Raw genomic sequence first — 72,089 nt, forward strand, 5'->3', positions numbered from 1 at the left:
AAGGGAGTGGAGCCTGGGAAGGGTGGTCTGACCTTAGAGAGCCCTCCAGGCTTCAGAGGAGCAAGTTGTTTACATGGAGCTATCTGAGGTCCTGCAGCTCTGACTTTACCAACCTGCTTATTTCACCCTTTAGAATTCCTTCCAGGAACGGTACCCTCACAGATAAAGAGGCTTCACTTATATATGAAAATAGGGCCACAATCCTATGTACTCTTTCCTGAGAGTAGACCCCACTGAACACACTGGAACTTACTTGTGAGCAGACCTGCAAAGGATTGGGCTGTTGTTGAATTTTGTGTTTAGACTTGAGCCCCATCTCCAGTATAACTCATTAGTATAGGTGTGCATCACTTAATGACAGGGATATGTTCTCCAATTGTATGCAATTCTTGTTATGCGATTAGGTTGTTAAGCAAACATTCAGCCCAATCTAGTGCCTTTGTTGTGTAAACAGACACTCCCTGCCAGGCACTAGTTGGCTGCAGAGGCTACTGGCAATAGATTGTCTCTTTTGCATTAAGAGCCTTTTTGTTGTATAAACAGACACCCTGCTACAGGCTATGGGAGACCTGACTGCCTCATTAAGAGCCTCTTTGTTGTGCTTTAACCACCATCATATATGTGGTCCAGCATTAAGCAGATGGTTGTTAAGTAACGCACACCTGTATTCCAAAATACAGAAAATTCCAATATCCAAAATGCTTCAGGTACCAAGCACTTTGGTTAAGGTAGGGCTCTCCAAACCCCAGCCCACATGCCAGATCCAGGATTCTGAGAAAGCCCTTCCTCCTGTGAGTGGAGCTTACCGTTCCGTCATGGCACAGCACGTTTTTCAAACAGAACAGGTCACAGGGACACTCTGGGCAGTTGTGTCTGCCTGGACATCCTGTGACACAGCCTTCTGGGATGCTGGGTAATAGACGCAACTGCCCAAAGCATGCGGTGCTATGGTAGAACAGTAAGCTAGGTTCAGATGGGGAGGGCTTTTGGGGGGGGGGCCTAAGGGATGCTCAACCTGTATTACAATATATATATATCAACTAACAAAATATTAAATCAAAATCACTCCCAGCAATGTATCACAACAACTTCATTAAGAAATGATACAAAAAAAAAATTAAATTTGCAGCAAAGTCACATCTCTTCAAGGTCATCTCTTACAAAATTCAGGATAAATGACTTAGTACAGGACCAGGTAAAATAAATATTGTCAGTGACAGAAAAAAGGCGATGTAAGAGCAATCACACAACTTCCTTGCAGTTTTCAGAAACTAAAACCTTCTTGCTAGCAGACCAATTAATCTCCAGGCCAGTCAGCTGGAATCAAGTGCCAGACGATAAGTTTCCACTCTCCCCAACTCACTCACAGAAACTCATAGGTGTTTCCAAAACTGCAAGGAGTGTATTTAATTACATTGTCCCAAGAAAACTCAGTGTGAAAAAGAAAGATGGATACCCTGCCTCAACCCTAGAGGAGATGAGGTTTTGTTATGCTTATGTTTCTGTTTCTTGTTACCATATTTTTCGCTCCGTAAGACGCACCTGACCATAAGACGCACCTAGTTTTTACAGGAGGAAAACAGGAAAAAAAATATTCTGACCCAAATAGTGTAATAAAATATTTAATAAACTATAACAGAACAACATTTGAACCATGTAAAGTGAACAGCAGTCAACAGTGGCATTAAGAACCATTATCACTGTCATTAACTAATGGAGAGACTTAAAAGTTTGAGTACTCTAGTTTTCTGGAAACCCCAAGAACTCATCATCACTAGAGTCAGAATTTATGAAGCTCACAAAAGCAGGTGCACACAAATAGGGGATCACATTATCTTTCTGCTACAATGATGTTCTACCAAATTCCAATCCACTGGGCCTCATGCCCGCTTAAGGCTGATCAGTCCCCCTTGTGCAACTCACCAGTGCAGCAAGCAAAAGTGAGTCCAGTTCTAGTCCACAGATGCCAAGTAAATCAGTCCCATCAATTAGAGTTGCCAAATCAGAGTCCAGAGCCAATAAGCCAAATTACAGTCCAAGGTCAGGTTCCAGGTAGGTCAGTCAAATCCATCAGGGTATCCAAGGTCAGTCACAATCCACAGTCAGATTCCAAATTCAATAAACCCAGCCAGTCTCCTCTCCTACCTCCAACCTGCACTCCTTCAAAACCCACCAACCCTTTCTGCCTCAGGTACTCCTTATATCCCTGAGGGCCCTATTGCCTTCCAGTGGCTGCAGCTGTGCAGCACACTCTGCTGGATGTCCAGGCCTTACCCTTAAAGGGGCCACTGCTGACACCACATCTACCTCCTCGCCAGTTCTTCCGTGATTCCAATACAAATGAACAAGTGGAAAGTCCAACCACAACTTGAATTCTCAAGACACAACAAACCTCTGGATTTATGGTGATTTACCTGGGGCTTGTGCAATAAGCAAACACTGGCATTCTGACCAAGGAGACAGTTTTTTCTTTGTGATGGGGGGGGCTTACATTCAGATACTGGATGAGGTGAGTGAAAGCGCCCCTCCCCTGCTGTGTGAGTGTGGGGGGGCAGAGCATCTGTGTGTGTAAGAGAAGGGGGCAGCCTGTGTGTGTGAGAGAGGGGGGAAAGTGCTTGTGTTGCAGAGAAGTTGTGATGCTCCAGGCTTGGGGGGGGGGGAGAGAGGCTGTGATGCTCCAGGCTTTGGGGGGGGGGAGAGAGAGAGGCTGTGATGCTCCAGGTTTGGGGGGAGAGAGGATGTGATGCTCCAGGCTTGGGGTGGGGGGAAAGAGAGGCTGTGATGCTCCAGGCTTGGGAGGGAGAGAGAGGCTTTCCTGGGAGTAAGCCCCCCTGACTCTAATGGGACTAACTTCAGAGTAGGCATGCACAGGATTGGGCAGCGAGACTGCCACCCCACTCACGCTTTCCTGGGAGTGAGCCCCACTGATTCTGAGACTTACTTCTGAGTAGACCGGGGAAGCCAAGCACAGCAGAGCGGGCAGGGGGCGGGGCCAGGGCCAGGGCGGAGTTTTTTTTTCCTTTTCAATATTCGCTCCATAAGACACACACACTTTTCCCCCCACTTTTTGGGGCGGAAAAAGTGCATCTTATGGAGCGAAAAATACGGTAAATAAATCTGATTATCCAGTTATGCTGTGAATATTAAAATCTTTTGCTCTTTATGGTAAAGATCAGAACAGTCGGTGTTGTATGAAATCCTATTCTCATCTAACCGGGATTCAGAATTTCAAAAAAACAAGTCCCATCTCATTTGTTTTCTTGTGCGTATTTGGCTCATGTACTGGGACTGCGCACAGGTTTTTACAAGCTGTATCGGCAATGTTGCTCTTCAATCTGCGAGCTGCCAAAACTGCAGATGAGATGCACAGAATTCAACTGGGTTTTTCTGCCTCCACTAGCTGGTCGGATGATCGTAAATAAAGTATCTATCTATCCGCCTCCACTAAATGCATACTACCACCCAGACCAAGCGTGCAAAAACCCACATAAAGATCAGCACTTCCCACAGAGGTAATGCTTCCCACGTTTTGATACAAAATGCGCATCGGTTCCCATATCCTTAAGTTTTTTTCTCACTGAATAAGCCAAGTATCTTTTCTGCTTCTTAATCCAGTTCTTAGTTCAGGGGTGACCTTGTGGGTTTTGAATATATAGTTGGAAACTCGCATGATCAGAGGTGTAACTCACTGCCCCAGTAATGATGTCACGTGACAATCATTACGTCACTTCTGGGTTCTCCCCAGAGAGGTGGGCACTGGTGACTTCGTGCCCCAAGCCTCCATAGGAAAAGGAACAGGGGGCACGAAGATGCCACAGCAAGTGCCCCATTCTCTGCAGCGCAAGGCAGTCTCTTCCAGTTTCTCCCTGGAGGATGGGATGCTTGCTGTGGTGGCTTCATGTCCCCTTTTCCTGTGTCCCTTTTTTATGTTTCTTTTTGTTATTTGTGGGCTTTGAGTCCTCAGAGGAGATGAAGGATGATTGACTGTGCCAGAAGAGGAACTAGCATGGCTTTTCTGTAGATAAACCCCTAACTGGAGTGAATGTGTGATTTCAAATTCCACATGGGTGGACATTCATGAATGTGATTTCCCCTTGGATGTACTATAGGTTGGTCTGTTCATGAAATACTAGTAGAAAAGGAAAAATTAAGAGAACTGCTTAAAATGTGGTGAATTTTTTAGATAACACTTCCATTCAGCAAAAAATGCAGACCACGCAGCACATGGATACATACAGCAGAATATTACCATTTTTTAAAATACCTTTCCTACTATTTTTCAGTGGTAAAAAATACCTGAACTTGGCTTGATGGACACAAAGAGATAACTTGACCAAGTTATTCAATACTTAGTAATGTCCAGCAGAGGGAGCCAGATAACTTAAAAAGCACATAACCCCGCCCCCCCCACCCCAGCAGTTCCCAAACATAACATGTCACGGTGCCCTGCGGTCACGGAGCAATGTTGTGGCAGCGCCATCATCCAGCTCTCTTGGGTGCCGCCATCTTGAACCCCATGAGATTGCATGAGATTTCATGTGATTCAAGGTGGTAGTGCTAAGCTGGTGCCAGGTGCCACCATCTTCCATTGCATATGACCTTGCACAATTTTGCACTATTCAAGATGGTAGTGCCTGGGAGAACCGGTAAGGCCACTGGGGACATCCTGCGGCACCCCTGTGAGTTTGCCACAGCGCCATTGGGCACCATGGTGCACAGCTTGGGAACCTCTGCCCCTTGGTATCCATTATGGGGTACAAGCCATGATGTGTATGCGCAACCTCCTGATTTTAGGAATGGGTTAAGTCAGAATGCCAGATGTAGGGGAGAGCACCAGGATGAGGTCTCTTGTTATCTGGTGTGCTCCCTGGGGCATTTGGTGGGCTGCTGTGAGATACAGGAAGCTGGGCTAGATGGGCCTATGGCCTGATCCAGTGGGGCTGTTCTTATGTTCTTATGGTACACTGGTGAAGTTTGCAGGATGGCTTGGAGTGAAAAGAACATGTCCCCCTCCTTTTACTTCTGGAGCAGGTTCAAAGGTGGGCAGCTAAGATGGTGCAGGGCCTGGAAACCTAGTCCTCTGAGGAAAAAGAGCTTGATATGCTTATCCTAGAGAAGACAACTGTAAAGGGAAATACTATAGTTATCTCTTCCAATCTGTCATGCAGAAGAAGGGAAGGATAATTTTTGTGGTTCCTGAGGGCAGGACTAGGACCAGTGGGTTGAAACTACAGGGAAGTAGATTTAGGGCCCAATCCTATCCAACTTTCCAGCACCAATGCAGCTGTAATGCAGTCCCAAAGTAAGGGAATAAATGCTCCTTTACCTTGAGGAGAGCTTTGTAACTAACCCCCCACCACAGAATGCAGCATGCAACCCATGGACACAGCTGCATCAGTACTGGAAAGTTGGGTAGGATTGGGCTCCCAGTCAGGACATGAGCTCCCAGTTGACAGTTTCCTAACTGTGAGACAGTCTGGCATTGGAGTGGCCTGCCTCGTGGGCTCTCCCTTATTGGACATTTCAAGCAAAGGATGCATGGCCATTTGTCAGGCATGTGATATGGTCCCTTGTGCTGAGCAAGGGGTTGGACTAGATGACCTTCAAAATCTTTCATTCTATAATTCTATGTCAGGTGGGCTTTGCTGCCTAATCAATGGCTATATGCCAATCTTAGTAGAAGGACTGACTAGGAGCTATTGTCTCTGGGGGAAGCCCAGGCATAGAGAAAGGGCAATACACATCCAGCCACATGTGATTGTTTGGAAATAGCCTTAAAAAAAAAAAGAGAGAAAAAAAAAGACAAAGGCTACTACAGTAGGATGTTTGCAGCAGCTTTAAGGATGCTGAACCATCACAAAGGGCTCTGAGGGATTGAAAGAGGGCCAAAAGAAGGAAAAGTAGACCAAAAAATAGGAGGGGGTGGAAACAGCATTCAGTCACACCTACAGAGAAGTGCTCTCTAGACACACATCATGTTTAAACTAGCCCAGAGTGGAGCTGTGTTGTCTGAAAGCTGCCAACAGACTTAAACAGGCATTAAAGAGCTAAATGGCGTTTCACTCTGGGATTAATATTGACCAAGATCTATTTTCTTATCCTAACTGAGATGTAATTTACATTACAACCAGATGTGAAAAACAAATTAGCATTCCGCATAAACCAGTTTTCATGCTCTAATGAAAGGACTTCAGAGACTGAGGTGTCATCATACATAAAAAGGAAGATGCCTCGTTTTGTCTACTAAAATCTTTGTGTTTCTTGTCTTTGGGGTCCTGGAATAAGTGGTGAATCAACTCTACCACTAGCAAAAACCTAGCTATAATTCTTAATATGCAGTCTTTGGACCATACCACACTTAGGGTGCAATCCTAACCCCTTTCCAGCACTGACATAAGGGCAATGAAGCTCCAAGGTAAGGGAACAAACATTCCCTTACTTTGAATAGGCCTCCATGAGTGACACCCAACTGCAGGATGCAGCACATGTCCCATTGGCATCACTATGCCAGTGCTGGAAAGCACTGACATAAGGGGTTAAGATTGCGCCCTTAAACACCTAGGTCGCCCATCTATTTGTGAAATAGGGCCCAACCCTAGCCAACTTTCCAGCAACAATGCAGCCCCATGTAAGGGAACAAATGTTCCCTTAGCACAGCTGCATCAGTGCTGGAATTTTGGATAGGATTGGGCCCTTCATCTCAAATAGCAGCTGAGGGGGAGGGCAGGGAAGAAGGTCCAAAATATCTTAAGGACTGTAACACTTTGGGGCAAAAATACCTTATGGCCCAGTCCTAGGGTGGATACTGCCAGCAGGATAGGCATATGCACTGTCACAAGCATGCTGTAAAGCACATTGTGGCAATGTGAAGGATCATTGCACTGGCTGTAAGCCTTCCACTGCCAATCAGAGGCCTGCACCCACCAGAAGAGATAGGTTGTCTTCTGGCTGAGAGGGGGAGGGTGGAATGCAAGTGGGGAGGGGTTAATAGGGCAGGGGGAGGGTGGAGAGGAGGGTGTATCTGCAGCCATTGAGACACATCCAAATAGCCACATTGTGGCTGCTGGAGCTTTATCCAGAGTCAGGAGACAACTGTTCCCTTACCCCAAGGAGACTTCCAGCAGCTGCAATTCTTGCGCTGGGTGTGGCAGAGGCTGCACCAGCACTGTTGCATTACAGTGCAGAGTTTTGTTAGGATTGGGTTGCTAAGGATTGCTTTCTGCCTCATTAATCTGCCCGCCCTATAAAGGCCTTGGAGGAGACAATATTGAAAGTTTTGTTGCCTTCTGAGCTTCAATTAGCAGTAATCCACAAAAGGGCTTTATCTGTATGAGTTCCTGCCCTCTGTCATTCATTGTCCTGCGAGATCCAGTTGGCACATTCCCTGCTGGAGGCAGTTCTGTTTTGGAAGGCTTTTGCCAATCGGATGTGATTACCTGGTGTAGTTTTGTGCCAATGTGTGGGATTACAATCTTCTCTTGACCTTCCTATGCCTGTTTTTATGTGTTTCATTTTGGCTATTTCAGCACTGCTACTAATTGCATTTTATTGTCTTTTAATTTCTCTTTACTGTAAACCCTCCTTAGTCGCATGAGAAAGATAGAATATTGTTTTTAAAAGAAATACCTTAAATGGAGGCAGGAGCAGCCAGGGCATAATCATTGGTGCCTGTAGTAACTTGTCTCCCAGAGCAAATGGCAGCTACAAAGAGGGTGGGTATTTTCATCACAGCCAGGTGGTTTGGTGCTGCTTAGTCCCAGAGAGAAAGACATATAAAACAGAAAAAGCATTTTTTTTTTTTGCTAGCTGCTATTGACCTATATAAAAGTGTGTATGTTTCTGAGTTCGATTGTTGTTTTTTTTATTGGCCATGTGAGCATGTTTAGAATCACAGGTTGAAGAGGGAAACTTTCCCAAGGCCGAAAACATCATTCAGCTGATTACTTCTCAACATTCAGCAAAGTTCTTAATTCTATCATCTGAATTTATATTGGGATAAAGGACCACCTTTCAGTGGTCAGGAGAATTTCTCAGTTCTTTTTAGAATGAAAAGTATCTCGTAATTTACTTTTAGATGAAATACTCCCATTTTGCTTGTTTGCTAAAACTGTTTTTATCTCTGCTATGGCAGAGAATGTCTGAAATATCACTCATTTCAGCTGCAACACCAATGCTTCTCCCTCCTCCTCCATTTCAGGGTGTGCCCCTGGCTAAAAAAGAAACAAGTTTATCGTTTCACATAGGTCCACTATTTGATGGTGGCTATTTATTCTCATTTTCTTAAATATGTTTTGTCTGGCTTATTCTCATCTGTGAAGACAGATTACGCAAAGTTCATGCAGCTGATTAAGAGCTCTGCATTAGTTTCACCTTGAATATGTGTGAAAAATTATAACCATGGCTTTGAAATGAAAACAAAGGGTCACAGCATCTTGTTCAGATGGACATTATCAAAAGCCCTCCAACATAGTGCTGTGATCTGGAATGTTAGCATATCATTTTGCATCTCAGCTTTCATAGCCTGCTAGAGCCTTGCTCATTACCTTCATTCCTCTAGCTCCACCACCCACAGACTCCCAAAGAACTCCTGCTTGCTCAGACAACTCCACCCGTTCTCCTCTTTGGCCTTATACCAGCAACTCCCAGATCACCTGTAAGAGGTAATCCTTTAAATCCCTGCTCAAAACCCATATTTTTGGTGAACTGCCCCATGATCCCTTTAGTCTACTGCAGCTGAATCTCCCTTGTGTCAAGGAAATAAATACATATTCTACCCCATTTACCCTAATATCACTCCCCTTCCCTACCCCTGTTTACGGTACATCTCCCTCATGTTTACGTTTAGATTACAGCCTTCTCAGGGCATCCTCTCTTCTGTTGTAACACACAATGCACACTGATGGCACAGCAATAACAACAGTGATTTCAGAGGCCCTCAAGAAGGCAAGCTTTATGATTAGTATTTCCCATACAGTTAAATCACTGAATTTTGACTTGCTGCTCTGAGGATAATTACATCAAAGACTCCAAAGCACTTCATCAATTAAGATATCTGTAAGAAATTATGAACAGTTCTAAGTGACAAGATTTGCTCAAGCAAACAAATAAATGAATCAATGGAAAGCTGAAATTCACAGCTTCAGTGGTGTCATTAGGGTTTGTATCTCCTGGTGCGGGAGGCCAGCACATCACCCCTGTGGTGGACCTCCTTCCATGCAGTGGATGAGGCAACGCCCTGGGCAGTGGGTGTGACAGAAAAAAGGGAATAGTGATGGCCAGGTAACATCTGAACAGGGAAAGTTTCTGCTTGTGGCCATGTGGTTAGGCCTGCGTACAAGGACCCAGCTGTAACCAACTTCTAATTAGTGCATACCAGGTCTGAGAAAACTGTGGAGGAAGCCACTCCACCAGGCCCTCAGTTATCGTACCAAGCTACTAAGTGGGCTTCAAGGCCAACTTGATTAACAATAAGGTACAGCTGTGAACTTCTTAGGTTGGGAGGGGGGATTCCACCATGAGTAAGGAGGCTTGTGGCACGTTCACCCCGAGAATGTTCAGCTGGAATGGAGTTCTGATTGGTGGATGGGTCAGGAGACCTATAAAGGTGGAGGGAAAGAGCTTTCCTTTGTTCTAGCTTTGCCTCTGGCTAAGGGGGCCTGAGCTTTGACCATTCTGACAAGATGGACCTACCTTGACTGCAGCAGAGATGGTTTAGCCTGGACTTTGGAAATGTAAGACTTTGGTGAGTGATAGGTAGAGTTAGGAGTTATTTCTTTATTGTTTTATTAGTGCTGAGTATTGTATTGTATTGATACACTCTACCCTAAATTTTGAAATCTTTGACAGATGCAGTGCTGTCTGTATAACTATTCTTTAAATCTATATTCAATAAATTCTATCTATTACAACTGACTGGATTATTGGGGATGGTGGAGAAAAAGGGACTGGTTGTGGGAGTTAATCCAGTGTGACCGGGTGGAACCTGGAGACCCCAGTAATAGGAACCTTTTCCTGGATTCAAGCCAAGTCAGAGGGGCTCGGGCTGGAGCACAGTTCAGGGGAGGGTTCCCCAAATTTGGCCTGGCTACCAGGAATGGAGGCTCTTACAGTTAAAGAGCAATTGGTAACTGAAATTGGAAAGGCCTGAGGGTGTTAGGTGGCTGTATAGGTTTATGGCCACTAAATTACCCCTGATGGCCATAAACAGATTACACAGCCCTTAAGGAAGGGTCATCTTGAATGTCACAGTGGGTATGGTGATACACCATTGTCCTGCCCCCTTGGTTTTTTGGCTATAACTTTTGATAGAATATAGATTTCAACACAGTTTGATTCACTGCATTCTGCATGAAATTACGCATCGATTGAGATGTAACATGATGGTATTATTTGAAAATACCAAGATTTAAAAAAATGTTGGTGAGTAGCAGTGTCACCCTCCTGTGCATGTCACCCGGTGCATCCCGCACCCCCTAGTGATGCCATTGCACAGATTTCCATTGATATTTGGTGCAGCTTTGGTGGTAGATGGGAATATTCCAGTTTCCTAATCTCTGGGCCTAATCTAGAGATATCTTTTTGTACATGCTTGCCCACCAGTCAGAAGGCTAATTTTGTTTGCCTGGACAGAGTCAATTGCTCATTCAGAAGCAGCTGCAGGGCCAAACTACTTGTTATGAGGAATGTACTAGTAGCCTGGTGGTTTTTGCTTTTTAAAAAAGAATGTCCAGAATGAGCGTGCACAAAATGGGGGGAGGCGCATCCACTTTGCTCTTGCCGAGACAAATGGCTCCAATGGCAAGGGGGAGGGGCAGCTTACAGGGTGCATGGAGGCACCCTGCAAAATTTAGTGCTGTCCCCCCCCAGCTACGCAACTGTACTAAAGCACTATAAGAGTCCAATTATCTCTGTTCCAGAAGAACCAAAACCAAGTAAGTGCTGTCCCTGGATTCTGGTACTTGGATAAATCTTCATGATCTTGTCTGATCTTAGAAGCTAAGCAACATCAGGCCTGGTAATTACTTGGATGGGAGACCGCCTGGGAATGCTGGGTGCTGTAGGCTTATACCATAGTCTTTCGAGACTGAAGGTTGCCAACCAACCAACCATTATGTCCCTGGAATATCTCACTACTTGGGGAAGTGAGAATCATGCAATATTTCATTTTCTAAGCAACACCCTGTGCATCATTTCCCTCTCTGTTTTTCTGTTTAGAATTTCCTTTACAGAAGGTTGCATTTTATGTTCTGGTGTGCCTTTAAGTATGGAAATCAAATTTTTCTGGCTTACTTTTTTTCTGTAATGCTTAGCTAAACAGAGCACATTATTGTTTATGGGAAAAAAGAGGATTTTTGCTATTCAGGTTTATTGTGAAGCAAGTTAGCAGCAAGCAACGTCTTTATACTTATCCATCGTCTCTCTTTTCTCCTGAATCAAGGATGCATAGCACTTTCTGTAGTTTCTGCTATTGTACACAAAAGCACCTTTCAGAGCTCAAAAAAAATCTTTACTGTTAGAGGTTTGAACGTTTAAAAGAAAATGGGGTGTTTTTCTTGTCATAAAATCGTTCAAATAATTCATGTCATTTTAAATTGAAATTTCTTCATATCAGCATCACTTACAAAACTATTCATTTGCAAGGCAGGCAACCCAATCCTATTGGGCTGCCCTGCTGGCTTAATGTGTTCCAGCTGTGCTGATTGCTGTAAAGCACACTTCAACAGCATGCAGAGCTGTGCACTGCCAGAGTGCCTGCAGGAAGGTCAGAGCGTCCTTGTGTGTGTCACCTGATCACTGGCCTGAGCAGGTAATCCAGCAGGGGAACTGGGAGGGATGGGGAGGGTGGAATCTGCAGGAAAGGGGCAAAACTGGGTGCGGAGGGGAGAGGAAGGGGCAGGGAGTTGCAGAAGCAGGTGGAGCTGATGGTGATGGCACCCACCAGGTCCTCTCCCCTCCATGGGCAGCCACCCCACCATCTTTCTCTTCTTGGACTTGCACCAGCAAAGTCCCTGGCACAGCTCCAGTGAGACCCATTGCAGAGCAGGAGGCCTATGGGTGATTCGAATACCCTTTCTCTGAGGGGATTTCAGGGGATTTAAATACCCTTTCCCTGCTGACGCCTCCAGACCCACACACACACACACACACACACACACACACACACACACACACACACACACACACACACTCATTGGATACAGCATGTACCTTTTTCAGTGTGGTTGCACCAGCAGGAAGGGAAATGGTCAGGATTGAGCTACCTAGTTTTTTCAGCAGTAGAATTTCAAATTATGAACATCTCAGGAAAAGACAGGACTTTAATTTAATTGGTTGCAATCCTATCAGGGCCAGCCTAGCCATTATGATAGACCTTCGTGCCTCTACTGCTCCTCCTCTATTCTACTCTCTGGATTGAAAAAGGAAGAGGGGGACAGAGAGAAAGAGGAAATGTAGAGAGTGCTAAGCTAGAATACTGAAGAGTGGGAAATGGAGAGGCTGGCACATTGTCAGGTAAGGGGGAGCAGCATTTGACATGCCGCCTCACACATCACGAGACCTTGAGCAGGAATATGTACAATGCATATGCACTTAGTAGTAAGCCCCATTGAACACAATGGGACTCACTTGCAAGTAAATGTGCATGGGATTGGAATGTTTTTCGCTGAACTTAGCCGCACAACTGTTGAACAATATATAACAAACTTTTCAGAGTGGTGAAGACCAGAAGTGATTGTGAGGATCTCCAGAAGGATCTTTCCAGACTGGCAGAATGGGCAGCAAAATGGCAGATATCTATCTAATGATCCCAAGCATAGAATTGGCTTTCTTCACTGCTGCTGCACATTGAGTCGACACTTTCATCGACCTGTCCACCACCACCCCAAGATCTCTCTCCTAATCTGTCACAGACAGCTCAGAACCCATCAGCCTATATGTGGAGTTTTGATTTTTTGCCCCAATGTGCATGACCTTACACTTACTGACACTGAAGCGCATCTGCCATTTTGGAAAAGTTTGGTGTCGTCTGCAAACTTAGCCACCTCACTGCTCACCCCTGTCTCCAGGTCATTTATGAAGAGGTTGAAAAGCACTGGTCCCAGGACAGATCCTTGGGGCACACTGCTTCTCACTTCTCTCCATTGTGAAAATTACCCATTGACACCCACTCTCTGTTTCCTGGCCTTCAACCAGTTCTCAATCCACGAGAGGACCTGTCCTCTAATTCCCTGACTGTGGAGTTTTTTCAGTAGCCTTTGGTGAGGGACCGTGTCGAACGCCTTCTGAAAGTCCAGATATACAGTATAATGTCTACGGGTTCTCCTGCATCCACATGCCTGTTGAACTTTTCAAAGAATTCTATAAGGTTTGTGAGGCAAGACTTACCCTTATAGAAGCCATGCTGATTCTCCCTCAGCAAGGCCTGTTCGTCTATGTGTTTTGAGATTCTATCTTTGATGAGGCATTCCACCATCTTACCTGCAATAGATGTTAGGCTGACCAGCCTATAGTTTCCCGGATCCCCCCTCTTTCCCTTTTTAAAGATAGACATTTGATAGGCATAACATTTGCTATTGACAGCCCAAGACTGTCGTGTACTGTGTCTTTATCTCAGAAGTGCAACTTTGATTTATTTAAAAAGGTTTTCTATTATATGTTTAGTAAAATCAAACCATAGCAATTTTGGAATGTCATTTCTTAGAATTTGATGCACTTTCCTTTTATGTTACTTAAATTAAGAGCACATTACAAAAGGGAAACTGATTAAACTGGGCATCCATGCTCTTTATATGAAAGTGGCACAAAAAATACACTTTTCTCTTCTCATTGTGTGAATATGACCAATATTGTCAACAGCATACATCAAACACTCCTGCTATTTAAAGTTGTGATCAAAATTGAGAATAAAGTAAGACAGTGGTTCTCAAACTTTTAGCACGGGACCCACTTTTTAGAATGTGAATCTGTCAGGACCCATAGAAATGATGTTATCACCAGAAGTGACATGATCAAGCAGAAAATTTTTTAACAATTCTAGGCTGAAATCCTACCCACACTTACCAAGGGGTAAGTCCCATTGACTATCATTCTTAAAATAATATTCTTAGTAGTTTGTTAAAAGTACAGGTCTGTAACATTTCCCTAAATGCAGTCACATACCATGGTAGCATTAAGTCTAATATATTCATCAAGTTAATATATTAAAATAAAATATTGAAATGAATGGGGACCCACCTGAAAATTGGCTCATGGGTCCCGACCCACAGTTTGAGAAACACTGAAGTAAGAGAACCAATGTCCAAATAAATGCTTTGAGAACTGGGTGGTATGGTAAAATTAGGAATGAGAAAGATCTTGTGAAATGATGGAAACTGTACTCTTCTCATGTATTTCCAACTGTAGTTTTGAGGATAAGCTATGTTAAGCAGACACATACGTAGTAATGACAATCATAGCAGAGGGCAAAAACAAAATGATCAGGGAATTGAAGCCCCTTCCTTACCAGTAAAGGTTAAAACTTCTGAAATACAACTCCCAAAGTTCAAATACAAAGTTCAAAGTACAAAGTTCCAAACAACACAGTCCTGGAACGTGCTGGAATCCCTAGCTTGTATGCACTGCATATGAAACAGACGCCTGCATTGGCTCGGTCATGTCGTGAGAATGGATGATGGCCGGATCCCAGAGGATCTCCTCTATGGAGAACTCGTGCAAGGAAAGTGCCCTACAGGTAGGCCACAGCTGTGATACAAGGGCATCTGCAAGAGAGATCTGAAGGCCTTAGGAGTGGACCTCAACAAGTGGGAAACCCTGGCCTCTGAGCAGCCTGCTTGGAGGCAGGCTGTGCAGCATGGCCTTTCCCAGTTTGAAGAGACACTTGGCCAACAGACTGAGGCAAAGAGGCAAAGAAGGAAGGCCCATAGCCAGGGAGACAGACCAGGGACAGACTGCACTTGCTCCCAGTGTGGAAAGGATTGTCACTCCCAAATTGGCCTTTTCAGCCACACTAGACGCTGTTCTGGAACCACCATTCAGAGCGCGATACCATAGTCTTTCAAGACTGAAGGTTGCCAACTACCAACTACTATATGGCATTAAAGAGGATGGAGCAGAGGTCTAGTAATGGATTGTGGAACTTCCATATTCAGAGGCAAAATGGTATGCCACCTCATAACAGTGGCTGGGTAGCAAATGCAGGAGAAGTTTATTATCTTCTCGTGTCAGGAACTTCCTGGGCTGGTGCTGGGAACTTTAAGCTCTGAAAGACTATCAGAGCAGCTGCCTGAACATCACAGGTATAAAGTGCTCTCAAGCTCTGGACTGGTGCTGCCCACCCAGGCTCGTCTTTGGATCATTTTGTAACAGGAAGTACTATCTGTTTGGGCTTTGCTTGAGTAACAAGGTCACCTTAGCTCTGGTGCAGTCCTTTCTGTGACTCCTGGCTTACTCCTGACTGTGCCCTTCAATCCTGGCTCCTATCATTTCCCACAGTTGACACTATGTTCCATTTTTGGGCTTCCCAGGGGCATGTACTTCACTAATGTGAGGATGCTATAGTAGATGGAGCTTTGATCTGATACAGCAGGTCTTCCTCATGTTCTTATAAGATGCTTGCCAGAAGATGAGTAACATCAATTTTATGGATGGGATGGCTTGGAAAGCTTTAAAAATGAGAACAAGTGACCCTGAAGCCCTCATTGTACAATAAAGTTTAAACAAATGAAAAATCATTGGAACTGAACCTTGGAGATGACAGTTTTTACATTGAGTGCAGTTCCAAGGTCTCCTGTGCCAAGTGCGTTAAAACTAAGTTAGGGCTTCCTAAATTAAAAACATAAATGCAGATGTATTGCAAGCACCAAAATCCTTTGTTACAATTCTGTAGCAGAAGCTCCTATACAGAGTCAAAAAAAACTACAAGCATGTGTCCTACTATTTGAAGTTTTCCTTCCTCTATTCCATTGTAACCTCTAACGTAGATCCAGTTTTGTAGTTTAAAACAGATCTTCTTTTCTTCTGGCTCTTTTCTTTATAAAGATCTGCTTCTCTGGGCAATTTGTTTAGACTTTTCCACTGAAGGACAGCCATTTGAGAGAATTATCAGTGACCCATGATATTTATTTTAAAACATTATTTATTCTGCCACTGTAGTTTCCATTTTCCCAATGCACTGTACTGTAACCAGGGACTGGTATGACAAGAGTAGAGAATGTAAAATCAGATGTAAGATAAGAGTAAATTATTCCATACATTAAACATCAAATAGCAGCCAGGTTTATACACTTTGTGTTCTAGCCAGCAAATACACTTTCATCTGGAGTCTTTTTTTTTTTTATCTTGAAAAGCTGTAATACAGTCTTAAATAATCAAATCAATAATTCTCTCAGCAGAATGTGCACACAGACAGTGCCAGCACCAAGTCGTTGGGCACCCTCAGGTAGAGCTCTGCACTGGGCTCCATGACACCAGTCAGAGAAGAGGACCCCAGGCTGACTGAAGGGGAGTAATGCCTAGCAGTTAGCATGCATGGAGGAGTGGAATCTGCCTGGCTTCTCCATTCCCTTTACCTAGATGGACAGGATCACTGCTCAGTTGGCAGAAGTGATTCTAGACAGTCACAATTTTTTTGAATCCATATCTACATGTGGCTGAGAGATAATGGCATTAATGGATAATGGAGAGAACATTTCCGTGAAGAAATATTCTGAGAGTCAAACTACATACTTGTACACAAACCCAGATTTGTAGATCCCAACAACCACTTCTCAGCTGCAGGGATGAAGGAGTGAAAAAGAGTGAAAAGAATTGCAGGGAGAATGTGGTAGATGGAGAATGGGCAGGGGTAAAGCAGCGATGTGGTTCTAAGACAGAACTCACCAAACCACAGCCCGTGGGCCAGATCTGGTGCAAGACTACATCCATCTTCTGTGTGAGCAGTGCTTACTGTCACAAGAAGCCCCTCCATCTCTGTTGCCTCACCATCCGGGCAGTCGCATCTGCCCGGAAATCCAGGCATGATGCCTGCTGGGACAGTGGGCTACAGATGCGACTGCCAGAGCATTGTGCAACAAAGATGGAGGGGCTTCTTCTGAGCCATGCACTGGAACAGACAAGGATATCAATGTTCCCTTACCTGGAGAAGATCTGCCCCTTCCCCAGGATGCAGCATGTGCTCCAATGGTATGGTTGCATGGGGGGGGGGGCCAGTGATGGAATTGTACTTTTAATCTCCACCATGGTTCTGTTAACTCTGCAGGACACAAATACCTGTTAAAGCTCCATCTCCTTCCTGCCACGGTTGGAGCAAATTGGCCAACCACCATCCCAAATCATCTGAGCAAAATTGGCACAAGGATGTGCACTTGCCACTGCCAGATCACATCTCTGCACTGGCCAGGCAAGGTTTGTGCCAGGTGGCACAGGGGGAGGAAGAGGTGCCGGGAGGGCACTCTAGGGGTGGGGAGGGAGTGTTTTTGGGTTGGAGAGAGGGCAGAACAGGGGGGAGGATTAGGCTCAGGAGGGGGGTGGGATCAGTGGCAGCTGTGCACGCTGTATCCTGTCCCCAGCAAGTGCAGCATTACATGGGCTATTTGGATTTCTGCCAGCTAAATAGTTGGCACAGATCTGACTAGTCCCATAAGGCAGGCTGGGGCTTACCCTGTGAGGGGATATTTTATCCTGTGAGGGAGTATTGTACCCATTATCCCAAAGTGACCTTCAGCAGCCTCCCAATCTCTGGAGATAATGCAGGGTGTGAGGCTGGGCTGTACCAGCACAGGTTAGGATGGCACTGTTAGAGTCCAATCCTATGCATGTCTGCTCAAAAGTAAGTCCCGTTATGGTCAATGGGGCTTACTCCCAGGTAAGTGTAGATAGGATTGCAGTCTTAGTATACAATCCTATCCACACTTTCCTGGGAGTAAGTCCCATTGACTATGGTGGGGCTTACTTCTGAGTAGATAAGCACAGGATTGGTCTCCTTACTTCCTAACTAAAAAAGACTCCAAACACTTTGGGGAGTGGGGGGGGGGGTTGGGCGTGCTTGCTCCCCTTTTCTCCTCTGGCACCCCCTATGGCATCCTGAGATGCAAGAACTCTTTCTCTGAAGGTGTGATGTGGAGCCCAGGTTTGCTCCTTTGCAGGAGTGGCTGCTATTTGCTTCCACTTACTTTCTGCTTGCCTTACTGTACATAGGACAAACATTATGAAGATACCATAGTCTCTGTCTCTCATCCAGAGGAAACCAAACTGAGGTAACAGAGAAATTGGGAGTGTGCAACAATATCAGCAGCCCTTCCCTCCCCCCTTTTCTTTCCTTCAAAGAGCTCACTCCGCCAATGGTTACAACTCAAGGAGCTCCTGTAGATATATAGCACTGGAAAGATTATACATGCCTGTGAACCCCTGCCTTTTTGCAGGCCCTCCTCTTACACTTCTTTCATCTTACACTACACGACATCTTACACTACTTTCAAAGCACTGGTTTTAAAAGCTTCTTGGCATGTGGACTGAATTACAGAAAAACAGTAAGAGCTGCCTCCCATGTCTACAATAAAGAAATAATGGCACCTTCTCTGTGTGCATCCTGTGCCATTTTTGAACATTTAATGTTCCAAGGGTGAAAAAAGAAAGTTTTGTGTGAGCTAATGGTCAGACTGTCCTTACTCTTGATTGAAACCTGCCATCCAGCACAGAGTGTACAGTAAGCTGGGACAGCAGTGGAGGCAGTCAGGCTGGACAGAAGACACTGAATCCCTAAGTAAAGGGATGACAGGTGGAGAAGCTGTGGCATCCTGTTCCTTGGTACAATACCCTTTTCAGATATTATCGTAAGGTGAAAAAAAGTGTGCAGGTTGGCATGTCATCATAGGCTTCTCTCTCAACCTAAATGTATTTATCAGAATGTCTGAAAAGGGCAGTCATGCACTGTAAGCAGGGGAAGGTGAAAGCAAGTTCTGGCAGTTCCAGGACAGAATCATGGAATTGGAAGGAACATTCACCTTTCTTGTTACTTACATTGAAATGGAACCGAGTCAATAAGATTGCAGTTCTAAGAATGGGAATCACTGAACTCAGCAAATCTGTGTAAACATTCTTAGGGTCAGCCTATATAGCTCCATCAAATCTCTTTCCAAAGCAATGCTTGTTATGTCACCCATGATAATTCTAATTTTCTAATCCAGTTTGTTTCAAGTTATGAGAAGCCTTTAAAATTCAGGGACAATTTAGTCAATTCTTCATAAAGGATTTTTTTAAATGCCATTAAGTTAAGGAAACTTAACTTAAATGATAACAGAAGCACCTACTTTAAATAATGAGACCCTACATCATTGTAATTTTAAAGAGTCATTATGATCTTAATTGCAATGGTGCTATTCCCCAACTGTCTTCATCCATATATAGCCACTTTTCTTTAGAAAGTGACATTTTTATGGTCAGAGTAATTTACGGCATTATCCCAGATGCTGCCACCAGCTGTAAAATTTAACCATGAATAAAAAAATTGTGTATGTGCTCCAGAACTATAAAGTATTCAGCACATCAGATATCCTTGAGAAGCCCATCTTCTCAAATGAACACCCCATAGAGCACAGTGGGATTATAAAGTATTTCAAGAACAGTTTTTCAATGACATTCAATGATTCCGTCTGTTCCCTTAAGGAATAAAATATTTTGCCATAGGTTTCAAGCTACTGTTCATATTCTCCAGTACACACATTTTACACATTGAAAATGTCAATTTGACAGAAGGAAGCAATTGTTCTGCCTAATGATACTATTCTTTGACCATATTATGCAGTCTGCGGCTCGGACTGCATTCATAATAGCTCTGCTACCCTGAAGTAGCAGAGTTATTACGATCTTGCTATACCATCTGATCAATTTCATGAACTAACAGGCCACAAGTGGGCTGTATTGAGGAATATATGTATAAGAAGAGAAAAAGCAAGTAGTTGGCAATGCCATTTCTCCACAATATGGGACATGGGACTGTGAACCAAAACTTAAAAAATGCTTCCTAATCATTGTGTAAGAGGTTTGTCATCCAGTTAGATATGCTGCTAGAGATCATTCATGACATAACCCATCTGCAAGTACATACACACAAAAGTGACACATTAGGCACATCCTGAGGCAGCAAGAAGGTCTACTTACACAAGCACCAAAAGGAAAGCAGCCACCAGAAGGTGTTGCTACAGCAACTGAAGATTCATAGCGCATGTGTATCCTCCTAGGGCTTCCCCTTCAGGGATGTATGGTACGGGTGAGGCAGAACCACCCCATCATAGTCCGTGGAAAAGCACCACAGCTGCCTTGCCTGCTTACAGCCTAGGCGGCTCTCTTTATACCAGGAGGAGGAGGCTCTTCTTATACCAGCTTTCTCAGGTGTAAGGAGAGTCTGCTTGAGTGTAAACAGGCAGGGCAGCTGCAGTGCTTTTCCATGGACTACAATAGGGTGGTTCTGCCTCACCTGCCACCCCCACACTGCTGCTGTTTGCAGCCCTTCTTGCCAGTCTACAACTCTGCCCTGGTTAGGAGAAGCTCATGGTGAATTGTTAGATATGGACCCCCTCCTTCCCCCCCCCATCAGTGGAATTAAAGGAATAAAATGGGAGGTTCTGAACCATGATGTAAAGGGCCTTGTTTTGTTTGGCTAAAACAAACCCCTGCTAACTGGGCAAAGAGGCACTTTTTCAAGTGGGGCAGAATGCATACTTGCATCCTTCTCCAACCACAGAGCCCTCCCCCCTTTCTAGCATCCCGTCTTCCCACCTATTCGGGGCAAAGCACCAGGCTACTTTTCCACTGGGAGTTGGTCCTGTCCAGCAGCTCTGTACCCTGTATGTTCAACTCTGTATTTTCAATGGCAGCTGAGCTAGCTGCTACGTGACCTGCCTGAAATTGGCTCGCGACTCACCTAGTGTGTCTCAATTCATATTTTGAGAAACGCTGTTATACAGCAATATCTCACCAGTTCTTAGACTCTTGGGTAGAGTTCGAACTGATGAGAACCCCAAAACTCCTGTCCAAACATCTGGTGACTGTGACACTACTGACAATAATAAATAGTTTTGCAAGAGTTCTGGTCTTTCCCCACTAGGAAACATCCCTCTGCCTAGGCCTACACCCATGGAGAGGGTAGAGGGGAGCAGAGTCTATCACAGTGAGACTTGGTGCACAGACTCATCTTAATCTATTATACTTTGCTCTTGTCTTACTTTTGCTCTTTTGAACAAAAAGTCAATCTTCAGACGCCATCTGTCAGTGTGGGGCCTCTGGAGCAGGTCTGTATGCATGCTGTGGAATTGTATTCTTCCTTTTGAGAAGAAATTACCAACTAGCCAGAGGAAAAAGAAGTAGTGTTGAATTCTTTGTGTTCTTTTTCAGAATACATTTGATTCTGGCTCTTTACCAGCAGCCCAGATATACAATATCATTCGACATATTTAGTTACAAAGAGCTATATGCTAATTACATGTCAGAGCAGCCCCTGGTCAGACCCAGAATAAGAGGAGATCTCCTTTGTGAAAAAGGAGCAGGACACCACTACCTCTCCTGCCTTTGCTGCCTGGCAACAGGTATTCAATAGCAGGCTGTTTCTGAACTTAGTAATTAATGGTTACTAGTCAACCATCTATAGAATTGTCCTATAGGAATTTGACTAATTCCTTTTTAAGAGAGTCTAAGCTAGTAACCATCACATATGTACGTGAATCTAACTAAACACTGGGGGGAGTGAGGAAAATGAGACATCCTAGACATTTGCTCTTGTGGACATCAAAAATGAAAAATTTACTTGGAATGTCCAGTCTTCTCTGTGGATCAATAGTTCAGGAAGAAAGTCGATAGCCCAATCCTGTGGGACCATTGCACCATGAGAATTTGTGTTCTAGCAGTGCATCATGCTTCAGGGTGGTCACGAAATGCAACCTGCCATTCTGCGCAACTGCGCCACTGCGCAAGCAGGTGAATGGCCGCTGCCATGCTGCAGTGGCCACCGCTACCATGCAGCAATGGTGTCAGTAAATCAGCATGGGGGGTAGGCAGTGCACAGAGTGTGAGCAGAATGGGGTGGGGAGGAAGTGAAATGGGGTGGAGACGGTGGTTCTGGGGGGACAGGGGGCAAAATCCCAAGGGCGCTATGCCTGCAGGGTTGGCACCATTACAGCACCACCGGCATCTCCGCTGGCCCTCTGAAGGCTCTGCAGGCTCTGCACTGCATCCCTGGGAACTCCGAAAGACTTCTGAGGCCTCTAGAGTGCCATTAAACAGTACTTCTAGGTTTTGTTGGAAAACCAGAAGTATTGTTTATTGGTGCTCTGGAAGCCTCCGAAGGCTTTTGGAGCATCCAGGGACATGGCACAAGGCTGCATACCACAGGTAAGTCTCCTCTCTTGGGGGGGGGGCATGTTGCAGTCCTGTGCCCAAGGGCGACACAGGGACCAGGTCTGCAACTAAGCAGAGTCCAGAGGAAGGAGGCAGTGCATCAAGGCTGGGAAGGGAGCAGTATCAGCAGCACCAGTGCCACAATATCCTAAAACCCCTTCCCAGTCTCCATCTACCTTCCAAGTTCACACGGACATGCGTCAGCAAAATCACTGGTGTAAGTCCAAGTAGACCCATCACAGCAGCAGAGGAAGGCAAAGGAAGAAATGTTCTCTTACATGGAGGAAACCTCTGGACCTGGACTCCAGTGGCACAACTTTATTGGCAGGGGGCTTGGATAGGATTGCACTCTTCATCATCAAAGAAAGATGCTCTCTCTTATTAATGCTCACTATTGTACTGGAAACTGAAAGGCTGTGTAAGAGAATGTTAGTAAGTTTTGCGGTTATAAGACCTGCTCATCCACAACACAGAAGGAGAATCAAAATAATAAGTTTAGCAAAATGTATCCCTGAGCTTTGGACAACTTTGCATTTATTAGGCAAATTGTGTATTAAATACCTAAATGCCTATTTAAGCAAAAACTGGATACATTTTCCACTCGTATGTTTTCAATGCCTGCAAGTAATCCGCAACTGAGATTCAATTCAGCATTTTTCAAAGTAAACAAGGAGCTCTACTTAATCCATACAATCACAAGCACTTCATGGGAAAATTGCTGTATACAATTGCTTGTGCACCTCATTTTAAATCCTAGTAGTTTCTTTTTTGCACCCAATCTGTGAGTGTGTCTGTGTGGGGGGGTGACTACTAAGGCTAGCATAGCACAAGAAGAAATCTGCTAGATCAGAACAAGTGTCCACAGTGAAAAACTATAGGCCTCTAGAAAATCCGCAAGTGGAGCATGGAAGCAATAGCCCTGCCTGGTAGCTGCTATTCAGTAATTGTGAGTCATTGTGTACTTGCACTTTTGGTAGGCCCAGGAGCTTCTTCTGTCCTCAACCCCCTCCAAGGGAAAGGGTGAAAAGGGGAGATACTATGCCAGCTGATGAAGATTCAGAGTTGCTCTTTCCTGGGAGGAAAGATGGTTAACACTCTTGAAATTGTACAGGTGCCTGACTCCCTCACCATTTTCTCAATTCTTTGCTCCTAGTGGTCTGATGTTTTATTGCTGAGGCTCCCTTAAGCATTAGAGCATAGCCTGGATGAATAATAACAATAATACCCCATTCTCACAAGTAATATACCACCAAAAAGCTTCCCATCTAAAATGAGACCAGCAGATCTTAAAATAAATCTTGTACCCTAAGGGGTTATCCCAAGATCCTTTATTGAGCTCCTATAATTTATATACTCTTAAAGGAGATAGAGGGCTCATTTTCTAATTTCCTTTCTACTTCAATAAATAGGAACTCAAGGCATCAATATCACCGTCATGTTTGGAGGCACAAATCCCTGACGTCTCGTATATTAAAAGAAGAAATTTTTGTGTAAGCTAAACTGCTGAATAAGTGAGTTTCTTGTTTTGTTTGGCTCAGCTGTCAAGAGTTTACTTTTGGTATTTGTCCCACTGGTCTTTAAAAGGTCCAGATTAAACTTGCTCTCATTTCTGTTCAGTCTTGAAGTTGTCCATAAAAGCAGTTGTTGCATTATCAAACTTTAGTGGTACTTCAACTTAACCTTTTACCAGCTCATCTTCTGCAAGTATATTATGATTTCATTCTTAAAGAAACACATAGCATATTAGAATGTGCTAATTCTTAGAATCTAAAGCCATTCCGCTTTTTGTTTATTTGTTTTAACTCATTGGTGCAAATGGCATAATATATACGAACACAGGGACTCTGAGAGGAATTTTATCAAGGGGTACAAAGCTTCTTTTGGGTCCCTTTGCAAAGGGGAAGGGGTGAAACAGAATGGGGGAGGATGGTGACGGGTAAGCAGAATGGGGCGGGGGCAAAACAGGGTGGGGGGAGGGAGAAGGCATCTGGAAAAGTCTCTGGAGCCCATGTCTACTTGCTCATGAAGCATTGGGAGGTAGATAAAGTAACACAGAAAAACAAACACGCTCCTAAGTCTCTCTAAAATCTTTTAAATATAGAAAAACATGCAGAAAATTAGCATCATCATATTTAGGCTCACACTAGAATGGAGAGTGCACCAAAACATCCTTCTGTAGTCTTGCAGCTGTGTCCTGAGCTCCTATACGTTTCTTCGTGCTAAGTTAATCCACAAGCCAAAGAGCTACTGTAGCAGGCCAGTTGCTTTCCAGAACTGACACTGTGTTAAGGAGTGTCATGTACGCATTCCTCAGCCCAGCATGTATGGTTTGCCAGTAGCTGCAGCCAGATGCCCCATAGTAGTGCCTCCAGCATCCCATGTGGGCTTTGAGTCCAGGTGAGATTAGAAAATGTAAGATTGCAGGAAATTTCTGGGGCCCCTCCTCTGGCACCTGGGCCCCCTTTTTGACCCTGGGCCCGGGTACAAATTTACCCTCCTCTCCTAGGTCCTGTAAGAACATAAGAAGAACCCCACTGGCTCAGGCCAAAGGCCCATCAGCTTCCTATATCTCACAGTGGCCCACCAGATGCCTCAGGGAGCACTCAAGATAACAAGACCTGCCTCCTGGTGCTACTCCCTTGTCACATGAACATAAGAAGAGCCCCGCTGGATCAGGCCAGAAGCCCATCTACTCCAGCTTCCTGTGGGCACAATCCAGACATGGGATTGGGCTGGCACAAGACCCTTGCAAGTTGATCACAGAGAAGGATTTCAAGAGAAAAGGAAAACCGTCTGGCATTTTACTGTCAAGACTATTATGGTCAATTGAAAGAAGTTGAACGCAATCTGCTTTGCAAATGAAACTTCCTTTCAGGAAACAAAGAAAGTGTCAGAAAATTTCTCTTATCATTATCCATTTTGTGTGAAAAATCATGAAAGGAGATCATAGACATTCTGTGCTTTGAGGTAGAATAGAGGCTATAGCCTTTAAAGGTCTTAGGAATGCTGGGTAATGCTAGTGCCTCAGGAGGAAAAAGCAGACCTTATGAGACCAACGGAATAGGATAAAAGGAAACTGAGAAGTAGAAAAATTGAACCATCCACATAAATGATGAACAGTGTACATTTCTTCCCCTCAGTAACTGCTACATCTCATCCTTGGCCAAAGGGCCAAAGGACCCCAGCAAGGTCCTAAACCCAGAGATATATCCAGGGCTTTTTTTCTAATGGAACGCAGGGGAACGGAGTTCCGGCACCTTTTTGCAGGGGCCCCTCCGCTTCGGAGGCATTCCAGGAGGGGGGGGAGCAAAACAGAGGCATTCGCTAGGTGGGTGCTGGGGGGTGCAGGGTAGGCGGGTGCCTGGCCCCTGCCTGACCGCACAACGACCCCCTTCTGCCCCAACAAGCTCTCGCCTGAGCCCAGCCCGCCTCCCCTCCCCCTGCGCTCTGCTTCCCTGCGCAGCTTCCAAGGGCAGGCGGAGGAGGGTGGAGGGCATGGGAGACATGCGCTGACGCTGAGGAGGAGGACGGGCAGCCAGCCAGCCAGGGAGACGGGCTGTGGCACCCATGGAACATCCAGGTACTGGCTTGATGGAGGAGGAGGGGAACGAAGCTGGCTGGTGCAGCCCCTGTGTCAATCTGCAGCATGAGCCTAGGCATGTCTACTCAGAAGTAAGTCTCATTGTGCTCAATGGGGAAAGGGTGCACCCTCCTGGGAAAGGGTGCATAGCCTTGCAGCCTGAGAGCCCAAGCCTATGTATGTCTACTCAGAAGTAAGTCTCATTGTGTTCAATGGGGCTTACTCCTGGGAAAGTGTCATAGCCTTGCAGCCTGAGTAGACAGGTAGAGGAGGGGCTCTGAGGCTGCAGTCCTCTCCACACTTTCCTGGGAGTGAGCCCCACTGCCTCTACTGGGACTGACTTCTGAGTAGACAGGCACAGGATTGGACTCTAAGGCTGCCATCCTATCCACAGTAAGCCCCATTCACTAAAGTGGACTTCTGAGTAGACATGCATAGGATTGGGCTCTTAGGCTTCAATCCTAGGCACTTTCCTGGGAGTAAGCTCCATTGACTAGAACGAGACTTACTTCAAAGTAGACATACCTAGGATTGGGCTCTTAATCCTGGCAGAGATATATACCTGCACCCGTTTTCACATGCTAAGGGCAGGTGAAAAGAGATTCTATGTGTGTACAACATGCTGTCCAGCCTTGCCAGAGATCCTCCTCATCCTTCCCCCACAAGCATGCCCTCCGCCAGCCAGCATTTGCAGCTCCTCTCCAGCAATGCACAGCAGCTGCTCAGGGCAGCAGAGAACATACAATTGCATGCCAAGCACCTTCCCAAAGACACAGAGTATTCTGATACCTGAATTAAACCATATTTAATCGCTTGTTTGCAAATGTAGCTGTTTCTATGTGCACCTAAGGATCCCTCTTGTGTAAGAATTCCTTTTTTGTTCTTACTCCCACAGTAGCTTAGAGTAATTTTACTACATGGAACTCATGTAAGCCATTTTTTGGAATCCATTCACTGCTTCCTCTCCTCGAAGTAGTGCCACACTACATACTACATGCTACAAGTGCACCTGTGCAGTATTTTTCCCCATGTGTAGAAAAAGTAGCTAGGGGGAAGGAGATGTGGAGATTGACAGCCCAATCCTATGCATGTCTACTCAGAAGTAAGTTCATCTTTAGGGGGGAAGCACATAAAAAATATTTTATTTCTCCAATAAAAATGGCTTAAAAATAAATAAATAAATAAATAAATAAATAAAGATTAACAAGTTGTGAGTTCCTGCACCTTTTATTTTACAAAAAAAGCACTGGATATATCTCATAGGATGAAATACGGTTGAAGAGTTTGCAAAGCTGAAGAACGCTTAAAATGCTTCTGCTGCAAATCTATTGTCTACCGCAGTGTTTCTCACCTAGTGGTATGGGTACCACCAGTGGTACTTGAGGTGGTGTCTGGTGGTACTCGCAGGACCCCTGGACCCCTGCTGCTTGGCCGTGACACCAGGAACGTGACACAACAAACAGCGGTAGGAGGCTCAGCTCAGTGGGCAGAGCTCCAAAGCATGCTTTTCTGTGCTTGAGAAAGCCCTCCCATTCACCCTGAGCCTCTTAGTGGTGTTTGCTATGCCACATCTAGCCTCCCAACCCAGAAGAAACTGTTGATGATGTCATCACCAGTTACTTTGGATGGTACTTCGGATAGGTGCACCATGTGAATGTGGTAAGGCAGACAAACCTTGAGAAACACTGCTCTACTGCAAATCCCACGCTCCCTTCACCACCAATGCTCTACACTCATGTCTCCTTGGCCAGCATGTTCCTGGGATTCTGTGTTTGCCATGCAGCAACTGTTATCCTGCTCATGCCCGATCTCGTCTTATCTCGGAAGCTAAGCAGGGTCAGGCTTGGTTATTACTTGGATGGGAGACTGCCTGGGACTACTGGGTGCTTGTAGGCTTATACCATAGTCTTTCGAGACTAAAGGTTGCCCACCATGGTTTGCAATGTACAGTTGCGCTCTTTAATATCCTATGAATTTTAATGTGGAAGAATTAAAATATACAACTGAGCAACTCTCTCATTGAAATAAATGAAAAGTGCCAACTGTGACTGGATCCTGCCCAGTAGAGAGCCAGGATAGTGTAGTGATTTGGGAGTTGGACTTAGACCTGGAAGATCCAGGTTCAAATTCCTGCTCAGCCATGAAGCTTCCTGGATGACCTTGGGCCAATCATTCTCTCTCTCAGCCTCACCAACCTCACTGGGTTGTTGTGAGAACAAAAGGAGCGAAGGAATCATTTACACCACCCTGAGCTCTTTGGAGGAAGGGCAATATAAAAAATGTGGGGGGAAAAATAAACTGAGAGCCTAATCTTATCCAACTTTCCAGCAGTGATGCAGCCTCAATGCAGCCCCAAGGTAAGGGAAAAAATGTACCCAACAGGGTGTGGGCTGCATCCTATGGTGGGGTTGGCAGTTATGGAGGCCTCTTCAAAGGAAAAACATTCCCTTACCTTAAGGAGGCTTCTGTGACTGCCACCCCCACCACAGGATGCAGCACAAGTCGCATTGACATGGCTGTATCGGTGGCACACACCCCATTGGCATGGCTGCGTCGGCACTGGAAAGTTGGATAGGATTCGGCCCTTAGAAGCAGACAGTAAGGGCACAATCCTAACCAACTTCTCAGCACTTGCATGGCTGTACCAGTGGGGCATGTGCTGCATCCTGCAGTTGGGTTGCAGTCATGGAGGCCTCCTCAAGGTAAGGCAGTGCTTGTTTCCTTACCTTTAGAGTTGCATTGCCCTTCCTCGTTGCTGAAAAGTTGGTTCGGATTGCACCCTAATTTGACCAGTTACTTCACCAGGCAACTCCCAAATGTGTAATGAACCAAGTTCACAATTGGTGTGAGCCACTGTATGAAAAGGCAGAAACATTTGATTACTGTTGTCTTCTCACTTTGTACACTGCGGCCACAGAGACACTGCTACATTTACATTCATTATTTATCATTCATTTCCATAACATACAAAGCGTGTCAGAGTTCTCATTTCACAATTCTCTAGCATAAGTTAAACTGCAAGAAGAAGTTATTTGCTGGGACCTTCTTGAGTGCCTATGAAATGAAACGCTGGTCCCATCCCATTCCCATTTCAAACTGAAGGTCATCCACTCTTCCTACTTGAAACAAGAGATAAATATTTATGTGCTCTTGTAGCAGAAGCCAGCCCAATTCTTGCTAGAAATGATGTCGCAAACCCTCCCCTCAATCCCCAGAGCAATTTCTCCACTATTTTAATATGTGTTCTGCTTGTAAGAACAAAAACAAAAAAAGAGGGATTTACTTGTAATATATGCAGTACTTTAAGATAATACAGATTAAGTATTGTAATATGCAGTACTTTAAGATAATAAGGCACAGACTGCCTAAAGCATGCAGGGGAGATGTGACAATCATCTGAATCAAGGTTGGTGATTAGTTTCGGGTGCAATCCTAACCAACTTTCCAGCACTGGCATAGCGGTGCCAATGGGACATGTGCTGCATCCTGTAGTTGGGGGGCAGTCACAGAGGCCTCCTCGAGGTAAGGTAATGTTTGTTCCCTTACCTCGGAACTGCATTGCCCTTATCCCAGTGCTGAAAAATTGGTTAGAATTGCGCCCTTATTTGTCCTTCACATATGGAGTAGGAAAGGAAGACACTCATTAACTTTAATGGTGGTGATGGTGGTGCTAACTCTATATCCCTTACATTGTACTGACCAATCTGGTGTGCCTTTTTCAAAGCACATTTCATGTGTCACAGTTATAAATAGGGTGATAAGGATGTTTCATTCACAGCCCCATCTTCTTCTCCCCAACCCCACCATTGCAGCATTGCCAAACTGGAGATGCCAAACATTGTGTGTGTGTGGGGGGGGGGGGGGCGGGATGCTTCAGCAGGGAAAGGGGATTTTAAATCCACTTACCCCTGTGTAAGCCCCTCAACCTACAATGGGTCTCCTTGGACTTGCGCTGGTGATTTTGCTGGTGCAAATCGAAGAAGAGAAAGGGGTTGAGGAGGCTGCTGCCAAAGGATCTGGTGTAGGCCTTCCTCCTCCCCCTCCCGCAGCCTCTCCACCCCTCATTACCCTCCCTCCCCACCTCCATTCCTCCCTCCCACCACCGCCTCCTACCTCTCCAGTCATCTTACCTGCTCCAGTGAGCAGGGATATCTGTGGCGCTAACTTGTGAGACTGCCTTGTGCAGCAGGTGCTGACTGTTTCACAGTAGTCAGTGCTGTCACAGGAGCTTCACCACTATTGGGTGGCAAGGGAGAGATTGGACTCTTAGGGCGCAATCCTAACCCCTTATGTCAGTGCTTTCCAGCCAATGGGACGTGTGGTGCATCCTGCAGTTGGGGAGCACTCACAGAGGCCTCCTCAAAGTAAGGGAATGTTTGTTCCCTTACCTCAGAGCTGCATTGCCCTTATATCAATGCTGGATTTCGCCCTTAGTTATGTAAGCAGCTACTCAGTTGATTATGAATGCCAAAACAAAAGAAAACCCTTGCTGCAACAGCGACTGTTTAGTAGTTGAATGAAAGCCTGTTCTATTACAGTCCTAAATAAAGAGCTGGCCAGAGTGAATGAGTTACCAGTAGAATTCTCTTCTGAGAATTCAGCAAATTCCCCATTGTTAGTTGCCATTTTTCAAAATGGTTTTAAAATGTTTTAAATTTTGCAGGCTTTCAAGTTGCTTTTACGTTTCCTTAAGAGATTATTAAAACATTATCCAAAAAGGTAAAAAAAAAGAAGAAAAAAAGCATATCTGAGAACAGTCACTCTTGTGGCACAAGCTTTTGCTGCTACAGCTAGAGAGATGAAATGCCAATCCAATGAATTACAAGACATTTGGGAAAACAACTATTGTATCGTCTTGCTCACACCAACTTGTACGTCAGTTGGATTCGATAGCTGTTCCTTTCCTGCACCACACAAGCAAAAATCGTAGTGATCATCTAAGCAGGATCACTTTATGCAACAATCATTTTATCAGAAACACCAAGAAAAATAGCCTGTTTACACAACTCTCAGCCCAATCCTAAACTGCACTGGCGCAGTGGGGCCGCATGGCCTCTGCTGTATCCAGTGCAGCTTTGGCGCAGGCTGGAGTTCTCTTAGGTAAGGGGATATTTTTCCCCTTATGTGAGTAACATCCCAGCCTGCCCTATGAAGCTACTCAGATCTGTTCACGGCACCCTCTGCTGGTAGAGCAGCTGCTGCGCCAGCAGAATAGTAAATTAGTCCCTTGCGCAGGTCTTTTGTGCCGGCCCAGGAGGGTCACAAATGTGCCATAAAGCTCATTTGTGCCTCCTCAAGAGTTGGCTGGGCTGACACAGGAATACGTGCCAGCCCGCAGAGGCTGAATCCAGTGTTCACACCAACTCGGGCAGGGAGGGTTGTGTTGGCATTCCAGGGAGGGGGGAGGGCAGGCAGAGGGGTGGGTGGGAAGCGGGAGACGGGACTGGAACCTGGATGTTATGTTGGATCCCAACCCTGTTCCCTGAGCAGTGCGGAGTGGCTGCAAGCTGCTCCGTTCTCTATGGACGTATGCCACTTCCAGAGGTAGTGCAAGTCCGAGGAGACCCATTGGGGCTGTGGTGGCCTACCCAGGGGTAAGGGGAAGAGATTCCCCTTGCCTCCAGCTGAGTTACTTTGGGCCTCTATCTTGCACGTAGGCCTCCTTGCCTGCCTGTTTCAGAGCAAGATAGGATAGCGCTGTAGGTGTGTTTCATTTCAAGAGTAAATAAACAGCAATCTTTCAACCACTTGGAAGACCTGCTGGCTCTAATAGTGCAATATTATACCTTTTATAGTTGGAAAGAGGTCTCCTTTCAGGTGTGATACAATTGAATCTTATTTCCCAGTAACAGTCTGAATTTTAATTCTTCAAAACTGCAGCGAAGCCTTAAGCCCCCAAGATGCATTTCTTCTTTCATTCCCACACAAAATAATAATTAACCCTAATGTTCAAAGGCTACACCTCAATTTCTTTGCTACACAATTGGTATCAAAAGTATGTAATTCTGAGTGTTTCACTTCAAGTGTACATAAACTGCAGTCTTTCAACCAACTGGAAGACCTGTTGGCTATAATAGTACAATATTATACCTTTTGCCATTGTAAAGAGGTTTCCTTTGAGTTTCAGGTGTGATACAATGAAATCTTTTATTTCCCAATAGCAGTCTGAATTTTAAATCTTCAAAACTGCAGGGAAACCAAAGATGCCGTTCCCATTCCATTCAGCTACCAAACAATTGGCCTAAATGTTCAAAAGACTACACCTCAATTTCTTTGCCACAAAATTGGTATCAAAAGGAGACAATGAAAGCTGTTATTTCTAAAGGCCCTGGAGTTGTGTGAATGCCTCATCATCACCTGTAATTATCTTGAATATTATTTGCTCCAGCCTTCACAGTTCAGGAAAGAGCAATGAAATCTTTACGGTTCAGCCAGGTTGCCTACAATAGCTTTACATAAAACAAATTTTCATCTTTGTTTCCATATCATTTCCTTATTTAGAAAGGAAAAGAACATTTAAACAAAGGATAGGTTGAAATGAAGCAAAATATTTTCAATTAGAGTTTACTTGGAACCAGTTTGCATATATGTTTTGGAGATCTGCAGTGTACCACCTCTGTTTTACATGGAGGGACATGTGCAAGTAGGTAAAAAGGAAGGATATTGTTTAAACAGACATTTCTGGCATGGTAAATTTTGTGACTTTCGTATAGGACATCTTGGACAAATGCCACCATGTGTCAAACTGTGGTGTTATAATACCTGCATGAGGATTATATTGTCTCCAAAACTCACATAGGAATCATCCTAACAGTGGTATTACACCTTTCAGTACATATTGGCAGGAAAAGTACTAGCTCCACATTGTACCTCAGAGGCAATTATGGACCATTACTCTCATGTTGTCCCCCTGCCCGAAAAGTCATCACTAGTAGAATGAACTGTTTGGAGGCAAGAAAGGGTTGAAGCCTTCCCTGGTGTGTTCAGAAGGCACATGATACAGAGGCCATACTGAAATTAAGCAGGTCTGCATCTGATCAGTTCCTGAATGGGACAATACTCAGGAACCTCATGTATGCCACCTTGAGGTCCATGGGAAGAAAGGAGATGTAATAAAGAAATAAAATCTGCTGCATGGTTTTATAGATCATGCCAAAAACCAGCCACCCATTTTTCAGTTATGTCTGCTGTCATATGTGATATTTTATGTTTGTAATCACATTTTGAGAACACTATTTGTGGTGTCAAGTAGGGAGGTGGCTTGCTTCCCCCCTCCCCATGTAGGGAAAAAAAAACCCAGTAAGCACTTTCAGTGCAGGCAAACAACTGTAATTTTTCAATTGCAGTTGGCTGCCTGTGATGCGTCCTTGTAGGGAAATCACCAGGATACCTGTACCTGCTATCATGGCAACAACGAACAACAGACAAAATATTTTTGATTTTGAATTTTGGATAAGGGATGCTTAACCTGTATTTGGGAAGCTCAATTTACACAATGCAGAATAATTGAATGGTGGTCTATTCTGGATGCTCCTGAATCCCATAGCCCAGGTTGGAGGGGAAGCCCCCCATTCACATACTTACAGAATCACCCCTCCTGGGTTTCAGAGATCCCTTTCCATCCACATACGTGGGTCTGCTTAACTTGCCTGGACAGCCTTCCCCTTTTGACTCAGTGCAGTGTTGAGAGAAGAAGGACTTATCTATCACCGGCTTCCTGCTCTCAGTATGACAGTTTCCCTATACTGCTGTGTCTTCATGGTTGTTGAGCCGGAGCCCTTGCCCTTGAATCCTATCACTACAGTCTCCTCACTGGCTCTGGTTGACGATTTTGTACTGAAGCTTGCCTTCGGAGCATGTCCAAATCCACCCCCTTTCCAACCAAGAACCTGTCCTCCTTGTTGCCAAAAGACTTTGCATTAGAAGGCTCTGGAGAGATGCATGTAGTTGCAGGATCTGACCGCAGCTTATTTGGTGGCTGCAGTGTAGACTGTGGAGTTGGCAGCAGGCTTGTTGACAACAGGCTATCTGGCTGCAAATAGTAGTGGGCTCAGCAGGCATGAATGGGGGCTGGTAGACTCTTCCAAGGAGGCTTGGTAGGTGCAAGTCCAGGGGATGCGCACTACTGCTCCCAGACACCTATCATCGTTTTGTTACCTGAAAAACATCCTGCACATTGATAGCACTTTAGCAATAACGACCACTCAGGGCCCAATCCTATCCAGTTTTCCAGGGCCGGTGCAGCTGTGCCAATGGGGCATGCACTGCAACCTATGGTGGAGGGACAGTCCCAGAGACATCCTCAAGGCATGGGAACATTTGTTCCCTTATCTTGGGGCTGCATTGCAGCTGCTCCAGTGCTGGAAAGTTGGATAGGATTGGGCCCTTAGCTGTCATTCTGAGAAAGAAACCAACTAGCACCATTTCCCATGTGGTTTTTTCCCCATTTTCACCACAAATTAGATGACTTTGTGGTAACTGTGAAATCAGAAGAAAGGTTCAGCAAATGTATGTCCATCAGCAAATGTATGTTTATAATACCTATTACCAGCAGTGCTTTTTAAAACACATGTAACTCGTGCACATAGGGGAAAGACAATTGTGTGCAGGGATCTTGCGTAGCAGCCAATGGCACAGCTGTATAATTCAGCAGGAAAAGGACAGTGGAAATTAGGGTGAAGATGTAGAAAAATTTATTACAGTAGCAACATTTTACAAAGCACAAACAAAACATATGAAATCGAAAAAGTAAAAGTCATTACGAAATGTTGCAGCTAAGGCAACTCCTACATCTTTTGAAAAATAATGACTCATTGCATGGGCTTTCTATAGACTGGGCTAAATAAATACCTTGGAGATCACCAACTTTTATCCCTGCATCTTTGCAACAGCTTCATGGAATTCATAATCTATTCCATAAGTTTGGAGAAAGGGATCAGGACCCTGTCGTACACTTGGTCTCATTCCCAGGGTTTTGGGGTGCTCAGAGTTGTTGGTTCTGAACCCTAGAGCCCTCAAAGATCCCTGTTCGGTAGTACTGCCACCACCCTGTAAGAGCCAGTGCCTCAGTCCAGGGAAACCGAGACCCTCTAGGCTTAACTATATCCCTTGTAGGCACTGAGCACTTTCTTTACTTAAAGTCTCAGTCCTCAAGTTTCTAGTCCACAATGGGGATTTTTGATAGCTTGCTGAACGGCTAGGCAGGATTCTGAACCTTTGTCCCCAACAGACAATGAACCAACATGGTAAAAAGATTTTCTACTTTATTAAATACATAGGGTTACAAAAGGTTACAAAAGGCAGCAAATGCTAGAGGCATAAAAACTTCTAGAAAACATATCAGCATAAAACAACAAAGCTAACTGGCTAACTCTATTATTCTCTAATCCTCACCTGGGTCAGCTTCTTTTGTAGATCCTCAGGCCAGTTACCTATGGCCACGTGGTCCTGGCGGGGCAGGATGTGCACCCACCACCTCTCTCACCAAGAGACAAGGAAAAAAGACCCTGTCCTCTGGAAGTGGGGCTGGAAGCTTGCCCTCTCAGCTCTTCCCTCCCCCTGGAGATCTGCAGCTGCATTCCATCCTTGATGGGCGTCTTTCTGGCTGCCTAGGTGCTACATAATCACCTTCCATTGAGTTGTAAATCCTAGCAGCTAGGAAATGCAAACCACTTCTGTGTTACTGTTTTAGCTTGGTTCAGGCCTTGCAATACTACTAGGCCTGAACTGTACATATTCATGACAGACCCCCCAGATCCCATAGTGTTAAGGAGGATTCTTTATTATTTCATTAGCATGGACCATAGATGCCAGGATACTTCAGACATACAGCCCCATCCCATTTGCTTCAGATTTTGTTTTAGGACTCTGGAAAACATGGCTGATGTTGGCCTGATTTTGAAGTTTGGCCAACTGACAGCCCAATCCTAGCCACACTTTCCTGGGAGTAAGCCCCATTGACTCGAATGGGACTTACTTCTGAGTAGACATGCATAGGATTGGGCAATTAACCTTTTCAGTTTTCATTTCTAAACCAGTCCCATATTTGAAGCTGCCTGTTTGCTGATCTCAGTGTTAATGTTTGTTTTATGCTTCTCCTGGCCAACACAAATAGCATAATATCTTTTCTCCTCATCTGTCTTTGTCAAGAAGAATTGTCCGATATGTTGGTAAATTTCCCCAGTTCTTTGTATATGACATTATTCATGACAGCATTCGTCGTGTCTTTCACAGTGCCAGCTCCAGGCTGCTGTTGGCCCTTTAGCAAAGTGGCCCACCACAGTATCCCCTCCCTCCTGTTCTGACTATGCATTGGGTGCTACTGCTGTCACAGAGGGTTCAGGAGTTTGGGCCCAATCCTATCCAAATTTCCAGCACCGGTGCAATCACAACGCATCCCCAAGGTAAGTGAACAAGTGTTCCCGTACCTTGGGAAGACCTCTGTGATTGCCTCCCCACAACAGGATGCACTGCATGCCCCATTGGCACACCTACACCAGCACTAAAAATTTGGATAAAATTGGGACCTTCATCTGCCCAGGTGAGCCCTGTGATGGCCATGAATCCTTTCTAATGAAACACTAAAGGAGGGTGTCAAACTCATTTCGTACAGCAGACTGAACAGCAATCTTGGGACCTGTTAAGGGCCAAAAGTGATGTCATTAAGCAGGAAGTGACATCCTTAAGCAGGTGATGACTAGAAATAAGCACTTTTTTCTCTCTTATGAATTCAGTAGTTGCAAATGACTGAAGATAAAATATGCAAATCTTGATCATATTTTCAAGATTTGGAAGAGCTCATGATCAGCAGAAGTGGCACTGCTGGAAGAGCAGCCCGTGGTAATTGGGCTCTCCCAGTTCCTTGGCAGCTTCTCCCTTTTTCAACCCTCTTGGTCTGCCTCTTACCGTGTATCATTCATCTCCTTCTGAGACCTCCTTCCATCTCTTCCTCCTCATGCCTTGGCAGATGCAGCACTGCTAAAAGGGCAGTGCTGAGAGAGCCCAAATATCTTGTGGGCCACCCTTTCAGCAGGGCCACTTCTGCTGAGGTGTCACTTTGCAGCTCAGCAACTGAAAGCAGCTGATAGTGGTACTGGGACAGCCCAAGTACCCAGCAGCCAGCTAGAGACTCGGTGGGCCGTATCCAGCCCGTGGGCCTTCTGTTTGAAACCCCTGCATGAAAGGATTGAGTCTTATAGTGTCATCTGTGATGCACTCTCAGTGGTGTGCACTGACAGAGCAGAGTTGGATCACAAGCTTTGTAAGGTGGAAAAAAGACCAATTAGGCCCAGAAGCGGAATAGAGTTACCAGCTCAGGATTGCTAACTCAAATTCCAAAAGGATAGTGGATTATTTTTTAACTTTTTGTTTTTGCTTATAACTAGCCTCCTGCATTCGAGAAGACAACAAGCTGACCTTTGGCACCACCACCATACTGCAGAAGCTCTCTGAGGACTTGTTAACTCTCAAGTCCCGGGGTGGGCAATATCTATGAACTGGTTATCAGCTGGGTTTTCTCTCAAAAAGTGTGGAAGTACTTCATATTTCATAGAGGAAATAAAAGAACAGTGTCTAGTTCAGCTAAACTTCCTTCTTTTTGAGGTTCTGACTAATATGTTCCCAAGGGTAAAAGCAAGTTTACTCCACCACCACCACCACCACCCCTCCGCCCAGGACAGCTTTACCTTTGAAAAATAAACTTTAATTTCTTTCCCTTCTCTATAGGGTCACCCTGGCTCTTTCTTCACCTTTTCTTACTATCAAGGGTTGTGTATATTGAGGAGATGGGCCTAATCCTATTCAATTTTCCAGCGCCAATGCAGGAGCTCAGAACAATTTACAGACAGTACCCAAGAAAATATACTGCTTTTGTTTCTGAGCTCCTTGGTGTAGCAGAGAGCCAGGAATATTTTCAGAATGGGACAAAGAATGCGGAATGTTCTTAACACAAAAGGCAACATTTAATCCGGGGGTTCTTTCCCTGCTTAGAACCATCAATAGACTTCTATCTGTGTGCCCAGAAACCTCCTGGCTCTTTTGGCCCACTCTAAATTCTGAAATGAACACTAAGAGCTCAATCCTGAGCTCCGCACCCCGGCTCCCTGCCGGTCTGCACTGTTGCATAAGGCATGTTTGTGGGCCCTAGCACTGATGCTCTGCCATTGCTAGCCCAGCACTGGCCGGCGCTGGGTTAGCACTGGGCGAGCACCGGAGTTCCGCTGCTCGGCGGTCATACAGACCGCTGAGCAGCAGAGAGGTAGGTAGGAGCATGGGGGAAGGAGGGGAGGAGGCTTTCTGGGGAGGGGGAGGGAGGATGGGAAGAGGGCAAGGAGGAGGCATTCCAGGAGGAGGGGAGTGGGGCGGGAGGGAGGCAGGCAGGATCAGTGGAGCTTCACTCCACCAGATCCAGAGCTTCTGTGTTGGGTTGGGCACCTGACACAGATATTCTTGATTCTTTGGCGACCTTTGGGTCGCCGTAGAATCAAGTAGCCCCATTGTGGGGATACTTGCTTTACATGGGGAAAGGGGACAGAAGTCCCCTTCTCCCAAGGAGCCACTGGAGGCTGCCTGCCTGGAGTGCGTAGGATGCAGCAGCAGCCATTTTCAGTGCCATCGCAGTCCCGCGTAATGGGCAGCTCAGGATTACTTTCCTCAGAGTAAGCCCCATTGTACACAATAGGACTTACTTCTAAGTAGATGTGCATAGGATTGTGCCCTTAGTCTGTCATCAGTCCAGGGCATTCCAAATACTGGCCTCGATTATGGAATGGCTTAATTAGAAACATAATATATAGGAAGGCTACATAATAAATGAGCAGTGCCCGGAAAACTGGCCCTTCCAATGAAAGCCTTTGCAATTCCCATTCATCCATGGGTTGGAAATCTCAGCACTTTCAGGCTTCTGCAATTCGGAGCTTGAAAACTGAGTATGGCAATCCATGTAAGGTAGAAAAGGTAAAATTCTTAGGAGGGCAGAAGACCTGTGGCAGTGGGCACATCTCCGGATGATTTCAGAGCCAGGCTGGATAGCAGTCCATTATTCATAAGGCTGCAAATTTATTATTTCATTGAATCTGTACAAGATCTGTACAAGATCACGGAATCCATCCCTCTGCCAATGCAGGCAGTCCACAACTAAACATCCCTGATTAGATTGCTCTAGATCAGGGGTGCTCACACTTTTTTGGCTCGAGAGCTACTTTGAAACCCAGCAAGGCCCGGAGATCTACCAGAGTTTTTTTTACAATGTTCACGCCATCATAACATATAACATTTATGTGTACAATGTATGTTGGTGTACCTTGCATAACCGCATGAGTCAATATTGCACAACACAACATAATTAACTATAAACATTTTTGTAATTACTTGAGTTTACTTTGATGACTTGCACTGAAGTGAATCAGCCAAGGATGCATAGTCCGGACAGTAGCTGCTGACAGTCAGCCTCGAGCACACTTCCAAATGTTCATCAGTCATGGTGGAACTTAATGATCTTCATGTAGGAAAAGGCTGACTCACATAAATAAGTGGAGCCCTTCCTGCCTCAGGTGCTCTTATATCCCTGAGGGCCCTATTGCCTTCAAGTGGCTGCAGCTGTGCAGCACACTCTGCTGGATGCCCAGGCCTTACCCTTAAAGGGGCCACTGCTGACACCACATCTACCTCCTCACCAGATCTTCCTCTATTCCAATACAAGTGTGGGGAGGGGGAGAGCAGATCTCTATACAGACCAGTGCCAAAACAGGGGAAAGGTGTGGGGAAGGGAAGATCTCTATATAGACATCACAGCAAGACCAGTGCAAAACCCCTTGCACACAGAACCAACAGATGGAAGTTGGGGGGGGGGGCAGATCTCCATACATACCAGTGCAAAAGCAGGGGAAAGGTGAGGGGGAGGGAAGCTCTCTATATAGACATCACAGCAAGACCAGTGCAAAACCCCTTGCACACAGAACCAACAGATGGAAGTTGGGGGGCAGATCTCCATACATACCAGTGCAAAAACAGGGGAAAGGTAAGTCAGCCCCAGTAGAGTCAACAGGGCTCACTCCCAGGGATGCGTGGACAGGAGAGAAGCCTGCCAGCGGCTCCTCTCCCAGGGAGGAGCCTGCCAGGGGCTCACTCCCTGTGCTCACTCCCTGGGCTCACTCCCTGGGTTCCCTGGGCTCACTCCCTGGGCTCACAAGCCTGCCAGGGGCTCACTCCCAGGAATGCGTGGATGGGAGAGAAGCCTTCGATCGACTCATTTTGCCTCACGATCGACCAGTTGATCACGATCAACGTATTGAGAACCCCTGCTCTAGATCTAGCCTCTGCTTAAAGCTCCAGTGATGGAGAATTTGCCATCTTCTGAGGCAAACCGCTGAGCTGTTCTTACCATCAGGAACTTCTTCCTAACATTTAATCAAAAATGAAATTGTGGGGAGTGAAGGAAGGAGCAGAAGCTTTAGAACCATACAGAAGACTGGAGCCTATGAGTAGGGAATTCTGGGCTGGCCATGAGTTGGGTCCAGGACTCATGTAGGGATTTGAACAAGTAGTAATTAGCCTATATTGCGCTAATTTAAATTTACAGCTATATCAGCCAGAACCCTGTTCCTCTGTAAGTCTTTGCAAATTGACTCTAGAGATATTAAGAACATAAGAACAGCCCCACTGGATCAGGCCATAGGCCCATCTAGTCCAGCTTCCTGTATCTCACAGCGGCCCCGCCAAGTGAGCACACCTGATGACAAGAGACCTGTATCCTGGTGCCCTCCCTTGCAACTAACATAGCCCATTTCTAAAATCAGGAGGTTGCACATACACATCATGGCTTGTAACCCGTAATGGATTTTTCCTCCAGAAACTTGTCCAATCCCCTTTCAAAGGCATCCAGGCGAGATGCCGTCACCACATCCTGTGGCAAGGAGTTCCACAGACCGACCACACACTGAGTAAAGAAATATTTTCTTTTGTCTGTCCTAACCCTCCCAACACTCAATTTTAGTGGATGTCCCTTGGTTCTGGTTGCACATTCTGGTGTAAAGAGCATCTCTCTATCCACTTTATCCTTCCCATACATCATTTTGTATGTCTCAATCATGCCCCCCCTCAGGTGTCTCTTTTCTAGGCTGAAGAGGCCCAAACGCTGCCCCAGCGCAGTAATCATCTTAGTTGCCCTCTTTTGCACCTTTTCCATTTCCACTATATCCTTTTTGAGATGCGGCGACCAGAACTGGACACAATACTCCAGGTGTGGCCTTACCATAGATTTGTACAACGGCATTATAATATTAGCTGTTTTGTTCTCAATACCTTTTCTAATAATCCCAAGCATAGAATTGGCCTTCTTTAGTGCCACTGCACATTGGGTCGACACTTGCATCGACCTGTCCACCACCACCCCAAGATCTCTTCTCTGTTCTGTCACAGACAGCTCAGAACCCATTAGCCTATATGTGAAGTTTTGATTTTTTTGCCCCAATGTGCATGACTTTACACTTACTGACATTGAAATACATCTGCCATTTTGCTGCCCATTCTGCCAGTCTGGAGAGATCCTTCTGGAGCTCCTCACAATCACTTCTGGTCTTCACCACTCGGAAAAGTTTGGTGTCATCTGCAAACTTAGCCACTTCACTGCTCAACCCTGTCTCCAGGTCAATTATGAAGAGGTTGAAGAGCACCGGTTCCAGGACAGATCCATGGGACACACCGCTTTTCACCTCTCTCCATTGTGAAAATTGCCCATTGACACCCACTCTCTGTTTCCTGGTCTTCAACCAGGTCTCACTCCAGGAGAGGACCTGCCCTCTAATTCCCTGACTGTGGAGATTTTCAGTAGCCTTTGGTGAGGGACCATGTTGAACGCCTTCTGAAAGTCCAGATATATAATGTCCACAGGTTCTCCTGCATCCACATGCCTGTTGACCTTTTCAAAGAATTCTAAAAGGTTTATAAGACAAGATTTACCCTTACAGAAGCCATGCTGATTCTCCCTCAGCAAGGCTTGTTCGTCTACGTATTTTGAGATTCTATCTTTGATTAGGCATTCCACCATCTTACCCAGTATAGATGTTAGGCTGACTGGCCTATAGTTTCCCGGGTCCCCCCTCTTTCCCTTTTTAAAGATTGGCATGACATTTGCTATCCTCCAATTCTCTGGCACCGTGGCCGTTTTGAGGGACAAGTTGCATATTTTAGTCAAGAGATCAGCAACTTCATTCTTCAATTCCTTATTAACTCTAGGGTGGATGCCATCAGGGCCCGGTGACTTATTGATCTTTAACTTATCAATGAGGTCTGAAACATCTTCTCTTTTAACCTCTATCTGACTTAATTCCTTGGTCAGGAGGGGCCGTTCGGACAGCAGTATCTGCGCGAGGTCTTCTGCCGTGAAGACAGATGCAAAGAACTCATACAATTTCTCTGCCATCTCTAAGTCTCCTTCTATCTCCCCTTTCCCTCCCTCACCATCCAGAGGGCCAACCGCTTCTCTGGCAGGTTTCCTGCTTCTAACATATTTGAAGAAGCTTTTATTATTCCCCTTAATGTTGCTGGCCATGCGTTCCTCATAGTCTCGCTTGGCCTCCCGTATCACCTTCTTACATTTCTTTTGCCACAGTTTATGTTCCTTTTTATTCTCCTCATTAGGGCAAGACTTCTATTTATGGAAGGAAGCTTCCTTGCCCTTTACAGCCTCTAACTTGGCTGGTTAGCCATGCGGGCACCCTCCTGGACTTAGTCGAGCCCTTCTTCCTTTGCGGTATACACTTCCACTGGGCGTCTATTACTGTTGATTTGAGCAACCTCCATGCATTCCATAGAGATTGTAGATATTAAATAAATTATACCATCAGCCAGTAGGTTAAAGTCCATATTAGTCTGTTTCTGTGCAAAAAAGAAATGTCATTTTGAAGAAGTGCTTATTCAGAAAACATTACAAGATAGAATGTCTTTTGAGGGCTTCTGGTTTAATTAGAACCCATGTAATAATGCAATGATTTTCATCCTTTTTCATCTCAGGGCACACTGACAAGGTGCTAAAACTGTCAAGGCACACCATCAGTTTTTTGATAATTGACAAGGCACACCATGCTGCTGGTGGGGGGCTCATATCTCCCAATGGCCCTACTAATAAGTGACCCTCCCCAAACCATTATGGCACATCTGCAGACCATTTGTAGCACACCAATGCGCCATGACACACTGGTTGAAAATTGCTTTCCTATTAGTGGTCTTCAAACTTTTTTGTCCCATTACCCCAACAAACAAACAAACAAATACAGTATGAGACTGGGGACCAACCATCAATCTTCCCCCCTTCTGGGATCCTATCCTTTCATCCTTGCCCCCATTACTGCCCACTCCCTGCCCCGTAATGCCCTCCCAGCACTGTTCACTGTAACCAAATATTCTTATTAGAATGAACAGAAAATGTTACCATGAAGCGTGGCACTAGTGAAAGGTATTTTAGCACAATTGCTAAGAACCTGAGCAGGACTGAAACACAAACCCCTGGAACCTGAAGGGGTGCACCAGCAGCAGTGCTCTGCAACCAGCAGGGAGACTGCCATGAAGGCATATCAGGTGGCATGCCAGCAGACCACAGAGTCCACCAGTAGGTAGGTTTGGGCTGCTGATCAATGAACATTCCAGTATATTGTTCTCTTCAGGGGAGCTTTCAGATGGTCTGCTCCCAGAAAGAAAGAAGCTGGAGACTTGTAGTCAAATTTAAATTTACCAGTGTATCTATTGTACAAAGAAGCACACACAAGCTGGCAGTTCATACCAGCATCTGTTGAAAGCCAAAGCAGCATCTCTGAATACTCTCGCAGGGCTTTTTTCCAGAAAAACCTTAGCAACTCTGCCAGCTGGTTTTAACAAATGACATTAAAAATTGTTACTTGTAGTCCTTTCCAAACTGATTTTCTTCCTTTCTCCTGGAAGGAACTTGGAACAGAGAAAGTCTCAAATGCAAGTCCCAGAGCCTGACCAGGTTGTGTTCACAGGCTCTCCACACAACTGAATCATTCTGAGGATATGGGAGCCAATGCCCTGAGTATAGCAAAGATGGTGAAGCATGGGTGCGACCTTTGGATATTTGCAAGATGGAGCATTTGATCCGGCAACTGATCTGAGCTTAATATCAGCCCTGGTGTTAAACATCGCAGAAGCTTAGGATTTCTAAATACCTATCACAGCCCATTAAGGAAGCACCTTTTATTAATTATCAAATACCAGGTCTTACAAAAACCTAGCAACAGAGGGTTCTGTCTTCACACTGCACAACAGAATGAACAACACGGCTGTAACAATACTGAAAAGAAAACATTTACCCAAGGCACAAGAAAATCCATTTACAAGAAAAACATTTGTTCCAGTTGGCAACACCTTAGTATTTCAACTATCTATTAGAGCACAGACTTGAGGCTAATTGATTTTTAAAGGAATATACCTGCAATTTGTCTGCAATATTCAGTGAATTTAAATGTTCTTCAATTCTCCTTCACTGTTGGGAAACTATTGGGGTATGTTCAATACAAAAGCTATAGTTTTTATCATCAAGTGTTTCAGAAAAAGGCTATTTTCTGGGGCAACTTTGTATACTTTTAAATTGAAATGTTTTGATGCAACATTAAAAACAGGTCAAGAGTATGCTTAACATCAATTCAGTTGATACTAAGAAGATATTTCCTAATTTACTAAAATCAAAGCAAACCTGTTCAGTTTGACTGAACAATAGGTAGAGCTGTGTGTGTGTGTTTTACTTAACATGAGATGTTGTGGCCATATAATACTGAATATTAGTACTTTCATGCAGATATGGCTACTTCATCAGCTTCAACCTTTCATGGAGAAAGCAGTTTTGGCCACTTTTATCTATGCTTTGTTTGCTTCCCAATTAGACTATCACATTAGCATAGCAACAGAAGGCAGTAGTGGCCTGCCCTGGGTGCCAGCCATAAGGGGGTGCTATGCGGGTGCCAGCGTTGTGTGCCTCTTTTGTGCCTTGGAAGCCCTTCTCGCTCCAGTCTGTGCAGAGGCTTGGCATCGCTCTCCTCCCAGCTCTTGTCCTGCCTGGGACATCCAGCAGTGCAAGACTGCCTAGTTTCCCAGAGAAGGAGTTGTTCTCTTTAACTCACCCCTTCATCTGTACACACACACCAAGTTATGCTTTCTGATTATTCCCAGGATGACTCCTACTGTGAGGAGAGCCGGAGTTGCAGTTGCTGCTTCTCCTCAGGAGATGAATTGTCCCATTTTTACATTGTCCCATTGGCAGCCGAATGAGCATCAGCGTCAGCTGCTGCAACACCCGCAACATGCCAGCTAGCATTCAGCTGCATCTACACCAGCTGTTACTGTAAGAGGCAATCACAGCTCTGGACCATCCTGGGTGGAGGGGGAGAGAGAGAATTATTGAGCTGGAGTGTTAAAAATTATAGATGGGGTGTAGGGAGGTGAGGAGATGTTATTGCACGCATGCTACAGAGAAAATTCACTTTGAGGTACAGGGTTGGCTTCTCCCTATTTAATTATTTGTTTTACTTTAATTTAATTATTTATAATTATTTATTTTAAATTGCTTGATGATGTCACTTCCGGCCATGATCATTTCTGGTAGGTCCTAGACAGATTGTCATTCTCAAAAGTGGGTCCCGTTGCTAAAAGTTTGAGAACCACTGCTCTAGCTACACTACCGGCCCATCACAATGACTTCCACAAGGGGATGTTGGCCTGCAAAAGTATTTGGAAACTTCAGCTGGTGCAAAACAGTACAATCAGACTGAACTTATGTGGAGCACATTATTACTGTACTCCTTTTTAGATTGCTTCATGTTTATTCTTGGGTCCAATTCAAAATGTTGTTCAATGCTTTTAAAACCATGTGTTACTTGGAATTGGGTATCTAAGGGCACAATCCTAACCAGTCTTACCAGAAGTTAGTCCTAACCAGAAGTAAGTCCTATTTTGTTCAATGGGGCTTACTCTCAGGAAAGTGGGGTTAGGATTGCATCCTAAAGGACCACCTACTTTCCTAAAGCTCTGCCCATTCATTGAGATAATTTGGGGAAGCTCTGCTCAAGGATCCTACTCTGTGTCACAATGTCAGGGCCCAATGCTATCTAATTTTCCAGCACCAGTGTAGCCGCAATGCAGCCCCAAGATAAGGGAACAAATGTTCCCATACCTTAAGGCAGGGGTCTCCAAACCGCAGCCCAGGGGCCAGATGCAGCCCACAGCGAGACTCTATCTGGCCCGCGGCCAGGCTCTTGTCCCCTGAAAGAGGACGGAACACTCTACTGAATGTGACCAGAATTGTGCTCTGATTGCATCTGGAGGATGTTCTCAGGTCTGGAGAGGCTGAGTGAACAAGCCCACTCATTCATTTAGTCATTCATCTAAGTTCCATCTCTAATTTATTTATTTAAATTTTATATTTATATTTTTTTCCAGCCCTCAACACTGCGCCAGATATTTCACGCGGCCCTCTGGCCAAAATGTTTGGAGACCCCTGCCTTAAGGGGACCTCTGTGACTGCTACCCCATGACAAGATGCAGTGCATGCCCCATTGGCACAGCAGCACCGACACTGGAAAATTGGATAGGATTGGGCCCTCAGTCATTTGGCAGACACATCCGGTAGGGCCTAGTTGTGCCAAGGCTCAGGAATTGCCTTCCTAGGAAAATTAAAACTGCCCTCTTGGCATTTTGATGCCTGACAAAATCTTTTTTTTTTTTTCACTTTGTACTGTCTTTCCTGTGTGGTCTCTCAGCTACATTCTATGCTGTCTATTGGTTTTTATGTGTTGATGTTTAATTTACTGTGTAATTTTGTTTTAACTTTGTAAACCCATTTGGGGGCTATTTTCCTGAAAAGCAGAATAAAAGTCAGTATTGATTAATTTGCAGGTTCAAGACCACAAAGGCCATCCTGAGAACTTCAGAACACAGATACTAACGGGAAGGTCTGGCTACAATGGAATGTGTTGCCTTGTTTCTGCAAGACAGATGCTGCAAAGACACCCTTGTGTTGTCAGAGTTAAAATAAAAAATGTTTTATATGCATAATCAGTATATAATGTTATGACATTCATAACAAAAATATAATCATTGCTGTGAAAACTGAACTCTGATTTTTTTTTTTAAACCAGTTTTTGGTAGAAAGTTTGTTTTGCAGAAATGCAGAATTTCAAGACGCCCCAAGATAATTGCATGAATTGCAGTGTGTGTTTGGTGGTGGTGGTGGTGGGGGTTATTTCTGGTAAACAACACCAGAAATACATTTACAAACTACAGGGAAAGTCAAAGAGGAAGCCATAAGAGGAAACTGGCAAATCTTGAAAAACATTGCAAGCCCGGCAGACATGATACTATGAAAAAGATCCAGTTTAGCCCAGTCCAGAAGTTCTCCTCCCTAGAGGATCAGAGTGATGAGGCAAGAGAACCAATGTGACAAGGCTAGAGGTGTGAGCCAATGAGAGCCTACTACAGCAATTAGCATCATCCAAACGTTAGAAAAACAAGGTACTGAAGGAAGCTGGCAGAGGTCCCAAGTAACTGGCTCTTTCCTGCCCCTGGACAGGAATTCCATCATGCTGACAATGGAACCTCCGTAAATATCACTGAGAGAGTAAAAGAGCAGGATGGATGGATGGACAGAGAATGCTTTTCACTCCTGTTGTTATCTCACCTAATATTGTATGATCAGTGTGCAGCAACTGTTACCTGCATGTGCTCAATCTTGTCTGATCTTGGAAGCTAAGCAGGGTCAGGCCTGGTTAGTACTTGGATGGGAGACTGCCTGGGAATACTGGGTGCTGTAGGCTTATACCATAGTCTTTCGAGACTGAAGTTTGCCAACCATTGTATGATCATCTCAGTGTTATGACCCTGATTGGGTGGTTGAGAGGTACATATGAAATTAGTGAATGGCTGGAGTGCTAGGGTAGCATTTTATTAACAGCTTAGCTTGCCGTGGTCTCTGGTAAGATCCATATTAAGAAAGCCTCATTTATCAACACTGCACCAGAGTACCATCCTGAATTAAAAAAGCACCCTCTTGAGGGGAAACTGGGGCCCTTGGACCCTTACCATCTGTTTTGTCCCCTCTCCCGTGGAGGAAAACTTTACTGGGGTCAGAGTCAGTTTGCCCTCCAACATAGGAAAGGTCACATAGGAAAAGGTTAATACATGTCCAAAATATCCATCCACTGCTGGCCTCACTATGTATATCTTTATGGGCCCTTTGGATGTTTCGTTTTCTTTCTGGCATCTTAAGGATGTAAGTGGAGACAAAAATGACTTGAAAGTGCACTTTTGTTGTGCCTGAATGGTCTGACACCAGATTACTCAAACTGTGGGTCAGGACCCACCAGGTGGATCGTGAGCCAATTTCAGGTGGGCTCCCATTCATTTCAATGTGTATTTTATTTTTAAAATAAGAATTGATGCTACCATGGTATGTGACTGCATTTGGGGAAATGTTACAGATCTGTACTTTTAACAGGCTACTATGTACAGGCGTGCCCCGGTATCCATGGGGGATTCGCTCCTGCGGTTAAGAGAAACCACAGATACTGTTACCCTGCACATGCCCGATCTTGTCTGATCTCGGAAGCAAAGCAGGGTCAGGCCTGGTTAGTACTTGGATGGGAAACTGCCTGGGAATACTGGGTGCTGTAGGCTTATACCATAGTCTTTCGAGACTGAAGGTTGCCAACCAACCAGATACCAGGGAATGCTCCCCACACCCTCTGGAGGCAAGGGGAGCAGAACTTTGAAGGGTGATCTGAGCCTGACAAAGATGGCACGCATCTGTGGGCGACCTCTGCCAGGCTCAGACTGACTCTGAGAGCGAAAACATTTTCTGAAAAACCAGAAGTGATGTTTTTGATTAAGGAAGGCATTAGAAGTCCAGGGGAAGCATTTTTTTAGTTTACAGTCTGAACCCAACAGAGGCCATGGATAGATGTGTATGAACTCTGCTGGGCTCAGAAGACCCTCTGGAGGCAAGAGGAGTGAAGCTACCCTAACTTCCCAAGGGGGCATGCAGAAGGACGCTTGCTGGGAGGCCCATGGACCTGATTTGCAGAGTTGTGAAACTGCAGATATAGGATCCATGGATATGGGGGACCCCTGTATATACTTTCAACAATGATAGTCAATGGGGCTTAGTCCCAGGTAAGCATGAATATGATTTCAGCCTTTGGGATGTGTGGGGACTTTTTTTAAAAGCAACTGCTTGGGAAGGTTTGAAGGGTTCTTCATTTTAAATAATTTTTAACTTATATTTATTATAAACTTTTAATTTATTTAATGAATTGGTTTGATTTGATTTTATCATATGGAGGGTGTTAAAAATTTTCCTGCTTGATGATGTCACTTCTAACCATGACATCACTTCCAGGTTAATAACATCACTTCCGGTGGGTCCCAACAGTTTGTCATTCTAAAAAGTGGGTCCCGGTGCTAAAATGTTTGAAAACTACTGGTCTGAAACATTGAAAGTTTGAAGACTTCTGAAAATGGTCCATCAGTCCATGTCTCAGGCTCCAGTCTGACCATTTGGATATGAACAAAGTGCATGTCTCTGGCCATCTTATCTGATTCAGTGTTTGAATCTTAAAAACATAAGCAGGGGAAAATATTACTTAAAGAATCCATTAACAATAGTAATGTAGGCCTTTCTGGCACAACATTTTTTCAGAGGCATAAATGAACTTGTGGAAACACTCCAATGTCATAACCTCAAAGCAAGCACTAACCTTAAGTTCATCTCTGAATTGCATCAGCTAGAGGGGAAAGGTCAAAAGGAAAATGACTGTTAAAAGTAATTTCCACTGTAACCTGACAACTGAATAGGCACAATAACCTATGGCTCCCTCATTTCAGTTTCATTTCAGTCTACTTTGCAAAGTCATCACCTCTGCTAGAACGTAGAAGAACAGTAAATTATTCATGCAGTTCAATTTCTCTTTGAATTCTCTTTTTGTTAAAAACTTCAAACTATTGGATTTGATGGCAAAGTTCCTGTAACTTCTGCTGTGCAGAATTCATCTCATGTTTTATGTGCATGCATTCAGATGTAATGCATTGGCTTTAAAAATATGGATTTTAGGACAAAGTAATAGAATATGTTATAAATATCAATATATTGACTCTAGGCAGGAAAACATTAACCATTGATTCAACACTGTAAGGCAGGGGTGTCCAAAGTTTTTAGCAGGAGGGCCACAATATCTCTCTGACACTTTGTTGGGTGCCAGGAAAAAAAAAAGAATTAATTTACATTTAAAATTTGAATAAATTCACATAAATGTACATAAATGAATATATTAGAGGTGGAACTCATATGAATGAATGAAGGTCTTGCGATGTCGCAAGGTCTATAAAAGGCCTGGCGCAAAGCAAGGCCGGCCTTTCCTTCACTGCCACTGCTGCTTCATAGACATGAAACAGCATGCAGTGGAGGGAGCCCTCGGCCCGCATGCGAGAGGTCGAACAGTCAGCTCTCGTGCTGACAGCAGTCATGTCGGGCCAGTGTGGGCTCCAGCAAGTGTCGGGTGGGCCGGAGGCTTATTGGAGACTGGGAGCTCCCTGCGAGCCGGATTGGTGGTCCCTGAGGGCCACAAATGGCCCCCAGCCCAGGGTTTGAGCACCCCTGCTGTAAGGCATGCCTATGATCCACCAAAACAAGCAGAGCCTACCAGCCATGTGTTAAGGCCTGTCGGATACAATGTATCCATGACCTCATGGGGCTTCAGGCTTCTTTCCCCACCTCCAAAGAACAAATGTCTGTCACTTCTCAGTGGCAACCAACTTTCAAAAAAGAGCAGTTTCCAAAGTATGTAGTGTGGCTTTTCCACGAAAAAGAATGTTAAGAGATTCCACTGGGTTACTGCAACTCCACTGCATGAACCCAGGAAGCATTTTCGATCCCGCTGTTTTATATAAAAAGTATGAACAGAGATTGTTGATGAGGCATGCCTGAAAATCTGTTTTTCACCTGTGTTGGACCCTTCAATTACTTCAGAGCTTCCTTGATCCCTCAGGATCTGGAAGGGGCTGTTGAATCATTTGAAGACAGTAGCCATGTTTGTTCTATTGTGCTTGTCCCTCTTCTTTTCCCCCTACTGACCTGTAGACAAAAACACAGCTTGGAGCCAGCTCACTGGACCATGATGTCTACCTGACTCCCAAGGGCAAGTATGATGCTCTTTTGGCTCCTGACCTTGGACCCTTATGATACCAACGCATTCTATCACTCTACCGCTATCACCAGTCTCTAGTTCCCCAGGGCCCCCCTCTCCACAAAGCCTTCTGAGAGTAGTAACATCCCCTTCCTGTAACCTGGTGCTCCAGCAGAACTTAGGGCAGGATTGAAACAGAGACAAAGCAGCTCCTCAGACAAAACTGGGTTTATTTACAAGGGATGCTTCCATAGGAATCTCTCAAATAGCTCAGCAATGTAATTCTGCAATGATGCATGCCAGATCCCCCACTCCCGGACCTTGCAGCCTTACATAGGCTGCTTGGATTTGCACCAGCTAAATCACTGGTGCAGATTCAAGTAGCCCTTTGGGGCAGACTGGGGCTCAATATATCCCCTTAGGCCAAGGTGACCTCCAGTGCAGATACAGCTCAGTCCACTGTGGCCTTGCTCTACCCGTGCAGGTTAGGATTGGGCTGCCCAATAGTTAAGTTAAATGATGGTATTTTTACTGTTTTGCCAGCCTGATCTTCGTTCACTCAGAAGAAAGTAGGTTGCTGTTTCTTTCAGATTGCTCATATTCTGCAACTGTTTGATTTTTTTAAGGGAACATCCCAAATTTGGAGGCTCTCTGTTAATCAGGGAGGGAGGTTTTTCCCAAGGTTACCTCCTCCTACCTGGGCTTTCCAGCTTTAGATGGGAGCAATTAATTCAAAATTTCTTGTCAAGTGGCTTTGGGTACAATCCTAACCAACTTTCCAGCACTGGCATAGCTGTGTCAGTGGGGCATGTGCTGCATCCTGCAGTTGGGGGCAGTCATGGGGGCCTCCTCAAGGTAAGGTAATGTTTGTTCCCTTACCTCAAAGTTGCATTACTCTAATGTCGGTGCTGGATAGTGGGTTAGGATTGTGCCTTAATTCACAATTTAGCCCTAGTGTTCAAATCTGTGCTTGCAAACAAATAATATTCATGTGAGCACTGTTGGTTGTTCTGATTTAGCTCCCTGAAGGTTTTTCCAGTCCCTTTCTCTCTAGATTAACAGTACTGTTCTGGAAGTGGGGCTGGAAGCTTGCCCTCTCAGCTCTTCCCTCCCCCTGGAGATCTGCAGCTGCATTCCATCCTTGATGGGCGTCTTTCTGGCTGCCTAGGTGCTACATAATCACCTTCCATTGAGTTGTAAATCCTAGCAGCTAGGAAATGCAAACCACTTCTGTGTTACTGTTTTAGCTTGGTTCAGGCCTTGCAATACTACTAGGCCTGAACTGTACATATTCATGACAGACCCCCCAGATCCCATAGTGTTAAGGAGGATTATTTATTATTTCATTAGCATGGACCATAGATGCCAGGATACTTCAGACATACAGCCCCATCCCATTTGTTTCAGATTTTGTTTTAGGACTCTGGAAAACATGGCTGATGTTGGCCTGATTTTGAAGTTTGGCCAACTGACAGCCCAATCCTAGCCACACTTTCCTGGGAGTAAGCCCCATTGACTCGAATGGGACTTACTTCTGAGTAGACATGCATAGGATTGGGCAATTAACCTTTTCAGTTTTCATTTCTAAACCAGTCCCATATTTGAAGCTGCCTGTTTGCTGATCTCAGTGTTAATGTTTGTTTTATGCTTCTCCTGGCCAACACAAATAGCATAATATCTTTTCTCCTCATCTGTCTTTGTCAAGAAGAATTGTCCGATATGTTGGTAAATTTCCCCAGCTCTTTGTATATGACATTATTCATGACAGCATTCGTCGTGTCTTTCACAGTGCCAGCTCCAGGCTGCTGTTGGCCCTTTAGCAAAGTGGCCCACCACAGTATCCCCTCCCTCCTATTCTGACTATGCATTGGGTGCTACTGCTGTCACAGAGGGTTCAGGAGTTTGGGCCCAATCCTATCCAAATTTCCAGCACCGGTGCAATCACAACACATCCCCAAGGTAAGTGAACAAGTGTTCCCGTACCTTGGGAAGACCTCTGTGACTGCCTCCCCACCACAGGATGCACTGCATGCCCCTTTGGTACACCTACACCAGCACTAAAAATTTGGATAAAATTGGGACCTTCATCTGCCCAGGTGAGCCCTGTGATGGCCATGAATCCTTTCTAATGAAACACTAAAGGAGGGTGTCAAACTCATTTCGTACAGCAGACTGAACAGCAATCTTGGGACCTGTTAAGGGCCAAAAGTGATGTCATTAAGCAGGAAGTGACATCCTTAAGCAGGTGATGACTAGAAATAAGCACTTTTTTCTCTCTTATGAATTCAGTAGTTGCAAATGACTGAAGATAAAATATGCAAATCTTGATCATATTTTCAAGATTTGGAAGAGCTCATGATCAGCAGAAGTGGCACTGCTGGAAGAGCAGCCCATGGTAATTGGGCTCTCCCAGTTCCTTGGCAGCTTCTCCCTTTTTCAACCCTCTTGGTCTGCCTCTTCCCGTGTATCATTCATCTCCTTCTGAGACCTCCTTCCATCTCTTCCTCCTCATGCCTTGGCAGATGCAGCACTGCTAAAAGGGCAGTGCTGAGAGAGCCCAAATATCTTGTGGGCCACCCTTTCAGCAGGGCCACTTCTGCTGAGGTGTCACTTTGCAGCTCAGCAACTGAAAGCAGCTGATAGTGGTACTGGGACAGCCCAAGTACCCAGCAGCCAGCTAGAGACTCGGTGGGCCGTATCCAGCCCGTGGGCCTTCTGTTTGAAACCCCTGCATGAAAGGATTGAGTCTTATAGTGTCATCTGTGATGCACTCTCAGTGGTGTGCACTGACAGAGCAGAGTTGGATCACAAGCTTTGTAAGGTGGAAAAAAGACCAATTAGGCCCAGAAGCGGAATAGAGTTACCAGCTCAGGACTGCTAACTCAAATTCCAAAAGGATAGTGGATTATTTTTTAACTTTTTGTTTTTGCTTATAACTAGCCTCCTGCATTCGAGAAGACAACAAGCTGACCTTTAGCACCACCACCATACTGCAGAAGCTCTCTGAGGACTTGTTAACTCTCAAGTCCCGGGGTGGGCAATATCTATGAACTTGTTATCAGCTGGGTTTTCTCTCAAAAAGTGTGGAAGTACTTCATATTTCATAGAGGAAATAAAAGAACAGTGTCTAGTTCAGCTAAACTTCCTTCTTTTTGAGGTTCTGACTAATATGTTCCCAAGGGTAAAAGCAAGTTTACTCCACCACCACCACCCCTCCACCCAGGACAGCTTTACCTTTGAAAAATAAACTTTAATTTCTTTCCCTTCTCTATAGGGTCACCCTGGCTCTTTCTTCACCTTTTCTTACTATCAAGGGTTGTGTATATTGAGGAGATGGGCCTAATCCTATTCAATTTTCCAGCGCCAATGCAGGAGCTCAGAACAATTTACAGACAGTACCCAAGAAAATATACTGCTTTTGTTTCTGAGCTCCTTGGTGTAGCAGAGAGCCAGGAATATTTTCAGAATGGGACAAAGAATGCGGAATGTTCTTAACACAAAAGGCAACATTTAATCTGTGGGTTCTTTCCCTGCTTAGAACCATCAATAGACTTCTATCTGTGTGCCCAGAAACCTCCTGGCTCTTTTGGCCCACTCTAAATTCTGAAATGAACACTAAGAGCTCAATCCTGAGCTCCGCACCCCGGCTCACTGCCGGTCTGCACTGTTGCATAAGGCATGTTTGTGGGCCCTAGCACTGATGCTCTGCCATTGCTAGCCCAGCACTGGCCGGCGCTGGGTTAGCACTGGGCGAGCACCGGAGTTCCGCTGCTCGGCGGTCATACAGACCGCTGAGCAGCAGAGAGGTAGGTAGGAGCATGGGGGAAGGAGGGGAGGAGGCTTTCTGGGGAGGGGGAGGGAGGATGGGAAGAGGGCAAGGAGGAGGCATTCCAGGAGGAGGGGAGTGGGGCGGGAGGGAGGCAGGCAGGATCGGTGGAGCTTCACTCCACCAGATCCAGAGCTTCTGTGTTGGGTTGGGCACCTGACACAGATATTCTTGATTCTTTGGCGACCTTTGGGTCGCCGTAGAATCAAGTAGCCCCATTGTGGGGATACTTGCTTTACATGGGGAAAGGGGACAGAAGTCCTCTTCTCCCAAGGAGCCACTGGAGGCTGCCTGCCTGGAGTGCGTAGGATGCAGCAGCAGCCATTTTCAGTGCCATCGCAGTCCCGCGTAATGGGCAGCTCAGGATTGGGCTGCCCGGTGTCAATCCTATCCACACTTTCCTCAGAGTAAGCCCCATTGTACACAATAGGACTTACTTCTAAGTAGATGTGCATAGGATTGTGCCCTTAGTCTGTCATCAGTCCAGGGCATTCCAAATACTGGCCTCGATTATGGAATGGCTTAATTAGAAACATAATATATAGGAAGGCTACATAATAAATGAGCAGTGCCCGGAAAACTGGCCCTTCCAATGAAAGCCTTTGCAATTCCCATTCATCCATGGGTTGGAAATCTCAGCTTCTGCAGAATTGCAGAAACTTTCAGGCTTCTGCAATTCGGAGCTTGAAAACTGAGTATGGCAATCCATGTAAGGTAGAAAAGGTAAAATTCTTAGGAGGGCAGAAGACCTGTGGCAGTGGGCACATCTCCGGATGATTTCAGAGCCAGGCTGGATAGCAGTCCATTATTCATAAGGCTGCAAATTTATTATTTCATTGAATCTGTACAAGATCTGTACAAGATCACGGAATCCATCCCTCTGCCAATGCAGGCAGTCCACAACTAAACATCCCTGATTAGATTGCTCTAGATCAGGGGTGCTCACACTTTTTTGGCTCGAGAGCTACTTTGAAACCCAGCAAGGCCCGGAGATCTACCAGAGTTTTTTTTACAATGTTCACACCATCATAACATATAACATTTATGTGTACAATGTATGTTGGTGTACCTTGCATAACCGCATGAGTCAATATTGCACAACACAACATAATTAACTATAAACATTTTTGTAATTACTTGAGTTTACTTTGATGACTTGCACTGAAGTGAATCAGCCAAGGATGCATAGTCCGGACAGTAGCTGCTGACAGTCAGCCTCAAGCACACTTCCAAATGTTCATCAGTCATGGTGGAACTTAATGATCTTCATGTAGGAAAAGGCTGACTCACATAAATAAGTGGAGCCCTTCCTGCCTCAGGTGCTCTTATATCCCTGAGGGCCCTATTGCCTTCAAGTGGCTGCAGCTGTGCAGCACACTCTGCTGGATGCCCAGGCCTTAGCCTTAAAGGGGCCACTGCTGACACCACATCTACCTCCCCACCAGATCTTCCTCTATTCCAATACAAGTGTGGGGAGGGGGAGAGCAGATCTCTATACAGACCAGTGCCAAAACAGGGGAAAGGTGTGGGGAAGGGAAGATCTCTATATAGACATCACAGCAAGACCAGTGCAAAACCCCTTGCACACAGAACCAACAGATGGAAGTTGGGGGGCAGATCTCCATACATACCAGTGCAAAAACAGGGGAAAGGTAAGTCAGCCCCAGTAGAGTCAACAGGGCTCACTCCCAGGGATGCGTGGACAGGAGAGAAGCCTGCCAGCGGCTCCTCTCCCAGGGAGGAGCCTGCCAGGGGCTCACTCCCTGTGCTCACTCCCTGGGCTCCCTGGACTCACTCCCTGGGCTCACTCCCTGGGTTCCCTGGGCTCACTCCCTGGGCTCACAAGCCTGCCAGGGGCTCACTCCCAGGAATGCGTGGATGGGAGAGAAGCCTTCGATCGACTCATTTTGCCTCACGATCGACCAGTTGATCGCGATCAACGTATTGAGAACCCCTGCTCTAGATCCAGCCTCTGCTTAAAGCTCCAGTGATGGAGAATTTGCCATCTTCTGAGGCAAACCGCTGAGCTGTTCTTACCATCAGGAACTTCTTCCTAACATTTAATCAAAAATGAAATTGTGGGGAGTGAAGGAAGGAGCAGAAGCTTTAGAACCATACAGAAGACTGGAGCCTATGAGTAGGGAATTCTGGGCTGGCCATGAGTTGGGTCCAGGACTCATGTAGGGATTTGAACAAGTAGTAATTAGCCTATATTGCGCTAATTTAAATTTACAGCTATATCAGCCAGAACCCTGTTCCTCTGTAAGTCTTTGCAAATTGACTCTAGAGATATTAAGAACATAAGAACAGCCCCACTGGATCAGGCCATAGGCCCATCTAGTCCAGCTTCCTGTATCTCACAGCGGCCCCGCCAAGTGAGCACACCTGATGACAAGAGACCTGTATCCTGGTGCCCTCCCTTGCAACTGACATAGCCCATTTCTAAAATCAGGAGGTTGCACATACACATCATGGCTTGTAACCCGTAATGGATTTTTCCTCCAGAAACTTGTCCAATCCCCTTTCAAAGGCATCCAGGCGAGATGCCGTCACCACATCCTGCGGCAAGGAGTTCCACAGACCGACCACACACTGAGTAAAGAAATATTTTCTTTTGTCTGTCCTAACCCTCCCGACACTCAATTTTAGTGGATGTCCCTTGGTTCTGGTTGCACATTCTGGTGTAAAGAGCATCTCTCTATCCACTTTATCCTTCCCATACATCATTTTGTATGTCTCAATCATGCCCCCCCTCAGGTGTCTCTTTTCTAGGCTGAAGAGGCCCAAACGCTGCCCCAGCGCAGTAATCATCTTAGTTGCCCTCTTTTGCACCTTTTCCATTTCCACTATATCCTTTTTGAGATGCAGCGACCAGAACTGGACACAATACTCCAGGTGTGGCCTTACCATAGATTTGTACAACGGCATTATAATATTAGCTGTTTTGTTCTCAATACCTTTTCTAATAATCCCAAGCATAGAATTGGCCTTCTTTAGTGCCACTGCACATTGGGTCGACACTTGCATCGACCTGTCCACCACCACCCCAAGATCTCTCTCCTCATCTGTCACAGACAGCTCAGAACCCATTAGCCTATATGTGAAGTTTTGATTTTTTTGCCCCAATGTGCATGACTTTACACTTACTGACATTGAAGCGCATCTGCCATTTTGCTGCCCATTCTGCCAGTCTGGAGAGATCCTTCTGGAGCTCCTCACAATCACTTCTGGTCTTCACCACTCGGAAAAGTTTGGTGTCATCTGCAAACTTAGCCACTTCACTGCTCAACCCTGTCTCCAGGTCAATTATGAAGAGGTTGAAGAGCACCGGTTCCAGGACAGATCCATGGGACACACCGCTTTTCACCTCTCTCCATTGTGAAAATTGCCCATTGACACCCACTCTCTGTTTCCTGGTCTTCAATCAGGTCTCACTCCAGGAGAGGACCTGCCCTCTAATTCCCTGACTGTGGAGATTTTCAGTAGCCTTTGGTGAGGGACCATGTTGAACGCCTTCTGAAAGTCCAGATATATAATGTCCACAGGTTCTCCTGCATCCACATGCCTGTTGACCTTTTCAAAGAATTCTAAAAGGTTTATAAGACAAGATTTACCCTTACAGAAGCCATGCTGATTCTCCCTCAGCAAGGCTTGTTCGTCTACGTATTTTGAGATTCTATCTTTGATTAGGCATTCCACCATCTTACCCAGTATAGATGTTAGGCTGACTGGCCTATAGTTTCCCGGGTCCCCCCTCTTTCCCTTTTTAAAGATTGGCATGACATTTGCTATCCTCCAATTCTCTGGCACCGTGGCCGTTTTGAGGGACAAGTTGCATATTTTAGTCAAGAGATCAGCAACTTCATTCTTCAATTCCTTATTAACTCTAGGGTGGATGCCATCAGGGCCCGGTGACTTATTGATCTTTAACTTATCAATGAGGTCTGAAACATCTTCTCTTTTAACCTCTATCTGACTTAATTCCTTGGTCAGGAGGGGCCGTTCGGACAGCAGTATCTGCGCGAGGTCTTCTGCCGTGAAGACAGATGCAAAGAACTCATACAATTTCTCTGCCATCTCTAAGTCTCCTTTTATCTCCCCTTTCCCTCCCTCACCATCCAGAGGGCCAACCGCTTCTCTGGCGGGTTTCCTGCTTCTAACATATTTGAAGAAGCTTTTATTATTCCCCTTAATGTTGCTGGCCATGCGTTCCTCATAGTCTCGCTTGGCCTCCCGTATCACCTTCTTACATTTCTTTTGCCACAGTTTATGTTCCTTTTTATTCTCCTCATTAGGGCAAGACTTCTATTTATGGAAGGAAGCTTCCTTGCCCTTTACAGCCTCTAACTTGGCTGGTTAGCCATGCGGGCACCCTCCTGGACTTAGTCGAGCCCTTCTTCCTTTGCGGTATACACTTCCACTGGGCGTCTATTACTGTTGATTTGAGCAACCTCCATGCATTCCATAGAGATTGTAGATATTAAATAAATTATACCATCAGCCAGTAGGTTAAAGTCCATATTAGTCTGTTTCTGTGCAAAAAAGAAATGTCATTTTGAAGAAGTGCTTATTCAGAAAACATTACAAGATAGAATGTCTTTTGAGGGCTTCTGGTTTAATTAGAACCCATGTAATAATGCAATGATTTTCATCCTTTTTCATCTCAGGGCACACTGACAAGGTGCTAAAACTGTCAAGGCACACCATCAGTTTTTTGATAATTGACAAGGCACACCATGCTGCTGGTGGGGGGCTCATATCTCCCAATGGCCCTACTAATAAGTGACCCTCCCCAAACCATTATGGCACATCTGCAGACCATTTGTAGCACACCAATGCACCATGACACACTGGTTGAAAATTGCTTTCCTATTAGTGGTCTTCAAACTTTTTTGTCCCATTACCCCAACAAACAAACAAACAAATACAGTATGAGACTGGGGACCAACCATCAATCTTCCCCCCTTCTGGGATCCTATCCTTTCATCCTTGCCCCCATTACTGCCCACTCCCTGCCCCGTAATGCCCTCCCAGCACTGTTCACTGTAACCAAATATTCTTATTAGAATGAACAGAAAATGTTACCATGAAGCATGGCACTAGTGAAAGGTATTTTAGCACAATTGCTAAGGACCTGAGCAGAACTGAAACACAAACCCCTGGAACCTGAAGGGGTGCACCAGCAGCAGTGCTCTGCAACCAGCAGGGAGACTGCCATGAAGGCATATCAGGTGGCATGCCAGCAGACCGCAGAGTCCACCAGTAGGTAGGTTTGGGCTGCTGATCAATGAACATTCCAGTATATTGTTCTCTTCAGGGGAGCTTTCAGATGGTCTGCTCCCAGAAAGAAAGAAGCTGGAGACTTGTAGTCCAATTTAAATTTACTAATGTATCTATTGTACAAAGAAGCACACACACAAGCTGGCAGTTCACACCAGCATCTGTTGAAAGCCAAAGCAGCATCTCTGAATACTCTCGCAGGGCTTTTTTCCAGAAAAACCTTAGCAACTCTGCCAGCTGGTTTTAACAAAAGACATTAAAAATTGTTGCTTGTAAAAATTGTCCTTCTTTCCAAATGGATTTTCTTCCTTTCTCCTGGAAGGAACTTGGAACAGAGAAAGTCTCAAATGCAAGTCCCAGAGCCTGACCAGGTTGGGTTCACAGGCTCTCCACACAATTGAATCATTCTGAGGATATGGGAGCCAATGCCCTGAGTATAGCAAAGATGGTGAAGCATGGGTGCGACCTTTGGATATTTGCAAGATGGAGCATTTGATCCGGCAACTGATCTGAGCTTAATATCAGCCCTGGTGTTAAACATCGCAGAAGCTTAGGATTTCTAAATACCTATCACAGCCCATTAAGGAAGCACCTTTTATTAATTATCAAATACCAGGTCTTACAAAAACCTAGCAACAGAGGGTTCTGTCTTCACACTGCACAACAGAATGAACAACACGGCTGTAACAATACTGAAAAGAAAACATTTACCCAAGGCACAAGAAAATCCATTTACAAGAAAAACCATTTGTTCCAGTTGGCAACACCTTAGTATTTCAACAATCTATTAGAGCACAGACTTGAGGCTAATTGATTTTTAAAGGAATATACCTGCAATTTGTCTGTAATATTCAGTGAATTTAAATGTTCTTCAATTCTCCTTCACTGTTGGGAAACTATTGGGGTATGTTCAATGTAAAAGCTATAGTTTTTATAACCAAGTGTTTCAGAAAAAGGCTATTTTCTGGGGCAACTTTGTATACTTTTAAATTGAAATGTTTTGATGCAACAGTAAAAATAGGTCAAGAGTATGCTTAACATCAATTCAGTTGATACTAAGAAGATATTTCCTAATTTACTAAAATCAAAGCAAACCTGTTCAGTTTGACTGAACAATAGGTAGGGCTGTGTGTGTGTGTTTTACTTAACATGAGATGTTGTGGCCATATAATACTGAATATTAGTACTTTCATGCAGATATGGCTACTTCATCAGCTTCAACCTTTCATGGAGAAAGCGGTTTTGGCCACTTTTATCTATGCTTTGTTTGCTTCCCAATTAGACTATCACATTAGCATAGCAACAGAGGGCAGTGGTGGTCTGCCCTGGGTGCCAGCGTTGTGTGCCTCTTTTGTGCCTTGGAAGCCCTTCTCGCTCCGGTCTCTGCAGAGGCTTGGCATCGCTCTCCTCCCAGCTCTTGTCCTGCCTGGGACATCCAGCAGTGCAAGACTGCCTAATTTCCCAGAGAAGGAGGAGTTCTCTTTAACACACCCCTTCATCTGTACACACACACCAAGTTATGCTTTCTGATTATTCCCAGGATGCCTCCTACTGTGAGGAGAGCCAGAGTTGCAGTTGCTGCTTCTCCTCAGGAGATGAATTGTCCCATTTTTACATTGTCCCATTGGCAGCCGAATGAGCATCAGTGTCAGCTGCTGCAACACCCGCAACATGCCAGCTAGCATTCAGCTGCATCTACACCAGCTGTTACTGTAAGAGGCAATCACAGCTCTGGACCATCCTGGGTGGAAGAGGGGGAGAGAGAGAATTATTGAGCTGGAGTGTTAAAAATTATAGATGGAGTGTAGGGAGGTGAGGAGATGTTATTGCAGGCATGCTACAGAGAAAATTCACTTTGAGGTACAGGGTTGGCTTCTCCCTATTTAATTATTTGTTTTACTTTAATTTAATTATTTATAATTATTTATTTTAAATTGCTTGATGATGTCACTTCCGGCCATGATCATTTCTGGTAGGTCCTAGACAGACTGTCATTCTCAAAAGTGGGTCCCGTTGCTAAAAGTTTGAGAACCACTGCTCTATCTACACTACCGGCCCATCACAATGACTTCCACAAGGGGATGTTGGCCTGCAAAAGTGTTTGGAAACTTCAGCTGGTGCAAAACAGTACAATCAGACTGAACTTATGTGGAGCACATTATTTCTGTACTCCTTTTTAGATTGCTTCATGTTTATTCTTGGGTCCAATTCAAAATGTTGTTCAATGCTTTTAAAACCATGTGTTACTTGGAATTGGGTATCTAAGGGCACAATCCTAACCAGTCTTACCAGAAGTAAGTCCTAACCAGAAGTAAGTCCTATTTTGTTCAATGGGGCATACTCTCAGGAAAGTGGAGTTAGAATTGCATCCTAAAGGACCACCTACTTTCCTAAAGCTCTGCCCATTCATTGAGATAATTTGGGGAAGCTCTGCTCAAGGATCCTACTGCATGTCACAATGCCAGTGCCCAATGCTATCCAATTTTCCAGCACCGGTGTAGCCACAATGCAGCCCCAAGATAAGGGAACAAATGTTCCCATACCTTAAGGCAGGGGTCTCCAAACCGCAGCCCAGGGGCCAGATGCGGCCCACAGCGAGACTCTATCTGGCCCGCGGCCAGGCTCTTGTCCCCTGAAAGAGGACGGAACACTCTACTGAATGTGACCAGAGCTGTGCTCTGATTGCATCCGGAGGGTGTTCTCAGGGCTGGAGAGGCTGAGTGAACGAGACCACTCATTCATTTATTCATTCATCTGAGTTCCATCTCCAATTTATTTATTTAAATTTTATATTTAAATTTTTTTCCGGCCCTCAACACTGCACCAGATATTTCATGTGGCCCTCTGGCCAAAATGTTTGGAGACCCCTGCCTTAAGGGGACCTCTGTGACTGCTGCCCCATGACAAGATGCAGTGCATGCCCCATTGGTACAGCAGCACCGGCACTGGAAAATTGGATAGGATTGGGCCCTCAGTCATTTGGCAGACACATCCGGTAGGGCCTAGTTGTGCCAAGGCTCAGGAATTGCCTTCCTAGGAAAATTAAAACTGCCCTCTTGGCATTTTGATGCCTGACAACATCATTTTTTTTTCACTTTGTACTGTCTTCCCTGTGTGGTCTCTCAGCTACATTCTGTGCTGTCTATTGGCTTTTATGTGTTGATGTTTAATTTACTGTGTAATTTTGTTTTAACTTTGTAAACCCATTTGGGGGCTATTTTCCTGAAAAGCAGAATAAAAGTCAGTATTGATTATTTTGCAGGTTCAAGACCACAAAGGCCATCCTGAGAACTTCAGAACACAGATACTAACGGGAAGGTCTGGCTACAATGGAATGTGTTGCCTTGTTTCTGCAAGACAGATGCTGCAAAGACACCCTTGTGTTGTCAGAGTTAAAATAAAAAATGTTTTATATGCATAATCAGTATATAATGTTATGACATTCATAACAAAAATATAATCATTGCTGTGAAAACTGAACTCTGATTTTTTTTTTTTAAACCAGTTTTTGGTAGAAAGTTTGTTTTGCAGAAATGCAGAATTTCAAGACGCCCCAAGATAATTGCATGAATTGCAGTGTGTGTTTGGTGGTGGTGGTGGTGGGGGTTATTTCTGGTAAACAACACCAGAAATACATTTACAAACTACAGGGAAAGTCAAAGAGGAAGCCATAAGAGGAAACTGGCAAATCTTGAAAAACATTGCTAGCCCTGCAGACATGATACTATGAAAAAGATCCAGTTTAGCCCAGTCCAGAAGTTCTCCTCCCTAGAGGATCAGAGTGATGAGGCAAGAGAACCAATGTGACAAGGCTAGAGGTGTGAGCCAATGAGAGCCTACTACAGCAATTAGCATCATCCAAACGTTAGAAAAACAAGGTACTGAAGGAAGCTGGCAGAGGTCCCAAGTAACTGGCTCTTTCCTGCCCCTGGACAGGAATTCCATCATGCTGACAATGGAACCTCCGTAAATATCACTGAGAGAGTAAAAGAGCAGGATGGATGGATGGACAGAGAATGCTTTTCACTCCTGTTGTTATCTCACCTAATATTGTATGATCAGTGTGCAGCAACTGTTACCTGCATGTGCTCAATCTTGTCTGATCTTGGAAGCTAAGCAGGGTCAGGCCTGGTTAGTACTTGGATGGGAGACTGCCTGGGAATACTGGGTGCTGTAGGCTTATACCATAGTCTTTCAAGACTGAAGGTTGCCAACCATTGTATGATCATCTCAGTGTTATGACCCTGATTGGGTGGTTGAGAGGTACATATGAAATTAGTGAATGGCTGGAGTGCTAGGGTAGCATTTTATTAACAGCTTAGCTTGCCGTGGTCTCTGGTAAGATCCATATTAAGAAAGCCTCATTTATCAACACTGCACCAGAGTACCATCCTGAATTAAAAGAGCACCCTCTTGAGGGGAAACTGGGGCCCTTGGACCCTTACCATCTGTTTTGTCCCCTCTCCCCTGGAGGAAAACTTTACTGGGGTCAGAGTCAGTTTGCCCTCCAACATAGGAAAGGTCACATAGGAAAAGGTTAATACATGTCCAAAATATCCATCCACTGCTGGCCTCACTATGTATATCTTTATGGGCCCTTTGGATGTTTCGTTTTCTTTCTGGCATCTTAAGGATGTAAGTGGAGACAAAAATGACTTGAAAGTGCACTTTTGTTGTGCCTGAATGGTCTGACACCAGATTACTCAAACTGTGGGTCAGGACCCACCAGGTGGATCGTGAGCCAATTTCAGGTGGGCCCCCATTCATTTCAATGTGTATTTTATTTTTAAAATAAGAATTGATGCTACCATGGTATGTGACTGCATTTGGGGAAATGTTACAGATCTGTACTTTTAACAGGCTACTATGTACAGGCGTGCCCCGGTATCCATGGGGGATTCGCTCCTGCGGTTAAGAGAAACCACAGATACTGTTACCCTGCACATGCCCGATCTTGTCTGATCTCGGAAGCAAAGCAGGGTCAGGCCTGGTTAGTACTTGGATGGGAGACCGCCTGGGAATACTGGGTGCTGTAGGCTTATACCATAGTCTTTCGAGACTGAAGGTTGCCAACCAACCAGATACCAGGGAATGCTCCCCACACCCTCTGGAGGCAAGGGGAGCAGAACTTTGAAGGGTGATCTGAGCCTGACAAAGATGGCACGCATCTGTGGGCGACCTCTGCCAGGCTCAGACTGACTCTGAGAGCTAAAACATTTTCTGAAAAACCAGAAGTGATGTTTTTGATTAAGGAAGGCATTAGAAGTCCAGGGGAAGCATTTTTTTAGTTTACAGTCTGAACCCAACAGAGGCCATGGATAGATGCGTATGAACTCTGCTGGGCTCAGAAGACCCTCTGGAGGCAAGAGGAGTGAAGCTACCCTAACTTCCCAAGGGGGCATGCAGAAGGACGCTTGCTGGGAGGCCCATGGACCTGATTTGCAGAGTTGTGAAACTGCAGATATAGGATCCATGGATATGGGGGACCCCCTGTATATACTTTCAACAATGATAGTCAATGGGGCTTAGTCCCAGGTAAGCATGAATATGATTTCAGCCTTTGGGATGTGTGGGGACTTTTTTTAAAAGCAACTGCTTGGGAAGGTTTGAAGGGTTCTTCATTTTAAATAATTTTTAACTTATATTTATTATAAACTTTTAATTTATTTAATGAATTGGTTTGATTTGATTTTATCATATGGAGGGTGTTAAAAATTTCCCTGCTTGATGATGTCACTTCTAACCATGACATCACTTCCAGGTTAATAACATCACTTCCGGTGGGTCCCAACAGTTTGTCATTCTAAAAAGTGGGTCCCGGTGCTAAAATGTTTGAAAACTACTGGTCTGAAACATTGAAAGTTTGAAGACTTCTGAAAATGGTCCATCAGTCCATCTCTCAGGCTCCAGTCTGACCATTTGGATATGAACAAAGTGCATGTCTCTGGCCATCTTATCTGATTCAGTGTTTGAATCTTAAAAACATAAGCAGGGGAAAATATTACTTAAAGAATCCATTAATAATAGTAATGTAGGCCTTTCTGGCACAACATTTTTTCAGAGGCATAAATGAACTTGTGGAAACACTCCAATGTCATAACCTCAAAGCAAGCACTAACCTTAAGTTCATCTCTGAATTGCATCAGCTAGAGGGGAAAGGTCAAAAGGAAAATGACTGTTAAAAGTAATTTTCACTGTAACCTGACAACTGAATAGGCACAATAACCTATGGCTCCCTCATTTCAGTTTCATTTCAGTCTACTTTGCAAAGTCATCACCTCTGCTAGAACGTAGAAGAACAGTAAATTATTCATGCAGTTCAATTTCTCTTTGAATTCTCTTTTTGTTAAAAACTTCAAACTATTGGATTTGATGGCAAAGTTCCTGTAACTTCTGCTGTGCAGAATTCATCTCATGTTTTATGTGCATGCATTCAGATGTAATGCATTGGCTTTAAAAATATGGATTTTAGGACAAAGTAATAGAATATGTTATAAATATCAATATATTGACTCTAGGCAGGAAAACATTAACCATTGATTCATCACTGTAAGGCAGGGGTGTCCGAAGTTTTTAGCAGGAGGGCCACAATATCTCTCTGACACTTTGTTGGGTGCCAGGAAAAAAATTAATTTACATTTAAAATTTGAATAAATTCACATAAATGTACATAAATGAATATATTAGAGGTGGAACTCATATGAATGAATGAAGGTCTTGCGATGTCTCAAGGTCTATAAAAGGCCTGGTGCAAAGCAAGGCCGGCCTTTCCTTCACTGCCACTGCTGCTTCATAGACATGAAACAGCATGCAGTGGAGGGATCCCTCGGCCCGCATGCGAGAGGTCGAACAGTCAGCTCTCGTGCTGACAGCAGTCATGTCGGGCCAGTGTGGGCTCCAGCAAGTGTCGGGTGGGCCGGAGGCTTATTGGAGACTGGGAGCTCCCTGCGAGCCGGATTGGTGGTCCCTGAGGGCCACAAATGGCCCCCAGCCCAGGGTTTGAGCACCCCTGCTGTAAGGCATGCCTATGATCCACCAAAACAAGCAGAGCCTACCAGCCATGTGTTAAGGCCTGTCGGATACAATGTATCCATGACCTCATGGGGCTTCAGGCTTCTTTCCCCACCTCCAAAGAACAAATGTCTGTCACTTCTCAGTGGCAACCAACTTTCAAAAAAGAGCAGTTTCCAAAGTATGTAGTGTGGCTTTTCCACGAAAAAGAATGTTAAGAGATTCCACTGGGTTACTGCAACTCCGCTGCATGAACCCAGGAAGCATTTTCGATCCCGCTGTTTTATATAAAAAGTATGAACAGAGATTGTTGATGAGGCATGCCTGAAAATCTGTTTTTCACCTGTGTTGGACCCTTCCATTACTTCAGAGCTTCCTTGATCCCTCAGGATCTGGAAGGGGCTGTTGAATCATTTGAAGACAGTAGCCATGTTTGTTCTATTGTGCTTGTCCCTCTTCTTTTCCCCCTACTGACCTGTAGACAAAAACACAGCTTGGAGCCAGCTCACTGGACCATGATGTCTACCTGACTCCCAAGGGCAAGTATGATGCTCTTTTGGCTCCTGACCTTGGACCCTTATGATACCAACGCATTCTATCACTCCACCGCTATCACCAGTCTCTAGTTCCCCAGGGCCCCCCTCTCCACAAAGCCTTCTGAGAGTAGTAACATCCCCTTCCTGTAACCTGGTGCTCCAGCAGAACTTAGGGCAGGATTGAAACAGAGACAAAGCAGCTCCTCAAACAAAACTGGGTTTATTTACAAGGGATGCTTCCATAGGAATCTCTCAAATAGCTCAGCAATGTAATTCTGCAATGATACATGCCAGATCCCCCACTCCCGGACCTTGCAGCCTTACATAGGCTGCTTGGATTTGCACCAGCTAAATCACTGGTGCAGATTCAAGTAGCCCTTTGGGGCAGACTGGGGCTCAATATATCCCCTTAGGCCAAGGTGACCTCCAGTGCAGATACAGCTCAGTCCACTGTGGCCTTGCTCTACCCGTGCAGGTTAGGATTGGGCTGCCCAATAGTTAAGTTAAATGATGGTATTTTTACTGTTTTGCCAGCCTGATCTTCGTTCACTCAGAAGAAAGTAGGTTGCTGTTTCTTTCAGATTGCTCATATTCTGCAACTGTTTGATTTTTTTAAGGGAACATCCCAAATTTGGAGGCTCTCTGTTAATCAGGGAGGGAGGTTTTTCCCAAGGTTACCTCCTCCTACCTGGGCTTTCCAGCTTTAGATGGGAGCAATTAATTCAAAATTTCTTGTCAAGTGGCTTTGGGTACAATCCTAACCAACTTTCCAGCACTGGCATAGCTGTGTCAGTGGGGCATGTGCTGCATCCTGCAGTTGGGGGCAGTCATGGGGGCCTCCTCAAGGTAAGGTAATGTTTGTTCCCTTACCTCAAAGTTGCATTACTCTAATGTCGGTGCTGGATAGTGGGTTAGGATTGTGCCTTAATTCACAATTTAGCCCTAGTGTTCAAATCTGTGCTTGCAAACAAATAATATTCATGTGAGCACTGTTGGTTGTTCTGATTTAGCTCCCTGAAGGTTTTTCCAGTCCCTTTCTCTCTAGATTAACAGTACTGTTCATGAGGTCATGGGTCTTTTGCCATAATCTGCCCATGTAGTAATTGTAATAGAAGTGTGATTTGGGTTTTTGGCCACTGTTGTATACCAAAAGAGCTTGAAAGTGTAATGAACAATCCAGTGTAATGAACCAACCTATTGCTTCTGTAAGTGTCCCTTGAGCACTGAAGCTAAAAAACAATTTAATCTCCTTTAAGTAGCACTTAGCAAAAGCACAATCTCTGCATTTTAATGAATTCTGATAAGAATAACCAGCAAATTTACAAGCTGGTGTAATTGCTAATTAGTGAAGTTATCTCTGTGGGACTGTAACATCTCATATTAAATTGAATCAACTGATTTGTTTAAGTGATATCATACACAATATGGTTCCTAAAAAAAAAAAATTCTCAAATTCTAAGCATCTGGCATGAAAAGCTCATTTGAGTCAGTTTACTCATCAATAAAGTTTGGCTCTCTTTAAAATCCCACTCCCGAATCAACAAAGTTGAACCGTACATTTACACTTGATGGTGAAGATGCAGATCAGTTTAAGATGTTCATGTTCCCCCTGTTGAACTAAGTGCTCTATAAATTTTGGAAACTGTAAAGCTTGGGAGAGTAAACAGCACTCATTCCATCTCCTGTGACTTTAAATTTGTGCTCCTTATTTCTCTGAGGGTCTCACTTTATTTTTCAGTGCTGGAAATAGTTACTTCCCTTTTGACTTCTGTGATGCCTTCCTTTGTTTTAAGCAAAGTACTTAGGATGATTGCACAGTGATTGCAGTAAAGCAATGTTAAATGGTTAGTTTCTGAAAAGAAAACACAGCATAGACACATAGGGCGCAATCCTAACTGGCAGTTATGCCACCATAGGAGCCCCAGGAGGGTCGCAAACATTTGCGCCTCCGTGGGAGGAAGTTGCGTTGGCGCATCCAGATGTGCCGACGCATGGAGGCTGGCAGAAGCCTCTGTGGCAGCTTCCTCCCCGCCGCTTGTGCCAGCACACCCGCGCCAACACAAGTGGCGAAGGTAGGTGTGGGGGGGGCGGGGAGGAGGCGGGAGGGGCGTTTCTGGGCAGGGGAAGGGCTGGCAATGGGCGGCCCCAGGGGCAGGCGGGCGCACAGGGAGCCAGGGCAGGACTGGGACAGGGCAGTTATGCTGGATCCCAACCCCTGTCCCCAGGGAGAATGGAGCAGCTTCAAGTCGCTCTGCTCTCTTCAGACTTGTGCCACCTCCAGAGGTGGCACAGTTCTAAGGAGACCAATTGGGGCCAGCAGCCCTTACCCAGGGGTGAGGGGAAGAGCTTCCCCTTGCCTCTGGCTGAGCCACTGCTGGCTAGTAACCCACGTTGGATGCAGCACAAGCCTCCTGGCTTGCCTGCTCCAGCGCGGGTTTGGATTGCACCCATAGAGTGTTAAGCACTGCAAATGACTTCAAAGATCATCGAGTTCAACCCCCATCCAGTGCAGGCAACAAAAGCATTCTTGGCAGGTAGTCATTGAGCATCTCCAAAGAGGAAAAATCCACAACTGCACAAAGTCAACTGTTACAGTGCTGGACGGCTTTTAAGAATTTTAAGAAATTCTTAATTTCTTAGTCTAAATCTACTTCCCTGTAGTTTCAACCCATTGGTTCTGGTTCTGCCCTTAGGAAACACAAAAATTAATTCTTCTCTTTCTTCCACACAACAGCCCTTCAGGTATCTAAAGATGGCTATCATATCTACATTTATTCCTCTCTTCTCCTGGCTAAACATACTAAGGCCCAATCCTCTCCAACTTTCCCATGCTGATGCAGCCACAATGCAGCCCTGAGGTAAGGGAAAAAACATTCTGTCACCTTAAGGAGGCCTCTGACTACTCCCTACACCACCGAATGCACGCACACCGTGTTGGCACAGCTGCATCAGTGATGGAAAGTTGGACAGGATTCAGCCCTTAGTTCTTTTAACAGCTTCACATAGGACTTTGTTTCCAGACCCGTCACCATCTTATAGTGCAATCCAAATGCTGCCTTGAGCCAGCGCAAGTCCCTTGCTCTGGCTCCTGAGTGTTGCAAGTGTGCCATAAAGCGCCTTCGTGGCTACTCAGGAGCAGGCTAGGCCAGCGCACTGATGTGTGCTGACCTAGCAACACCAGACCTGGACCTGGAGAGGATGGGTTTGTGCTGGCCTGGACCGGCCAGCATAGGGGGCTGGAGAGGGAGGTGGGAGGGCAAGGGAGGTGGGGAGTGGGTGATTTTGGGTGGGGGAGGGCAGCCCAGAAGGCGGAATGGGCTCGGTGGGATCAGACGCAGCAGTGCAGGCCAGATCCTAAACCCCCCCCCAACAGCCCAAACTATGTTACACAGGCTGCTTGGATTTGTGCCTGTGAAATAGCTGGCGCAGATCCGAATGGCCCCATATGGCTGGCTAGTGTACTACACAGGATAAGGGGGGAAATATCCCCTTACTCCAAGTTGTGCCCAAGCCAGCACCTACCTTGTGCTGAATTCAGCACAGGCCAGTTGGCCTGCCTGTTCCCGTGCAAGTTAGGATTGCACCCTTAGTTGCCTTCCTCTGAGCTCACTGTGGCTTGCTAATGTCATTCTTAAAATGTGACATCCAAAACTCGATGCAGCATTCCAACTGAGATCTGCCCAGTGTAATACAGAGTGAAACTAGTACTTGCGATCTGGACTCTGTACCTCTGCTAAAGATTTTTTGCATCACACTACGTTACACTAGTGGCTCATGGTCAACTTGTGGTTAACTAACAATATAATTCCTATCACAGCAATGCTTGCTCAGCCTATGCTGCATCCCCAGGGGGACTTGGCTGCTGGAGGTCTCCTTGGGGTATGGGCAAATTTGATCCCTTGCCCCGGATAAGCCCAACAGGTGTTATGGGTCAACTCAGACCTCCACCAGTGATGTTGCTAGTGCAGGTCTGTGTTGATCTGTGCAGGCGGATCAGGCCCAGGAAGGAGGGTTGGATACAGCCCATGCCAGTGCCACTGATCCTGGCCCCTCCCAGGCCCAGTCTGCCCCCCTCCCCCCCAGTTCAACTCCCCTCCCCAGCTTCCACCCTCCCCTTAATCTGTTCTGGTGGGCCTCCTGATGATTGCCGATTCACCTGGGTCTTGCAGTTGCACTTTTGTGACAGAACACGCTGGTGGAATGCACGTTCCAATGGTGCAGGCCCTCAATAGGATTGGGCTGTAAGACACCTACATATTTGTACACATGCTGCTGCCGAACCAGGTTTC

The sequence above is a fragment of the Tiliqua scincoides genome, chromosome 6, assembly GCF_035046505.1.
Source record: "Tiliqua scincoides isolate rTilSci1 chromosome 6, rTilSci1.hap2, whole genome shotgun sequence".
Taxonomy (NCBI): Eukaryota; Metazoa; Chordata; class Lepidosauria; order Squamata; family Scincidae; genus Tiliqua; species Tiliqua scincoides.